General features: G+C 38.7%; 2 long non-coding RNA genes across 2 annotated transcripts in view; one reads left to right on the top strand and one right to left on the bottom strand.

Moving 5' to 3' along the window:
* Positions 1-40,393: 40,393 nt before the first annotated feature.
* LOC134299019 (uncharacterized) lies at positions 40,394-50,661 on the bottom strand. Its single transcript, XR_010006180.1, has 3 exons — positions 50,160-50,661; positions 45,206-45,238; positions 40,394-42,874 (listed from the first exon to the last, which is right to left on the bottom strand). It is a non-coding gene; the product is annotated as an uncharacterized LOC134299019 (long non-coding RNA).
* Positions 50,662-64,012: 13,351 nt separating this feature from the next.
* Positions 64,013-72,089, top strand: part of LOC134298693 (uncharacterized) — a 9,181-nt gene continuing 1,104 nt past the window's right edge. Inside the window, exon 1 of the long non-coding RNA XR_010005805.1 lies at positions 64,013-64,153. This is a non-coding gene — a long non-coding RNA (uncharacterized LOC134298693). The remainder of the gene's footprint in view (positions 64,154-72,089) is intronic.

Raw genomic sequence — 72,089 nt, 5'->3', positions numbered from 1 at the left:
TCTTTGCTTATTTCTTTTCTGAAATGTTTACATGCTTGTGAGAGTGTCTTAAATTGTACTTACTGATTGAACTGTTGATGTTGTTAAATGCTCAAACACTGCTTTTATTATTGTGAGGATTCTAGAGTGTGAATCATCCCTGCCTCATGAAGACTTCAGTAGGTGCAAACGGAAATAAGTCCATCAAACTAGAGTTAACCCAGTATTGTAGAAGGAATGTTACCTGTTTGAGATTAAGGACATTATCACATACATCTCCTAAAACTGTTTCTGCCATGGTAAACCCACCTTGGCAATTTGCATTTTGCATGCAAGACATTCAACAGATTTGGCTATTGCGGTCCTCTGGAAATGAGTGATTTAAAGTTGGGAGCTGATTTGCGCAAGTCTACAGAATAACATATATCATTTCAGAAAGGCTTACCTTTGAAGATATTCATGCTTACAGTACTGGAAGGCATTTAGCTTTTAGATGGATTATTTACAACCATGTATACTATTTAAAAGCATTCCAAAGCAAAAGGACTTAGGATCTTGGTGTTGTATATACAAGTGCATTTAAGAAATGTAATATATGGCACGAGTATCCAGAAATCATTATGCACAACACACCAGTTCAGTCATTAGCAGTTCTGTTTTCACTGTGTTCTTCCTTGCTACCAAGAGAATTAAATTCCAGTTCTGTATCATCATTTCAGTTCAGATCTCCCTCTGGGCATCAATCCCAAGGCAGTGTTATCAATAATAGCAAAACTCTGACAGTTCTGAAGCCTGCATTTTAAACACACACAGAGAAAGGGCAAAGAAGCACCTCCTCTTCTTCATCATCTTTTAAAGAAATCACCAACTTTCAAAGCAGTTTTGCCTTTTGAATGCAATCTTGATAGGGAACTGTTCCAATGAAGAAGTGTTTAGATGTACTCCTGATAGAAAGGTGCCTTTCCAGGAGAAAATTATGATTATTTCTAGTTGACTTCACATTTGCTATTACCTGAAACAAAGCATGCAGGTATATCATTGAAGTGTTATTCTTTAATATTCATACTGCACTTGGCAAGAAGTGGTTTAAATACAGCAGTCAAAGCAAAGTTCACTGCTGTCAATTACAGCAATTTTATTTGGCTCAGGAACAATAATTACTTCCACATAATGTTTTGACTGAATTTTGGATAGGTTGGACAATCCCCTACACAATTTTGTCACAAAATAAGCCCTCTGTTTTGTATAGCTCTCTATTATCAAGTGATTGAGTATATTGGCTGAGGGATTCTTTTTTCGGCAGTATTAATCATGACATGATAACATAACCCAGACAAGTTACTTTGCCAAGTTCTGCCAATGTGAGCCTTCTTTACACATAGTGGCCTTTCACTTAATGCCACTTCTGCTGATCACTCAGGCTTAAGAATGATATTCCTATTGCTTGGTGTTCACTTTGTTTGAACAGTTCTGCATTCACCACTCAAGTTGGAGTGAAACCAGTAGGGGAGAAAGCAATTTTGTAGTGGAGCTGTTTGAATGGGAAGCCCTGGAAACATCTCAAGACCTAGATGGTGTTTATAAATAAGGCAGATATTGACTATTATGTAGTCAACTAACTCATGAATCCCAGGGTTTATTTCCAAAAGTTTGGAAGTCTGCATAATTATAGCAGTTTGACACCATTGTAATTATCATGACTCCATCCTATATCATCTGGGGATTTGTGGTTTGTTGTGGCACCAGAGATCTCTAGTAAATGGTAAATATCTCACAAAACTACAAATCCCATTGTTCTGCCTCCATTCTATCTTAACTACCTAGAAGGTCAACTGATTGCACAGGGAACAGATCGGAGTCTACATAATTGAATCAAACAAGAATTGATTAACTGACTAAAATATTAGACTTTCTCTCCTCCTGAGTCTCACTACAAAGTCTTTATGAGAAGAGGGAAAATCTTTGAGAGACAGACACAATTCTGAACTGAGGCTCTTGAATCTTTATTTCTTCTTGTTGTCTCTTTCTTGTATGGTGTTCAGCTGACTCTAAGATGATCTCAATATTTAACTCTGACTGGATTTGAATACAGCTCCAACTGAATGCGCTAGATCTTTTGTAGACCTTCCAGCCTTCCTCTTTCTTCACCTTCCAGTCACAAAAAGGCTAACTCCCCCAAGAACCAGAAGTCCCTTGCTTGAGGCTCCACCCCTGAGGGGATTTCTAAAGGGGCAGGGGAATGGAGCCTTTAAATGCAAAGAGGCTGTCTAGACTCCCCCCCCAAAACTGTACATAAAATATTAATCCCTCTAACTAAAAAGGGCTTAACTAGGGGTAAACAGTAAGGGTCTTCATGGGGCACAACACCCATAATTCCATAACATTGAGCCTCACAGCTAATTGGTATCACACTGGTATAATTCTACATTTCAGATACATACTAATTAGAAGACAAAATGCATAGTCTGGGAGTATCCCAAACTTTTAAAGCAGTATGGGAAAATAGTGACCTATAACTACATTTCCTTAATTCACAGCCCCTCAGACTGTTGGAGGTGGGAATATAGTTTGAAAGCAACATGGACAAATTCATATGTACTTTGCACATATCTTATCTGTAGCTCAAAAAATATGAAAGAACAATACAATATTTAAAACGAATGATTTTAACCAACATAAACTTACCAGTATTTCAATAGGAAGTGTGGACCTGCTTTTAGCTGATAAGATAGTAAATTTAATTAGGATTGTTGTTGTTGTGTACCTTCAAGATTTAGGATGACCCTAAGTCTAAAATTTAGGATGGGGGCAGGTAAATTACCCATGGGCCTTACTTTGAGGACCCCTAGTGTAGTCCATATTTGACACATATATTATTGTGTCCTTCTAACATTTGGGATCTCTCAAATGTATAAGCAGTACCTAGTGAATGTGAATACACTTCTATAACCCAATAGTACATCCAGGATCTGTTATCAGGTTTCAGAAACAATGATTCTGTTAAAGGATTTGCCATGCTAAGTTGCAAACTGGCCTGAACTGTTTCTCTGCCACTTTCTAACTCACTAAATAATAACAACTTTCCAAACTCTAATTGGAATTGCATTCTAAAATTTGAGGAGTTGCTGGTTTATCTCCAATCATTAGTTCCCACTGATCAAGCAGCAGATTATCATCCTAGCTTATTCACAAACTGCATCATTCCGAAAGGAAAACCACCTGTTCCTGTAAGAGTATCAATTTCTGCTTTTCATTTATCTTTAGAGACTCTGGATATAAACTTATTTCTCTCTGGCTAGAGCAAGAGAATGGCTGGAGTTTCAGTTAGTTAAGTGTATCATCTGTATATACAGATTGATGTTGTTTTCCTCAAAGCTATTACGTTGCTGCAGACATAATACGTAAGAAAATGCTAGTTAATTATCCCATTAAACTGGATTAATTAGACTCATTGTTCCACTGGCATCAATTACTTTAGTTTAACTAACATTTACTTACCCTTATGTATGCAGCAAAAGTAATAGCTTTGAGGAAAATGGCATACATTCTGTCTGTTTAAATCATACACGTGTGCAGCATCAGGAATAATTCTGTATGTGAGAGAGTTTTTTTTTTCTGAGATGGTGCTTTTTATAACTCTTGGTATTTTAAACAAATACTTCTTCCAACAGAAATCAGCTGCTTGAATTACTGTGAACATCCTTTTGATTAACCAATGTAACATTACAGCTCCAGTTTTTGTACTAACTGGTTTTGACCGTCTTTGAAAATTTGTACTCTCCCCTCACTTAAAGTATCCCTTAAATGATTAAATAATTGCTTGTTGACCAGAACAATGAGACTAATATTCCAAAAGACTTGCTACTAATTCCATAACCCAATTAAAATGCATTAATAGACACATTCTTCCAATGACATCAAGTACTTTAGGCTAATTATAGTTCTGATTTTTAAAAAATAATCTTGCTTTGCACTTTACAACTTTCTTGAGATTTTTTAGTGTGCCATGTATAAGAGTTGCTTTTCAAATGTCTTTACTGAAAAAGAACAGTGATATTTAGTAGGAACAACATATTTTCCTTAAAGGCTGCAGCCCTTGAAATTGCTGTGCTTTGTTTCAAAATTTAGCAATGAGGATTCTATCAGAAAAAACATACAGCACAGAGCCAATTATTAGAAACAAGTTGGGACAAAATTAATAAACATATGTGTCTTAATCCACACAGTTGACATTTCATGGGCCCCAGTGTAGCTCCTTAACACCAGTTCTTAAATCAAATGCTCATTATTACGCAGTTTAATAATGAACAGATTGCAAATACTAATTTTCATCACCACATTACTAGCTACTAATTTGCTAGCATTTATTACACAGCAGTGTTTGTCAGTATATGTCCCCACACAAATAATAACAATTAGAACTGTCATCCTACCAAGGAGTTTATAGCTGATTAATTATGTGCCTTTTAACTGATTTAAAAATTAATCAATTCAATTTAAATATGATTTTTAGCCTTTCATTTCTTTCCCCCCCTTTTAGTGTTTTATCACTTCTTAGGTTGGATAAATGCAATCACCTTTTCATTTTTAAAAATATCCATAGTCTACTTTAGATGGCTGTTATATATGATCATGAAATCAAGTGGTATACAGTGTCTAGTTTTTTTTTTCCGTGTCAGGAGCAACTTGAGAAACTGCAAATCACTTCTGGTGTGAGAGAATTGGCTGTCTGCAAGAGTATCTAGTGTAGCAATATACAAAGCTCCTGAATAATGGTGCTCTTTCCATGATGGTTGGATTGTATGCTCCTGTGAGGCAAAAAACTATACTGATGCCTGCTATAGATGTGGGTGAAACGTCAGGAGAGAATACTTCTGGAACATGGCCACACAGCCCGAAAGACATACAACAACCCTGTGATCCCGGCCATGAAAGCCTTCAACAACACATTATACTGCTGGTAGCAGTGCTGCAGGTAGGGTTTCCCATGCCAGGCAAGCTTTTGTTGAGAAGTCAGACCAAGTAGCTACCATAGAGCAGTAGTGGCTGAGGATGACATTAATCGGTGATCTTTTAGAGACAACGCAATGGCACCATAGCTAACATTTGTTAGTACTGTGAAGAATGGAGTATGGTAAATTCTTTATCAATGTTTTTACCACAAAATCCCTATGATGATATACTACAAAATTAATAAGGGATTGGACCAAGAGATGAAACTGTTAGGTCAGATGGCAATCAATGAGCTACTAGAGTATAACAGGAGACAACCATGAGTAGCATTATGGGCTAATGATGCAAGTGGAATCAAGTCCAAAGGATTTTTAGCAGTTGATTTGCTCAGATTCAGAAAAACAGACTGCAGCTGCACAACACACATTATAGGAACATGGAAAGTAAGAAGCATGAATCAGGCAAAACTAGACATAATAGAGCAACAACTGAAACATATAAATATTACAGTGCTTGGAAGAGCAAGCTAAAGTGAACAGAAATGGGTCACTCTGAACCAGAGAATTATATAGTGTTTTACTCAGGAAATGATGGTGGCATTAATAGTGAAGGAGAGATGTAGCAAGAGCACTCACCGGTATAATGGCAATTGATCACATACCAAAACAAAACTTCTTAATGACAGGCAATTGGAATGAAAACTTATGAAGCAGAGTAGAATCAAAGTTTGTAGAAAAATTTGGCCTAGGGTCAAGAAAGAATGACTGATTGATCTTGGCAAGGTAAACAATTTGTTCATTGTAAACACATTCTTCAACCAGTTACTGATGAAGTAACTGTATATATACACATCACCTGGTGGCATATATAGAAATCAAGTAAAGGTATGATCACATTATTGTTTAAAAGGTTTGAAGGTTTGTGTATGTGTGTGTGTGTTTTGATTGCTGCTTAGTTATAGTTTAGATGTATATAGTAATAGTTGTGTAGTTTTGATAGTTTTATAATTTTAAAAGATCATTTGTGTGTTTTTCTTTTTTTGAATGAATATGATTCTTAAAAAGAAAAAAAAGTTATCATATAGACTACTTAATTGGAAGCAGGAGATGGAGAAACACTATTCTCTCTACAAAAAGAAGACCAGGAATAGATTGTGGCACAAACCATGAATTGCTAATTTGTATGCTTTTGCAAGAAGAGGATAATAATACTTTGTTTGTAGACCACCCTATTTCCCTGAAGGGACTCATTGTTTTCCTGTGTTACTCTAACATGCAGCCATTTCCTCTCTTCCCCTTTAGACCATATAATCTGAGTATGCAGATATTTTTTAATGTAAGTTTACTTAGTATATTTTGCAAAGAAGAGTAAGTTTATTTCTTTTCTCTCCTAGGCCCTGTGGGGTGGAGGTGGAACTGGTTGTTGTTCAGCTTCCACTTTTCCAGTTTAATTACTCTATTAGAGAAATTTCTAATATCAAAAATTGGACTAAAGTTAAAGAAGAGAACAAATTAGCAAGAGTGGATAGTCTATGCCCCATAGGTCACATGGAGCCTTCACAGGCCTCTTCCCACCAATGCCCATCAGATCTTCAAAAGCCCTCTAGAACCATTGCATATTAAAGTAAAGGTAAAGGTTTCACCTGACATTAAGTCTAGTCATGTCCGGCTCTGGGTGTTGGTGCTCATCTCCATTTCTAAGCCAAAAAGCCGGCATTGTCCATACACGTCTCCAATGTCATGTGACCAGCATGACTGCATGGAGTGCAGTTATCTTCCCACAGAAGCGGTACCTATTGATCTACTCACATTTGCATGTTTTCGAACTGCTAGGTTGGCAGAAGCTTGGGCTAAAAGCAGGAGCTCACTCTGCTCCCTGGATTCAAACTGCCGACCTTTCGGTCAGCAAGCTCAGCAACTCAGTGGTTTAACCTGCTGTGCCACCAGGGGCTCCATTGCATATTAAAGCACACAAATAATTTGAGAAGGAAAATATCACCCCAAATAGGTCAAAACAACCCTGTTTCCCCCAAATCTTGTTAAATAAAGAAAAACAGGAAAACTATGAATATGGAAAGGTAGAAGTTATTTCTAGTTTTGTTTTTGGCTGCTTGTCAGATGATTTTTAGGTGGCCAGGCCCATTCTGGAGCTCTAAGGCAGTTTCTTACACATCTCAAAGATAGCTGCCTCATGTAGTGTAAACATCCATGTGTATGGAAAGAAACTTTTGAACATCTGTTTCTCTTTGTTTTAAGGCCCTACCAGACATAATTAAAACCCATGCCAAAAGAGGTTAAAGAAACCTGCTTCGATATGGGTTTAAATCACTCCCCCCCCACAACAACCCCAGGATTTCCCTCCCAGGGTGGCTACATACTATCCCAATTAAAATCGGAATAGCATGAAGCCACCCTGAAGCCCCCAATGTACCCGTAAAACTTACTGAAAAGGTCTCTGGCCACCACAGAACCTCTCCTTGCATCCTTGCAATGTGAGAAAATGATCCCTGAGGAGATGGGAGGAGGAAGAAAATCCCTCAGCACCTCCTGTCTCTTCACGTGTCATTTTCTCGTATCACAAGGATGTGAGGAGTAGTTCCATGGTGGCCAGGGACATTTTCACTAAGTTTTAGGGAGTAAATTGGGCGTTGGGGGAGGGTTTGTGGGAGGGGGAGGGTTTGTGGGAGGGGGTGGGTGCCCTCCCATACCTTGTGGCTCCATGAGCCCCAAGTTGCTGGGTCTGTGGAAACTGACCCCCAGGAAATGTGTGATGTGTCCCAGTAGACAGTTCACACAGGCCCAGCATGTCTTTCATAAAGATTAGGATATAATTAGGTGTTTAATTTATATGAAATAACCCAGGGAAACCTTAGTTTACTCTGCATTAATTTACTTTTACTGGAGATGTCATTTGAATGCCTCCAGTAAAAGCGAGACACATCCTGCGTTTTTAGCCTGTCTGGATGGCCCCTTAGTGTTAAGCCACTATTAATGCTGGTTTGAAAAGGCAACAGAGTATAATCCCTTCCAGCATGACCAAAGTAGAGTACAAAAAAAAAAAAAAAAGAACTACAGCACAGCTCCAGGTACTGTGAACACCAGGTCTATGTACATATATATGAAAAATCCAAATAGATGTTAAGCTAGGATTCCTTCCTCTTCAGTTTGGGTATCTCTGATAATACAAAATGAAAGAAGCAAATGCTGCCACCAGCTGTCTAACAGCATATTACTCAGACATCATAATTTTTAGAACATTGACAATTAAAGGCTAGCTAACTTCTAAGCAAAATTAGGAGGAGCTGGTGTTTCCATGATTCTGGTAGCATTTGTTTCTTGGTTTCTTTGTTGATTATTTCCCCTTAAAGTTCTCCCCTTGATAGTAGTGGTTTTTTTTTTATTGTCTCAGCCTGGTTCAGCCCAAAAGTTTGATAGTGAATCAAGGTCATTTTAAAAATCTCTACGTTCTCAAAAAATGGAGATGGAAATTTCACAAAACATGTTGTTTCTTCACATGATTTTAGAACATCATTACTACAGAGATAGTCTAATGCTATGGCTGAGAATTCCACTGTTGAACGTGCAAGACTTTGACATAAGGTTTACAGAGTCCTTGAAGTTAATCTATAGCTCCAGAAAGACTCTTTGCCACAAACATTTCTGGAACATAGATGAGCAATATAGTGTTATATAGGTCTCTATTAATTGAAGAATATTTCATGAGAGGTGGATTTGCGTAACAGTGCAAAACTAGTTTTATTGTTTTCAAAAATCTTTTTGAAAAGGGAAGGTAGAACAAATGTGTAATATGTGCAGTGGGAATGTACACATATATGAGATTGATATCCACAAGCAATCTCCATTTTCTCATCTCCATGTCCACTGAGTCCTAAATAAACCAGAGCCAGTTTCCACTGGTGTTTTTTGTTAGTTAATTCTTTTTAATACTATGAAATTGAATTTGATTTTATGGTCAGTGCAAACTCATATGATGCACGATATATGGGGCCTTTGTTTCCCTTCCCCCAAAGGGCACATTTCTGCATATTCCTGAGTTGTATGCATTGGCTGAATGCATTTCTTCACTAACTGAAGTATAATATTTTGTTTGCATTGTGGGTGTTGTTCTCAGGTGGGACACTTCTACAGCTGTTTGTCCTTGTTTATATTCCAGAAGAGAAACTGCCTTTGGCCTGTACTAGACCAGAAAGTGCCTACTATTGGACAAAGACCACTTACATAGGCAGAAAAATTAACCAATAATCTAAAATGCACTGGAGTGGATTTCTCACATGTCCCTAATGCACATTCATATGAATGTGCATGTGTGAGCACACATTTCTTAAATCCACCATTTCTCCAGTGAAAATTACTATTCTTTGAATTAAATATATGTCTTTAACAACATGTGTTTTAAATTGAACAGAAGAAAAGCCTCCGGGAATCTGTTCTTTGGAACGGGGAAAAGTTGGACCAATAAACATTGCTACTTGTCTGCTCTAAGGTATCCTTCTTCACCCCAAAGCAGCAGTATAATATTGTTATATGCTTTGGACACATAATAGGAGATGTTCCCTCATTGCTTCTGAAGATGTGCCTTTCCTTCACCTATAATGATACTGCTAAATACAGCTCCTTACCTTTTTCCATTGACTAAGGGACCTTCTATAAATTTATTATAATCTGGGTTAAATCAGGTTAAAAAATTGGGGGCTCTCACTGTCTGGACTCCCTCCTGCCCCTATTTCCCACCCAACCTACTAGAGGAAGCCTTTAATACAAGCCTACAGCCTTTACCTCTCTTCCTCCAACAGAAGATCCAAAAGGGGGTCTTGAAGGAGAAATCTCCCCGACCAAAAGCCCAACTTCTGCTCTTCCAAGGGCCGACGGAGGGAGGCTTCAGGCCTTGTTGGGGTCTTCTCCTAGTAAGTGCAGGGGGAAATGGAAGGCAGGGAGGGGGAGGCTAGCAGTGCCAATGCCCTCTCCTGCTGATCCGAGATCAGCAGGGGTGAGTATCTGGACACCATCCCTGCAAAAAACACAGGGTTTAGGCTAGCAGTGTGACCTCCATCCAAAGAGAAAGTGGGATTTAAAATCGCAACTCCTCTTGGATTTTTTGCGTGTCCAGAAGGGCCATAAATGGAAGAATGCTTTATCTGGTAGTAGCCTCCATCATTATATCAGAGCAGGCAGTCAGGAATTCCAGAAACAATTCTTTTAGTTCTAAAGGAGAATACATTAATAATGGTAAACAATATTGCAGTCTGGTGACTGTGACACAAAGTTATTAATAGATAAGTCCCTAGTTCAAATGATAACATGAACTCACTGGAAGGCCTCTCACCCTTTCCCTACTCTGAAGAATAGGGATAACAATATTGGCTAGCTTTATAGTGTTGTTAGTTTCACAGACACATGGTGTGAAAGGTGTTTTGGGCCCAACTGAAACATTAAAATTGCAGGCATATTGCATACTGAAGCACATTGTGAACTTCAAAATAATTGTCTTAGGTTAGGAATTTTTTAAAATGATAATTGCACTTGTTAATCTTTGGTGAAAATGAATGTGGATCCAACCAAATTCTCTCGACAAAATATGATATTTTCTGTTAACAAAAATAAAGTTTTGTCCTTTAAAAATAATATATGTTTTTTAAGATTAGTGTTATTTATTCTTTTTTTGAAAAAATTGAAGTAGCCAAATTTTACCAATGTTCTTTCTACTGTGAGAACGTCTTCAAAAACTACATCTATTTCAATTCAGGACTTATTTTGTGAGAATTTCACATGCGGTTGCTTAGTACAGGAAACAAAATTTTAGGTACAAAAAATGTATATCTATGCAGAAATATTATTTCATTATCAGAAGATACAATTTCCTGCATATAAAGTATTGTTTTCTATAAAATCATCCACATGCACAAAGTTTGAGCAGAATGAATTCCCAGTTATTTGAAGTTTGTGATGAGCACTTTTTACATAAAAATATTTTTCTGCACAGAAAATGCTGTTTTCCGCACAAAACAACTGTATAAAAATTTTGTGCAAGATAACTCCTGAACTGCAAAGGTTCTCATGAGTTTAGCCTTCTACTTATCAGTTTCCCAGCATTTGAAAAACATGGTTTTCCAGCCATTTTGTGAAAATTTTCAAATACTGTTTCCATTCTTACTATGCAACATCACCTTTATTGACTTTGAATATTTTCTAATAAAAATGAAGGGAAGAAGAATATTAACTCAAGTCTTCATTGTTGTTTACATTGAAGCTCTTGGATTCATTGGTCTATGTTAGTAGCTGTCTGGACCTATGTGGTCTAATGATAAACATGCCTACAGTGATCATTTTATGAATGAACGTTTCCTGAGATTTTTAAAGTGTCTGTTAAATAATGAAAGGCTTATACAGTAAAGTAAATGTTATGTTTCAAACCCTACAAATGATACAGCTCATTTAAACCAGATGTGGAATATCTTCCTTTGTAAGATTGTCCTCACAACTTAGGCAGGTACTGACAGATGCTATGTAGCACTTCATTATTGGATTGCTAACACATTTATTTTTGCAAAGGGGGCATTACTGAATAAATGTTTGCAATTTTCATTGCCAAATGCAATCTGAAATTGCTGCAACCTCCTTGAACAGATGGAAGACAAAGTCATTTTCAGGCTTGAGTTTGCCTCTTTTGATCAACTGCTGTAAGTGCTGCTTAAAGTAAACTTATACAACAAACTTTCCCGAGGCCTAAAATGTATAAAATAGGAGATCGGAAATTGCAGTGTATATTGATTAAGCACACAGAAGACTTCCTGCTATTGATTTGACTATGAAACTGTTCAAAGCTAGGAGAATATGGCTTAAGCACGTTAATAAGGGTTTGGGATATGTGGTAGAAGCAGCAGGGAGGGTGGAGAGTCCACAACACTTAGGTATTCTTCTCTGTATTTTTTTTTAAAAATAAACTGTTGTCCATAATTCATCTTTTCCTTTTTGAAGTAAGTACCCTCCTAATTTTGGAAACATCTTACAGGGGTTATCAGGAGCAGCTTGTGGTCTGAACAGTAGGATGACTTCAACACTCCATACATACTCTAACTACAGTATTTTGAAAAAATGCGTTTCACAGGGCCATTCAGCTCTAAGACTCTGGATTCAAGCCCCTGGCATTTTCTTCTATCTCTGGGACCCCATCTATACTGCCATATATCCAGTTTCTGAATCCAGATTATCTGCTTTGAACGGTCCCTAACCGTTCCGGCCCTTCTTATCTGTCCAAACGTGTCTCCCTTAATGAACCAGTCCTGCTCTCGGTCCCACCACCTTCGCAGGTGCAATTGGTGGGGACGGAAGACATGGCCTTCTCAGTGGTGGCCCCTCGGCTGTGAAACTCCCTTCCCAGTGAGATCAGATTGGCCTTCTCTCTTCTGGTATTTAGGAAAAAAGTTAAAACCTGGCTGTGTAAGCAGGCATTCAGCAAGTGACAGAATTGCAGTATGATATCTCATCACATTACAGATATAAATGAAGCAGTCGAATTATGACTATGGGATTGATGCAAAGTTCAATTTATTTTATGATGTTTTAAAATGTTTAACATGTTTAATGGTTTTAATTTGTATTTATATGTTTAATTTTTAATTAATTATGTTATGTATTGCTTTTTCTTGTGTATAATGTGGCATTGAATTTTGAAAATTGTAAGCAGCTTTGACTCCCCCTCAGCATGACATAGAGCGGGATAGAGATATAATAAATAAATAAATAGACTAGTCTCTGACTAAACCATGTGGCTCAAGAAGTGATTGTGATTGGGAATCATATTCCTTTTCCTTACGCCTTTCTTGACTGGGAAAAGTAAGAGAGAAGTGAAATGGAGAAGAAAAACAATATCAGAAGTGACCATGTGCCATATGGCCAGCCAGCTGTGTATCCAAGGTGAGTCTAGGTTGTACTTTTGAGTATTCCCATGGAACAATGTTATGTGAAGTAACTCCCACTAGCACCCCATGAAGTGTGATTGGGTGACTGCAGAGAGATTCAAACCACTCTAAGTAGCTATGAGGCCTTCCAAACCCAAAAAGTAAGGCCAGATAGAAAAGAAACCCTCAGCCATCTTGAGAAAGGGTATGGCAAACCCAGTACCACTTAAATTATTTTTCATCCTGTAATTTGTCTTTAAGAGGATGAAAACATTATTTCATCCTCTCAATGAAAAGTAAAAGAAAAAAAATCAGTTCGGCTCAGAAATCCCAAATAAAACACATCTGAATTTAACTCCAATTTAAGGTTAATGTGATTAACATCAAGGCAGATGTAAGCAAGCATTTAGATATTATTTCATTAGATGAAACCGATCCAAGATGCAATAGATATTTATTTAGCTGATTCCTCTGAGTACAATTTAAGGGCTACAGAGTTCTGTCCAAGCTCATAATTTAATTAACTTCTCCCATATGATGTGAAGGGCTTTACCTGCTAGTAACCACTGTGTATGTCAGAACTTATTTAAAAAGATGTCTACCAGGAATCATTAAGAGAACGAAGCAAAACTAGGAGAAACATTAAGGCATTTTTAAAGCATCCCTGGGAATTTTATTCAGTGAAATTACGTGCCAACAGCTATCTTGGAATAAAAATCCTCTGAGAATGCTATCAACATTTTTTCTACCATTCTTCTTTCAACTTGAATCAAGATCAATTCCTGAAGTCTTCCATTAGCTGACAGAGGGAACAAATGTGTTGACATGATTAGCACTGTTTAGAATGGATGTTCGCAGAGCTAAGAAAGTCTACAGACTACAACTGTTAACCTGTCAAACCATCAAACCATACTCCTTCTCCACCTTTGTGTGGGCAGAAAGACCCTTAAATTGAATAATTGTCATTTACCAGCTTCCAAAGAGGCCAGGAATCACTTACAAAACTCATTTAAGCTTTCTATTCCAGTTTTTCAACCAACCAAATTCGTAGTAGAGGTCAGACTTTTTTGCAAGATTTCTGGGGGGAATTCTTCATCATCATATCCAACACATAGTTTCATCTGTCTTTCATTCATTTTTCTTGTCATTTCATTGTACTGATTATGACCTTCATTGGATAAAAGAACCAAACCAAGCAAGTATGTGTGCATTTTTGCACTGAGTATTGTACCTCCCAATAGATTGCACAGTTATCACTAACTTACCAGTGTTCTTCCATTGTGTCACTTCAAGTTGTCATTCTTCTTTTATATGAAAGACCTAAATGTATTGTGTCAATGGTTTATCACAGTCAAATGTTTTATATGCCTGCATGCAAACTCATCAATCTACTTTCTATTTAGTTCTACCTTTTTCTTCAGACAGGTTATTCACACCCTTACTTAAAAGAGTCCCATTGGGATGAGGAAGGGCTCTTCTACACAGCCATATAATCCAGATTATCTGCTTTGAACTGGATTATCTGAGTCCACACTGCCATATAGTCCAGTTCAAAGCAGATAATCTGTATTTTATACAACTGTGTAGAAGAGGCCAAAGAGGGTTACTATCATAAAGCTAAAAGAGAGGAGAAGAAATAGAAAAATTATTTATTATTTATTTATTTCTCTCATTTCTATCCTGCCCTTCTCACCTGAAGGGACTCAGGGCGGCTCACAGTCTGGCAAAAACTCAATGCCGATATACAATACAAAAAGATAAAACATAAGCAATTAAAACGATAATTTAACAAAATACAATAAATACATTTAAAACAGTACAATATAAAATGTTTGAACCATTCGTCCACAAAACCTTGTATATAAACCTTAATCCGGACCAAGTTGAAACCAACAGAATTCACTCATCAAACGCTTGCTCACAAAGCCAAATCTTCACCTTTTCCCTAAAACTCAGAAGGGATGGAGCCTGCTGGATATCACTGGGGAGGGAGTTCCACAGCCAAGGAGCCACCACTGAGAAGGCCCTGTCTCTTGCCCCCACCAGCCGTACTTGTGAGGCAGGTGGGACTGAGAGCAGGGCCTCCCCAGATGATCTTAAAGTTCTCGTAGGCTCATAGGAGGAGATACGTTCGAATAAAGAAGTTGGACCGGAACCGTTTAGGGCATTGTAGGCCAAGACCAACACTTTGAATTGGGCCTGGTAACATATCAGCAGCCAGTGGAGCTGGCTCAACAAGGGAGTAGTGCATTCCCTGTGTCTCGCTACAGTTATTAATCTGGTTGCCATCCATTGTACTAATTGGAGCTTCTGGGCCGCATTCAAAGGCAACCCCATGTAGAGCATGTTGCAGTAATCCAAACGGGATATAACCAGAGTGTGGACCACCGTGACCAAGTCAGACTTCCCAAGGTACGGGCGCAGCTGGCGCAGAAGTCTAAGTTGTGTGAATGCTCCCCTGGCCACCGCTCAAACCTGGGGTTCCAGGCTCAGCGATGAGTCCAGGAGGACACCCAGACTATGAACCTGTGTCTTCAGGGGGAGTGCAACCCCGTCCAACACAGGTGTAACCCTATACCCTGTTCGGCCCTGTGACTGACCAGGAGGACCTCTGTCTTGTCTGGATTCAATTTCAATTTGTTCGCTCTCATCCAGTCCGACACAGCAGCCAGACACCGGTTCAGAACCTGAACAGCCTCCTTAGTGACAGGTGAGAAGGAGTGACAGAGCTTTAAGGAGGCTTTGAGTTCTTATTTATTTATTTATTTAATTTATATACTGCTCTTCTCCCCCAGGGGGACTCAGAGCAGTCTTACACAATGGCAGAATATAATACAATATGTAGAAAAAAACAAATATAAAACACAAATAAAAGCCGATATCCAAATCAAATTAAAACAATTAAAACCTTATGACCATTACAACAGGGGAAGTTTTGAGCCAAAGTCAAAGCCAGTCTGTGTTCGACTTAATATTAACTCACAGAATTCATCAGGTCATATCAACTCATATCTTAGGATGGGCCAGATGCTTTGTCCCACAGTCAGGTCTTCAGCTCCTCCTATAAAAGACATGAGTGATGGGGCTTCCTAATCTCCCTTGGCAAGGAGTTCCACAGCCGCAGAGCCACCACGGAAAAAGCCCTGTCTCTTGTCCCTGCCAACCGCACTTGTGATGGCAGTGGGACCAAGAGCAGGACCTCACTCAAGGATTTTAATCTGTGGGATGGCTTGTAGGCCACCAGTTAACCAACAGTTAACAGATAAAATATCATAATGCTCTTAAAAGTGTGCTATGAACGGTCTGTCTTATATTGATAATGACAAGAAAAGCTCAATGAGATGATTATATATTCTTCATTTCAATATAGAAACATCTATTTGGTCAATTGAGTTGTGAGACCTAGGATGTATCTAGAATCAATGCTGTTTCAATCCATTTTAACTGTCATGGCTTAATGCTAAGGAATCATGGGAATTGTAGATTAGTATTGAGCCATGGCAGTTAAAATGATATTAAACAACAATAATTCTACAGTGTAGATGCACCCTGAGCCAACAAGGATTGCTTAGGTATTAAAGTAAGTGAGACCTTCCCAACTTTTAAAAAACATGCCCACACAAACGGTGCCACTTCTAAACAAGCTCAAAACACCAAGAGAATGATGGCAGTTACTAAGCACTCCTAGCATTATTATTCCCTAAATGCTAAGGTTAAGAATAATCTTTAGGCACTTAATTTCCAAGGAAGCACTGAAGATTTGGAGCATTACAGAAATTTAATCCAAACATTTCACCATCTGCTGTTTAAGGGCCAAATCCTTTGACTGACAATCTGCTTACCATTTTTTTTTTACTACTTCTCTCCACATATACTTTTATTATATGAATAAGCTAATACAGTTCCAAAGTCCATACATATAAATGATGTATGCATTATCTGATATGCTTGATATAACTAATAATATTAATAATACTTTATTTTTCTATCCCGCTACCATTTCCCCGAAGGGACTCGGGGTGTCTAACATGGGGCCAAGCCCAAAATAAAAACAAAATATAACAATTACCATGAACATCTAAAGCTAAAATCAATGATACAACAATCAAATAAAATAAGCAATGAAAACATAACATATAATAAAACACATAATAACCAAGCAAAATGAGGTAATGATACAAACATCAACCATAAAAAGGGGTTGGGCATATAAAAATGCCATGTATACTACATGTATACGACATATTTTAACCCAATGATTCATTAAGGAAGATCCAGAATCTCAGGTAGTAATGAAGGCAGAAGTATATTTCAGGTCAGTTATATTTTGAGTAATGAGTAGACATGTGCACAGATCCATTTTTAGCCAGTCTCTTCAACCATTGGGCTTATCTGTTTTGTTATGGGTGCTCGAAATGGTAAGGGCCCTCCCAGTACGAAAACCCGCTCGACGTGAAAGAAAGCAGGAGCCGATCTCGGTTTCTCCTTCTCTATTCAGCATCACAGTAGAATCTTTTTGATTTTCTTTGATTTTCCTGAGTCTTTTTGTTTAATGGGACAGACTGGGAGTTGGGGCCTAAGGAATGGTGGGTGAGGTGCGCACGTGTTTGGGGGCTCTCACCCTTTTAGCTTCTTTTTCTCCGTCTCCTTCAGAAAATACTTTTAAAATATAATAAAAAAATTATTATTAATAATAGTAATCCCAGCAAACAAACAAAAAAGAATCTTACCTCTTGTCAAGAGTCAGACGCCAGTTAACATACAAAACAAAGTTTATTCCGAAGATAAGCCAAAAAATAACATAAACACAGGAAATATCCTTGAAACACTTCACTTTTCAGTGTTTCAAGAGTAGATTGGACAATAATAACTCAAAAACGAGCCACGCTAATTTCCATGCTGGCATTCAATAAAAAACTAAATAACGCTTCAATTCAGCTTTGGAAAACAAATAGAGTTAATTGCTGGAAAATAAACAAACTAGAAAAGCAGTAAAGCTGCTTCCACGGTGCAGATAAGCCGAGAGCCTCAAAGGGATGATGAATAGCCGTCGTCAGAAGAATCCAAGGTCAGGTCAGGAGGCAGCAGAAATTCCGAACGACAAACCAATAGTCAGAAGCCGGGAGTAGCCGTCAGTCAGAGGGCGTAGACAGAAGCCAGGTCAAATTCAATCCAAGGTCCAAAGAGGGTGCAGTCATCCAAAACAGGTCCACGATAAGACACAGCGAGAGCCAAGCTAGATGATATCAGCAGATTCAAATCATAGTCCAAGTTCAGTCTTCATGGAAACACAGAGATCCCAATGGCGCCTCAGCAACACCTTGCCACACGCAAAGTGCAGTGGCCAAACATTCCCATTTTATTCCCCTTCCTCCTGGGTGACCAAACACTCACACCCAAACACCAGGTGTCCCAAATCTACTCAGAGTCTGAACTCCACACAGCTAGAGCTCGTGGATCTGGAGTACCTAGCAATTCGTCGGAGTCCCAATCATCCTGCCCACACTTAGCCCCATGAACACTTAAAGAACCATCCTCCCTTCTCCAAGCATCCCAATTGGGATTAGCTCCTGCAGAAACCCCAGGTTCAGAAGTATCCATAAGCCCCAAATCCCCAGACATCTCCGGTGGCTGTGCCCATTCAGTGCCCGCTTCCCCAGCCACCACCTGTTCCTCAGCATCCATCTCCCCATCTGAATCTTCCTCAGAAGATCCCTCATATAGCTCTCTAAGTCGCTTCCTGCGCAACTCCTCCAGTGAACCCTCATCACGAGGGTTTTTTCTTCCTCTTCGAATTCCATCACCATCAACCATAATCCCCGAAGGCGTAGTCACAACACCTCTCCTCTAGAGCAGAAAGTAGAAACAGCTTTAAGGAAGCAAAACCAGCAAGCAGAATGGAGATTGCAGGCAGGCAGGAGAGTAAACAGAGGGAATTTTAAGGTAGTCCATAAAGGATACTTGAGCTCCAGGTCATCTCTCTTCCTTCCCTGGGCCTCCTTAATATGCCTTGGAAAGCTGCATGGTGTGCTGCTGGTGCTATTGACATAAAGCACGTGTGCCTGCCTCTCCTCTAGAGTAGAAACAGCTTTAAGAAGCATTAAACCCGGTCTCCTCTACAAACTGAAGGTAAAGGATCCAGAAAGAGTGTAATCTTAACTATGATGCTTTTTAAAATTCAGGTCTTAATGAAAGATATGGAAAGGGGCCTGTGGGAAGTCCCCACATAATGGGCTGGATAGGGCGTTTTCTTAATCCCGCTGCTGACACCCAGGGCTCCTTGAAGGGAAGAAAGGAAAGGTTCCCAGAGGAAAGGAGAGTCATGTAAGTTCCTCATTGCCAGCAATGGGTTGAAAATATCAGATTTTTGGTTGTGGAACAAAGACACCCATTTGGCAATACACCCATTTTTGAATGCGATTTCCTGCTTCTTAGCAGGGGGTTGGACTAGATGGCCCATGTGGTCTCTTCCAACTCTACTATTCTATGATTCTATGATTCTAAGTGCTGGAACATGGATATGGGGGCTTCCGGTATCAAGCAAGCAGAAATGGATAGCAATACACCTGAAATGCATAAGCCTAGTAATGAGTCATATGCTTTAGAAGATAAATTTTGATGCCATTATTAAAAGCTGAGTAAGAGATAAGGTATTTTTACAGGTATTTATTTTTTCCTTTTGGTAAATTTGGACTTCTTTTGTTTTTCAGTATATTTTTCTCAGCCTCATGGTAAAAGCAAGCCTCCTCTGAGCAAATCTTGCCAAGAAAAATTCAGAAGAGAATTGTGCTTAATGAGCTGTGCTTAGTATTGCCTGAAAGGACCTGGAAGTACTGAAACTGAATCAGAATTTCAGAATATCCAATCCTTTCAGGCGTTACTAAGCACAGCTCCTTCAACCCAAGATTAGGGAGATGCAGCTTGTCCTATGTCATGTTCTTCTTGTGTTATCAGAAGGTTTTCTGCACAAACAAGATTCCTGATTTTCTAATATTTTATTTGCATGGAACGTTTCCATATAGAATGAACCTTTCCTTTTCTGACGTGCTTGTTTTTGACATGAAGTGGGACTAAATACTCCCCCTGTTCCCATGTTGAATAATATATGGAGAGTAGCTCCTGAACAGGGCTTCTGTCTCAGCTCAATGTGCAAACTAAGCCAATTGAGAAGCATTTCATTTTTGTTGGTTTGGAAGTTTGTCTGTGGTCTTAGATCCAGGCTTGTTTCATGAAGTCACCACATGCTGCTACAGTGGATAAGGAAGGAATGTGCATCTACAAACCAATCCCACTGATTTAAGTGAAATTTCAAGTAAGTGAATTGGAAGGAATTGCAGCCTAAACAACTAAAGTTGCGGCTTTCATTTTTAACCAGCCTGTCAATTGTTAAGCTTTTCTTCTTAAGATCCAGTGGCAAATAAATATGGGATTCGTGTATTTATGTCTAGTGATGCATACTGCCAGTGATATACCAGAATTAATAAGGAAATAAATCAAATTATGAATTGCCAAAGCCTTTAACTTCCAAAACAACAGTAGGGATTAGTTGTAAGTAGTTAGTCTTATTATTTCTACAAAACTAGAGTTTACTCAAGAGGCTTTGTAACCTCTTTCAGTCTTGTTTAAATAACCTCTATATGAAATACCAGGATAGTTTTATCCCCTATCCACTTTTTGGTTTTGTTTCCTTCATATTTTTATTTTTGTCCAAAATTTTACTTGGCTAACATGACTGTGAGTGTATGTGTGTGTGTTTAATCTCCCCAGTGCTGTAGATATAAACTTTCTTCCAATTAATATTGCAAAACGAAACAAGGAGTTAAGTTGGAGTCACGAAGTCTGCAGTTTGTAACTTAACATCCTGCTTTTGCTGTATCCACTCTACTGCTGACACAAAGCTCTATTTAATGTGCTGCCAATCATTACAAGTCAAGTACAGTACCGCAAGTCCTCAAGTATGCTTTCAAAATGATTTTGTTTATATCTTTCTCTATTTAATCTGCTTTTTTTGCTCACTAGAAGGTGAACTACAAACCCAAACAGAAATGCCAGTGTGAGCTCAAAGAGGAAAAAGCCCACATATTTTAATGTTGCTTTTGCCCCAGTCTTGATGAAGATTTCCTTGTCTTCTAAAATGCAAGAGGATAAAATAATAAGTTGGATTGAACCTGCCCAAAGTATTGTGTTCCCCATTCATTACCTCCAAATGTATTTCCATGGCTTTGTATATGGGCCCCTCACATTTAATAGAATCTGCTTTCTATGTAAATATGACTCTGAACATCAGAAAGTATGAGTTTGAATTGCCTCATATAAATAACCTCAATTGTGAAGCAGGTATTACAAATTCTGATTTGTTTTCCATGCCAGAATCATTGTCTATGCTGGCCGAGAGGAATTTCTCCTGGGTTTTTGTCAAATGTGTCTCTGAGACTATGGGGACAATGCAAGAGAGTTTCTTCAATAGATCTCCAGAACAGGGAGAATAACAATGGAAGACATTGATCCTTTGGATATCCTGGGGCCAGATTAGTGTTTGGAGGGACTCATGCAGTCTAAAGATATAACTCCCACATCTCACTTCAGAAATGCTTACAAGTATCCAAATAATCTGAAATAATTTATTTCCCCATTTATTTGACACAAATGGCAATCATAAGTACTCTAATTATAATGTAAAGTTTAAAAAGAAAGCTATTTGTGAAGATCACTTTAATGTTAGAGATACTCAAATTAATTCCACTTCTATCTCAAAAACCTGAAGCTTCTAATTATGATCTTGATGCAATCCTGTGGTTAGTGAAATAACTATCTTATATTCTTCAGCTGAAGAGTTCAGAACTGAGTCAGATAGCAAGATATATTTTTAGTAGTCTTTCCCCCCTAATAACGGTTACAAACTGCCAAAGTGAATTTCTTGACTCAGAAAATTCTCTAGGGATTATCCCCTATCCCTACAATACTGTACTGCTAATACAATATTTGAACTCTACAGATTTACACTAACAGAGAATTGGATTGTGTACGGGGGATGGGAGGGAATCATCCATTCTTTTGTCAACTAACTTCTTCTTCAAAGTGTCTGTACCCCCATCTTAAAGAAATAAATCCTCTACCAGTCCAGAATAAACTTAACAACAAAAAAGTAATCAAAGACAAAATAAACTGTAAGCCCTTCTGAACTTAAATGTAGTATGATGTAAAGAAGATAAAGAAGTTGCAAATTCTGCGTTTTGAAAAATTGTAAAAAATTGTACTAAATGAAATGCTCTCTCACCTTTCAATGGAAGGATACAATGTTTTCCTTACAGCAGCAGCAATGCTCTAACAAATTGTACCATAGTTATGTGGAGAAAACTCAGCATAAATAGCTGCCTGGGATTTACAGTTTGTAGTCTGTACTGCCTATCCCCCTACAGCATACAACTGATTATTTTTCAGTGTTGAAATCTAAGACATTCTGTACACATGCAATTCTGTGTAGCAAACAGAAGAATATCCAAGGGGCATTAATTATGCTAAAGAGACAGCATTATACTCTTAAACAGAAATCGCTAATTCCCACAGAAATCCCCTAAATCAAAATATTCAGCAGTGTTTTGTTATCTGAGTTGTAATGCTCTCAATTCTTTGTGGGCTGCAAAAAGATATTGTGATGGGCGCAATGGTGAAAAGCTTTTGCTTTGTCTTTTGTACTAAGATGTTGAACATTTTCCTCAGCAAAGTGCAATAGGATGCCAAAAATTTCTGTCTCCTGCCGTTTCTCACAAAAGAAACCAGCCTGCGGCTTGCTAATAGAGACAAGAAGCTCTTCCTAGTAAACATTCAGGGGGGTAAGCCCCACTTTAAATAATAAAGAGCTGGTAAAATGAAATCACAGTTATGTTTTGGGGAAACAAGCATTCTACTTTATGTGCAAATCCAATGTCATTTAAAGAAGAAACAAATCTGTGATCTGTTTACAAATGAGAGTGGTGATACGATAGAAGGTCTTTTAACCAGAAAGCTTCGTCCAGAGCTCATCTCTCTCTTAAGCTCACTAGGTTGCCTTGGGCAAGTGTGCCAGTCTTACAGATCAGCACATTTTCAGTACATTATTGATAATGCAGATCTGTTTTACACAGTTGTTTTAAGGACACCTGAGATAATGTGTACGATACTTTGAACGCAGAGAAGCTCTAAATAGACCAAGTATTAATGATTCCATTATCAGGACAAAACTATATGTCTCTAAACAGACAGGCCTGCTCCACTTCATACCTCACTTTCTTCTCCATCTAGTAACATGGAACATGGCCATACAGCCCGGAAAACTCACAACAAACATCTAGTAATGGCTACTACAAAAACAATATCTTAGATTCAACCTTGTTCTACAGCATCCTTACACACTTGAGGGCTGGGCATGGTAAACTGATACTTATTTTAGGCATTTCATTTAATCCCCCTTGCCCTGCCCCAGTGAAAAGTGCCAGGCAGCCATTATAATAGCATTCCACAATGTTCCAGACAAATGTTAGAGGCACTGAAAATTAAAATGGCAGCACCTCTGTGAAAGTCATTCCACCATGGAGGATAGTTGTGGCAGGGATATTTGGAAGGACCTCTGAGGGTTTTAAATGATAATTATTCATTTTGAGAATTTGAAATTCATTGCACACCTTAATGGATAATCTTAGTACTTATAAGGCATGGGCGAATTCCTTGGAATCGTCGTAAATCGGAATAAAATCAGAACCCCATTCACAAATTGAAATAGATATGATTTTATTCCAATTTACGATGATTCCAAGTAATTCGCCCATGCCTTATAAGTACTAAGATTATCCATTAAGGTGTGCAATGAATTTCACATTCTCAAAATGAATAATTATCATCTAATTTTAAGACGCGCATTAGAGTGTCGGAATTAACCCTCAATTTCAAAGTGTTGGAGCCCATTCATTTAATGGGCTCGTAATTTAGATTGGATATATGAGCAAGCGTTTTTGAAGCAAACAAACTTGTTTGTAGGGAGGATCAGCCTAGCCTGGGCCTGCCTCCCTATCCAATCGGTGTGGACTTTCATGTAAGGGGAGGGGTTTGGACGTCCACCTTAAAAGCATCTGCTGCATGCCACGAGGCTCATTCTGGCTTGGAAGTTGGAGCGAGGAGGGTGGCTGGTCTTTTACTGCCTGTGCCTGTTGTTGTTGGAGGGGGACCTAGAGGCACTGGGGCAGCCATTAAAAAAAGGAGTGAACTCTTTACCAAGAAGAGAAGGCATTTTTGGGGTGGAGTGGGAAAGGGGTTGTTGTTTTTTGTTTTAAAGAATCTAAAATAAAGGATTAAAAGAAGAAGCATTTATTTTTTTGAGACAAAAGCGTGGGTTGGTTGTTTGGGGAGGGGAAAGGGTATATTTTAAAAAATCTGATGCATTTTTTTCTAAAATCAAGGAGCAAAAAGAAGCATTTATTTTTTGAGACAAAAGTGGGGGGTTTGGAAGTTTGGGGAGGGGACAGGGGTTGTTTTGTTTTAAAAATCTGATGCCTTTGTCCTGCTCGAAGCACTGCGTGTCCTATTATTTCCAAAAAACCTCTCTGCTGTACTCCCTTAAGTCTGGGGAGCCTAGCGACGTTACATAGCTGAATCCTCAGAGTTCAAGCCCTCTCTGCCTTTTAGGTTTGTTTGTTTGACCTAAGCTTCCTCAAAGCACTGCTTGTCCCATCATTTCCAAAACCCTCTCTGCTGTACTCCCTTAGTCTGGGGAGCCCAGCAACGCTACATAGCAGACTCCTTCTCTGGGTTCAAGCCCTTTCTGCCTTTTGGGTTTGTTTATTTTGGTTGAGCCTCATCAAAACACTGCATGTCCCATCATTTCCAAAAACCCTCTCAAACAGAGTTTAGAACCATTTTTTCCTGGATCGCACATGCCTAGTACTTATCTATTCTCCATTTTTTCTCCATGATCTAAACATAACACTTATATGACCCCATTCAAGTCTACAACCAGGATTGCAACACATACCAAGGCATTATCATTTAGTTGATCGTCTAATAATAACAGTGTTATTACGAGATCATTGTTATTATTATGACATTCTTTGTATGTATGTATGTATGTAGTAATAATGTAATTCTTCACTATGTTACTCTTTGAATGTCACAATAAATAATTTCAGCAATTTTCTTCCTACTGCAAGAAAAGTTTGGAAAACCACACATTTTGGAAGGCTACCCACAATTCTGGATATATTCTGCTCAAAATTCACACATGATTGCTCTGCACAGAAAACATTATTATCTGCATACAAAATAATACTTGAATGCAGAAGTAAAAATTCCTACACAGAAAATGATGTTTCCTGTAAAATCAACCACATGCAAAAATTTATGCAGAAAAAGTCCTTAACTACAAGGAATCTGTTGTGACTGCGCCTTCGGGGATTATGGTTGATGGTGATGGCATCCGAAGAGGAAGAAAAAACCCTCGTGATGAGGGTTCACTGGAGGAGTTGCGCAGGAAGCGACTTAGAGAGCTATATGGGGGATCTTCTGAGGAAGATTCAGATGGGGAGTTTGGGGAAATGGATGCTGAGGAACAGGTGGTGGCTGGGGAAGTGGGCACTGAATGGGCACAGCCACCAGAGATGTCTGGGGATTTGGGGCCTATGGATACTACTGAACCTGGGGTTTCTGCAGGAGCTGATCCCACTTGGGATGCTTGGAGAAGGGAGGATGGTTCTTTAAGTGTTCATGGGGCTAAGTATGGGCAGGATGATTGGGACTCCGATGAATTGCTAGGTACTCCAGATCCACGAGCTCTAGCTGTGTGGAGTTCGGGCTCTGAGTAGATTTGGGACACCTGGTGTTTGGGTGTGAGTGTTTGGTCACCCAGGAGGAAGGGGAATAAAATGGGAATGTTTGGCCAATGCACTTTGCGTGTGGCAAGGTGTTGCTGAGGCGCCATTGGGATCTCTGTGTTTCCATGAAGACTGGACTTGGACTGTGATTCGGATGTAAGTTATCTGGGACTGCTTTACAGCAGAGGGATGGAGCTGTGTGGGTTTCCCTGGACTGCATTCTGATTACTATTTCTAGCTGCTGATACCATCTGGCTTGGCTCTTGCTGTGTCTTATCGTGGACCTGGTTTGGATGACTGCACCCTCTTTGGACTTTGGATTGAATTTGACCTGGCTTTTGTCTACGCTCCCTGACTGACGACTACTCCCGGCTTCTGACTTCTGGAATTTGCTGCTGCCTCTCGACCTGACCTTGGATTCTCCTGACGACGGCTATTCATCATCCCTTTGAAGCTTTGGCTTTATCTGCACCGTGGAAGCAGTTTACTGCTCTTCTAGTTTGTTTGTTTTTAAGCCAGTTTGCTGTTTTTCTTTTGGGAACTGTCCCTTTAACTCTGCAGCTTTTGGAAGGTTGCAAGCCTTCGTTTATTTTGCATGTTATGTTGCAGTCAACTCTATTTGTTTCTTCTAAGCTGAATTGAAGCGTCCTTAGTTTTTATTGAATGCCAGCATGGGAAAATAGCATGGCTTGTTTTTGTGTTATTTTTGGCTTATCTTCAGAATAAACTCTGTTTTGTTTGTTAACTGGCATCTGACTCTTGACAGAATCTTCTGAATTCTGAATTTTTCTTATTTGGACATTAACACACTCAGAAAAAATGTTTTGACCCTTTTGCAAATATGTTTGAATTTTCTTTCCATCCTATTTAGAATTTGATCCTGGGCCAACTAAGATGTAATATACCTTTTCCCTTTCAGGGGGATTGGCAGTGTGGGTGAAGGAGGTAGTAGGTGCCTCCAACAAGTTTGAGTTCCAAAGTCATCCCTGAATCCCCTTATACGAGATTGGAATATGAGGTGCTTCCCAATCCCAGGGGTTTGGAGATAAAATGGATTATCTAGATTCATTTCAATCCAGTTTCAAGTCCGGTTATAGAATAAAAACTACTTTTGGAACATGGCCATACAGCCCAGAAAACTCACAGCAGCCCAGTGAGTCCAGCCATAACAGCCTTCAACAACACAAAAACTACTTTGGACACTTTAATTGATGACTTACACTGGGAACTGGACAGGGGGAATGTGTCCTTATTTCCTTTGCTGGGCATCTCAGTAATTTTAATGCAATTGACCTTCTGGGTCACCTCACTAGGATGGCTCCATTTCTTTCTGGAGAGGTTAACCCAGAAGATGCTGCTGGAAGTCTCCTGTTCTCTAGCCATTGGCTTGTAGGATCTCCTGCAGAGTCAGTGAAAAGGCAGATAAAAAAGTGTTTTGGTCTGTGTTAGATGAGTTTACTCTCCCATTGAAAACACAGATTTGCAGTTAGGATGCACTCCTGGACTCAGTTTTAAATGTAGAGGTCCAGGTTTCAGTGGTGGCTGGGAGTATTTTTGCACATTTGAAACTTGTGTGACTACTATGCCTATTCCTTGAGATGTCAGAATCTGGGCATAAAATCATAGAATCAATGAGTTGGAAGAGACCTCATGGGCCATCCAGTCCAACCCCCTGCAAGCAGCAGGAATATGTATTAGTTACTTCCCATTTGAGCTACTGTAGTGTGTTCTATATGGGGATACTTTTGAAGAATATTTGAGGCAGTTGAAAGATAAAAGACCTGTAGCCATAATGCTAACTGGGACAAATTGTAGGAATCCCACAACTCCTTTGTGAAAATATCCCCAATGGCTGCCAGTTTGTTTCTGGTAACTTATTTAATTACATTTAATGTCCATTTTTTATGTTTTTAACTGCATTGCTCTTTTAAACTATAATCTGCTTGGAGTCCAAAGTTTCAAAGTAAAGCAGGATACAAATAAAGATAGTATGAATACTAATAATGATAATGAAAGATACTTTAAAATGAATAGGAAAAAGTGTGTATGAAAGTATAAATGGATAAGAAGGAAAGATAGCATCATGACCTCATATGGAGCAAACGAGATGAAAATGATGCTAGAATTCTAAGTCCAATTAAATATCACAAAATATTTTTCCTCATTTCTAGTTTTATGTTAATACTAAAATTCACAGGAAAAGAAGAGAAAGAAACTTGGAGTATTTTAATAAGTCTTAATTCCACCCTTTTCCCGAACATGGATCCATGGTCAACATTAGTGTGATGCTTTTAAAGTACTTTTAATGTGACTCCCTATTATCTGTTGGTTTCTGCAGGGTAGGCATATATTTGAATTATAATCAAGTAAGTGGTAAAGCAAGACATTGTTACTTCAGCTTGTACTGAAATGTATAACCTGCATTGTAGGTTCTGTGCTTTCTTATGTGTTTTGATTCCCTCTCCCCATCTCTCCTCCTCTTCAATGGCTTAAGCTAATTCTGTTTTCATAATAGTGAATCTTCCTTTTTCTCCTAGTGCCAACCAAACACTTTCTTTCAAAGTGCACAGCAAGGGAAACTGGCATTTTGAATTCAAGGAAACACTGAATTAAAACAAGAATACAGAGGGGGCGAAAGAATGAGCTGGGTGGTACATGTAAATGAATGTACTTGAAGGATGTGAACAGGAGCCTTTAGCTTGGCCTGTGGCTTGCAACTGGGAGAATTGGCGTTTAGCTAATTCCGCTGATTCAAAGACAAGACAAGGGGGATTGGCCAGGTTCCCTGAGCTCACAAAGACCTAGTGGCTACATCATCTGGTGAGATCCTATTTAACTGTATGCTGGCCTGGAAAACACACAGGCCTTTCATGTTCTTACTTGTAGATACATTGAATTTCCCTCTAAATGTGTTGACAAAAGCCATCTTTCAAGAGACAATTTCTTGGTTTTCTCTGGCCTGTCTTTGTAAATAACCATTTGATGGACACTAGTGTTTCAGGTTCTGCCTGGCGGTTTAAGCTAGTATCTTTGAAAACCTAGAAGCATTGTAGACATTTATGCCAATAAGACAAAATGTCAGACACAATAATGAAATACTTCACTTGCTTACTAAATTCTGATTTTTCTGCTTACAAGCTAGCTATAGTGCCTAAATGGAAGTGGATTAAAACCAACAGGTTCAGCTGAGGGTGTTTTATATTCTGTCTATGCTTCATACTGGACACATTTTGCCTAATCCTATTTAACTGCAATGTAGGGCACTTTGAAATAGGTCTTTTAAAATCTTGAGTGTTCCTAAAATATCCTCATCTTTGGGAAGAAAACAAAGCTCTTTCTATTTGTTCCAAACAACTTACTGCAAAGGCCCAGTCTTTGATGCAAAAAGGAAGTAAACGAAGCTGTTGTGATGTACTTTAGGCAAGTAATTAGTTTCAATTATAGCTCTAGCCAAGAGATGGGCAAAGTAGGTCTGGAGAATCATGAAACCCTAAGGATTCATTTGTGGCCCCTGGCCTCACTAAATCGTCCTTTTGTGGACCCTTCTCACAAGTGAATTGTCTCTCTTGGAAACTTTCCAGAGTTGTTAGTGCAGCTTTCAGATAGGTTTCAGGGGCCCAGCATCCTGTAACAACAACAACAACAACAACAACATAAACAACAATAATAACAACCTTTTAAAAAAATATTAAAAATGGAAACTTTCATCTTTACATTTTGAATCTTCTCAGAATTCTTGGCTGTCTATAACACTCCAGCAGAGTCACAAGATAGAAAACTATTCCCCAAATTCACTACTGTTTCCTATCTCACCCCAAGCCTCCAAAGTAATTATCTTTATAGGTTTTTTAAAGTGTTTTAAAGCCACCCAAATAGTATAACCCACTAGATGTCTATCTGCCTCACTCGTAAAGATGTTACTTTATTCAACATCCATGTCTATTGATGTAATTCTTTGGAAATTTAATTATGTAAGAAAGCATAATGTAATATAGCTATACTTTATGTCTTGGACAAAAGTAGCTATTTATCAGTCATATATAAGTAATCAGTAAAGCTCTGACTTGTCTTTCTGTGCTGTAAACATGGTATGTATTTAAGTGTTGGGCAATGACTTGAAACATTTTGCAAACTATTGTACAGAGGTTGATAACTAATGGTGTAGACGAGTGTTTCCCAACTTTTGGGCCTTATCAGCTGCTAGGAAGTGTGGGAGCTGAAGTCCAAAACACCTGGAGGCCAGTGGATGGGAACCACTGGTGTAGATGAAGATACACTTATATTCTCAAGAGGTTTCTATATTAATTGGATAAAGTGTGATGCTCCAACACTGCTATGCTCTGTTTAACTGGAGACTGTAGCTTGTTTTTATACTTGACTTAACTTTGAGAAAAACAGTGTGCCTGAAAGCCCGAGTCTCACTGCTTTTAACTGCACAGGAGGAAGCTGAAGGGAAGATGATTACAGGCAGTCTTGAAGTTATGAACAAGATGGGTTCTGTAAGTTTGTTCTTAAGTTGAATTTTTATGTAAGTCGGAATCAGAACATTTTTAAGTGTAACTCCAACCATATATATATTAGAGATGTGCAAAGTGACTGAAATCCGATTAGTAATTCTTTTTGAAGATTTAGATGGTCCCTGCTTTATTTCATAAAGATTTGGAGGTATCCTATTTGAATTAGTAATGCGAATCTCTGAAGTTTTGTAATTGTTTCATTAAGATTTATTCTATTAGCGGCAATGGGGAAAAATTTGAGGCTTGTTTTCCTGTCATTTTTATGGCTATCAGAGTGAAACTTGGCAGACTTGTAGTCAGCATTTACAACTTTAAGCCTGCCAAGTTTCAGAACGCTGTGGCCATCCACTAATTTTCAGAAAATTTAATCTTTTTTACAAATAATTTTTTAAAAGAACTACAAGAGGGATCCCCTTGAATTTCTGTACAACAAGACAACATACTCAGGACATTAGTCCTGCAAAGTTTCTAAAAGATTTGTTCATCTACTAATGTTTAGGATTTTTTAAAAGTCATTTCAATTGAAAATCATTTTTTAAAAACTACAAGAGGTATTCCCTCAAGTGGTGGGACAGTGAGACAACATGAGCAGGGCAGCAAGCCTGCCAAGTTTCAAAAAAATCAGTCTATCGATTGATTTTAAAGATTTTTTTTCAGTTTAAGCACATGTGATTAACCTAAATCACTTTCATATCAATGAGATTTATAGGCACACACTGTAAGCTAATAAAAGAAGGATTTAAGAACTGTAGGGAACTTAGGGCTGTAAAGTTTGGGAAGGGAGTATGGGAATTTGAAAAATATAAGTTTGGGTTGGATAATTTCAACAGAGGAAGGTTATAGACTGGATAAGAAGGGACATAAAGAAATGGAATTATCAAAAACCTACTAGTTTAAGTTTTAACAAACATATAGAATGAGCAGCACATATCTTTCTTTCCCTCCTACTAATGCCACAAAGAAACACTGATAGTGAAGGGAAGAAACCAGTTTTTCAGAAAGCCATAAAATTATCTTTATTCTTGGCTCTTCTGATTGGCTGACAAGGGAAAAAACCACAGGTAGCTGCCATTGTCAATCACGTCAGTGCTCTCGCCCCCTCCCCCTCAGACTATTACGGAGTATGTTATATTGAAAACAGCATAGCTTGAAACTCTCCAAAATAACAAATCTTTACCAATTTATCCAAAATGTCTCGGAGGTTTTGATTTGATTCTTAATGCTTTGGAGGGGCTCTGTTCTGAATATTAATTTGGAGATTTGTATTAACAAATCATGCAAGTCTCCGAATTGCAAAATGGAGCTCCAAAGCTTTGCACAGCCCATTTAGGCATGTGCAATCTATTAAAAAAAAATTCAAAAGTCATTACAAAATTAGGTGGTGCTGGCATTTCATTTCTAAAATGTTTCTAATGTTTTTGTTAGTGAAAATGTTGTTACTATAATGAGAGTAATGAAATTTTGTTACTTTTTCATTATAGGAAGTGTGCATAACTAATATAATTGGGGAAATTTCAGTGGCTCCTTTCTCCCTCATTTTTACAGCCATTGCTACAATGGTAGAACACATTTATCATTGTTAGCCCATCAAGTGTCAGAACGTTTCATTTCTCCATGGGTTTTTGGGGCATTTTCACAGTTATTTAAAAAACATTTTTTTAAAAAAACTACAAGATCTATCTCCTTGAATTTTCTATACAATGACACAAGATAACAGGGAATCATTCCTGCCAGCATTCAGAAATATTCATATATCTGATACTTCTGATTTTAGGGAATTTTAAAAAAGTTTTGACAAAAATTTATTTTAAAAGCCACAACAGCTATCCCATTGAATTTCTTTCATATTAACCAATAGAAACCAATATTAACCAATTCTACATTTTCATAGAATCCTAGAGTTGGAAGGTACCCTCAAGGGCCATCTAGTCCAACTCTCTTTTTCCAGACAGAAGGGCACCATCAAAACTCTCTTGACAGGTGGCCATCCAGCCTCTAAACTAATGAATATGCCTCCCCTATTGAGTTGGAAGGGACCCCCAAGGGCTATCCATTTAGGGATTTCTTCCCAATTCAGCACAAAGATTAACTTACTATACGGATCAGACATTTCTCCTCTTTGCAGGTTCAACAATTTATTGGAACTCTCACTGGCTACTTCTACACAGGGAAAATAGCTCTCCCCTATCCTGATTGGGACTTTTTGATGCAAACAGAATTCTGGGAAATGTAATTTATGGCAGGGCCTTTTGAATTCTCTGGCATAGGGCTCCTCGCCTTCCCAAACTATATTTCCCTAAGTTCTGTGATTTCCCAGTCTTTTCCTCAGCACTCCTCCTTGCTTTCCCTCTCCTAAGGGCAAGAGGCCATTAATTTAAAGAGGAAAGGCAGCCTTTTTGGCTTTGCTTTGCTTCCTTGCTCTGAAAATAAAACTGACTTTGGGAAGCTTCCAAGATTTACAAAATGTAAATGAAAAATTATTGGATAAATTTCTATTTTTAGGTTTTTGGCCTGGGCCATGCCCAAGTGTTGGATATTACCTCATAAGTGCAAAGTTAACAAATTTGATATAACATACAAAGACTAACAAAAAATGCTCATCCCTAAGAGGTGTGTGTGTGTGTGTGTGTGTGTGTGTTTTGGATAACATAATGAAGGGTTAAAACCCCCGTGGCATTTGTTTTGCTGTGCCCCTGTTCAGAATATTTCACATCACTTTCCATCCCTGTCATAATTGGATTTTGAAAAAGTTGGCTTATTGTGGAAAAAACAATTGGTGATAAAGCTTCAGTGGAGATACCTTTCCTACATAACTTTTCCTTTCGAGGAGTAGATTTCTCTCACTTGCTGATGTCTCACCTCATTCTTAACTGTGAGTAATTTGTGAGTCAGATGTTTGTAACTCAGGGACTGCCTGAACTTGAAATTCTGTGATTGCTTTTGCAAGGTGAATTCTGTGGCCGAAGTTCACAGAGCTATTGACAATGTTTCACATAACCACAAATTGCTGAAGAGCAAAATAAGGCTAGGAACCAGAAAAGGCTTGCAAAGGCATAACTCAGGAATGGATTCTCTGTGCATCAGGCAAAGTAGAAGAAGTATCACTTCTCTGTAGCACAAAATCCAAAAATAATCTCTTTATACCCACCTCCATGATAGCAACCTAGTTTTCTCCACATTTTTCTTTCTTATTGCATCATTGCTAAGCTTTCCATATGGACTACAATCTTATATGCAGACAGATTTAGATTGGTCAAAGATTTAAATATGATCAAATGCATCTTAATTTATCTGCCAACAGATATTGTATCCCAGAGAGGTGAAGGCTAAGAAGGTAAAAAATGATAAGTAGACCTTGACTTGGTTACCATGTTCTCACAAGTCCTGTGTTTTCTCACTCTAAAATTAAGGGGTGCATCCATCATTCACATGGCATATGTGCTTCCAATGTATTGGATAAAGCACAAAGTTTTCTTCTCCCTAAGTCTAAACTGTTTCCCCTCACATTCAAAGAGGGTTATGAAGAAATGAGACATTCCCTCTTTGCTTAGATAGACACACCTGCAAATCTTCATCTGGGATTCTATTCTAGGTGATGTTTGAATATGATACTGTATCCTGAGAGCCGTTTTTTGTGTATGACTAATAATATTCATTCATATAGATACCTAGATTATTGGTTTATTATAATTTAGTGTAAATTGTGATTAAATAATGCACTTGTAGCAATAAAAGCAATAGTGTCAATTTGGATATTATTATCCAAATAGGGCACTTTGATACTTGAATGAAATGCTAAGCCACAGGCTACAAAAATCGCAATGGATTCACTTGGTAGATTTTCCTGTTGAAGCCTTGAGCTTCTCATGGATTTTCTTTCCACCTCCTCAGAAGTTTAAAGGAAGTCCCACTGCTGCTTAGATTCAAGTAGGATTTATTTCATCTGACAGAGTACATACAGTTCAAATGCACTGGCCTCAGACATCACAGATATGCCTTTGATTTAACCGCTAGTTTGTTCCAGAAAAATTATTTTGCCATAAAGGCTCTCACCTGTACCCTTTCTGTAAGCATAGCAATATCAGAGCTGTATCATTACTGTAGCATAGCAATATCAGAACTGTATCAGCCCCACATTGTAAGGGAAAAGGCAAAATGGAAGGATCTAGGACTCCATGTATCTTATGCCAGTAAGACCATCCTTCTACTAGCAGGAACCCACTGCAAATATCACATGAGATCTGGATGCTGGGGATACATAGCTTCCCTATCTCCACCACCCATGTACTCATTAAGCAATTATTAGGGGCTTATGCATATGCAGGAATTATATACAAAGGAGAAATGAAACTTTTAATGTATTGAAAGTAAATTCCGTAACTATGGACAAATGGTAATTAATTATGCTTTTCTTTCTTTCTTTCTTTCTTTCTTTCTTTCTTTCTTTCTTTCTTTTTATTCTTAGTTTTTATTTGTATTTCTTTTGCACTCATTGTTATCCTTTTTTTAAAAAGTACTTTATTCAAAAAAGTCTAACCAAAGTCTAGCCAATATCTGCTGTCTCTCTGCATGCTATTGCTCTCCAATGCTTGACTTCCTTCAGCTGCACCCACATTATTTCCCCACTTCCAATGTGGTGTACAGGCAGTAGTTCTGTCAGTGTAATACACCAATAGAAATTTGGCTGATGAATCTGGCCCATTCTTTTTGTATATAAGAATTATCTCTAAATGTGAAAAAATGTAGCCAAATGTGCTATATTCGATTCTCATTTGGGGAGAAATCATTTAAGGCAATTCAGAATCTAATCCATCTCTTTATTGTGGGTTACTTTTTATTCTGCCTTTCCCTCCAGTGCAGCTAATGGTGACATTACACAATACAATATACGTATGGAAATAAAAATGTAAAAATATTTAAACATTTGTGTAAAGAGTGTAAAAGTTAAAATGCAATTAAAATTGCATATAAAAATAAGACAGATTACCAAAATCCAATTCACAGCATCCCCAGAAGCCTGTCCTTCATCATTCACTAATTGCCTGATGGCATAGGTATGTTTTTAGTTTCCTGCAAAAGGTAATCAGGGATAGGGCCACACTGATTTCTCTTGGGAAGCAGTTCCAGACTCTGGGAACAGCCACCAAAAAGTCTCCCTTCCTTATTTCCACAAAATATGCTTGAGAAGATGGTGGGATAGAGATTGTAGTGTTCCAACTGTTTCATAAAGGGATATAAAGTTCTTCAAATAACCTGGTCCCAAGACGTATAGGGCTTTATAGTCAAAACCAGCATGGGTTGGCAATCAGTAGAACTGTTGCGACATTCCATGATTTCTAAAACTCTTAGAACCATATATGCATTGCTGAATTCTGAGATCCCTTTCAAGTCCTTGCCCAAGAAGACAATCTGACTGTATGCAGTGAAAAATGACTCCATGCCCAACATCCCAGTATATGCCAGCCATGTGTTGTCGAAAGATTCCATGGCCGGGATCACAGGGTTGTTGTATGTTTTCCGGGCTGTATGGCCATGTTCCAGAAGTATTCTCTCCTGACATTTCGCCCACATCTATGGCAGGCATCCTCAAAGGTTGTGAGGTATCTCAAAACCTCTGAGGATGCCTGCCATAGATGTGGGCGAAATGTCAGGAGAGAATACTTCTGGAACATGGCCATGCAGCCCGGAAAACATACAACAACCCTATGCCAGCCATGTTTTCTCTGTCTTTGACCTTCCCACATTGAGTTACTAAGGAGTGAGTGGGACTTTTCCATTGATGTAAACATAAGTAAAAAATTATTGTGTCATTGGGCACCTTGCTGAAGATGGTTTACAAATCACATGGAGGGTTTGATTATGTTTAAGTGACCTTTCTGCACTGGAAAAGGTAAGGGTGTGCTGGTACAGCTGTACCAGAAGCTCTGACTTTATTTTCTTGCTGCAAATGTTTGCAATCATGGGACAGGCCACCTGTCAATCATCATTAAGTTTGGTTCCGCCCCTTGTTCAGGGCTCTGGGAGGGAAGGAGCCATTTTTAAGTCTGCCTCTCTTAAGGAAGCTTAGCTATAGGACCTAGACCAGCTCGTCCTGTAGAAAAGCTTCATATCTCAAGAACATAAGGGGATATAGAACATCCGGGGCTATAGAACATCCGAGGAATCAGAAACAGAAATCCCAGGGGAAAAGTCCCAAAAGCTCTGGCTGAGAGCTTACAGCCTCTCAGCCTCACAGCTCCTGAGGGAAACAGCCCTAAGTTTCTAAACAGCATCACAGATCCACTGAACCCCAGCTGAAACATCTGCAAGCCTTGGCTGGTAGGTCCACTCGATACCCAGACGCATTTGGAATCGGTAGTGTGTCCCACATCAGCTAAGCCCATATTGATAGACAGCCTGGGAGAGGTTATAAGAGGGTTTTCACAGTTATCCAAAGCCAATCGCCTGTCCCTTGGGGACAAGACTCAAAGGGCCAACAGTTTATTAAGGAAACCTTGAAGTGTTATTTGACTCCTTGAAGATTTATTATTTGTTCATCAATAAAGACTTTGTTATTTCATTAAGGACTCAAAAGGCCATCCTTCTTCAGGGAAATCCTCAAGAACTTCTCTTTAGGCGCCCTAGCTTCCCGCTGGGCATAAAGTATACGTCCTTTACAAAAAGACAATAGTTACGGGTCCAGCGCATGACAGAACAAAGGGTAAGAACAAGTATATTGTCAGGCAGATCTGACATAAGTCAGATTTTTAGTTCAAGAATCATGCCTGAACAGGGTTGTTGAATTTCATCTATGCCACTGTGGAGTTAAATTTAAGTCAATAATACCAGATACATTTTTATTTGTTTGTTTGTTTGCTTGCTTGCATTTTTATCCCATCTTTCTTCCACTATCAATAAATATTAAACAATACTAATTAAGAAAAATGTGAAAATATTAAAATATAAATCTAAAATCTTAAAAAGCAACTCAACGGTTTATGCAAATAAATATTAAAATATTAAAATGCATTAAAACTTCATATCAATATTAAAATTGGGTCATGCTAATATACATGTGATTTTTGCAAATGCATCTTATGGATTCTAATGGAATTTATGTTTAATTTCTCAAGTATGCTTTGACTGAATGGTACCTCATAGTGTGATTTGAAGAAACATAGGACAGGATTCTTACATATTATACATTGACTTAGGGATAAATAGGAATATGACATCAATCCTAACTCACTGCAGAAAAAATGAAAAGTAGAAGCCATGGTAAGAGAGGTACTTACTCTGTTCCTTTCACACCCATTCTTTCCTATGCCCTCTTTCCCCAGACCTGCTTCTGAACATCTTGCCAAGGCTAGGTTCATTTCACAGTGAATGAGAAGAAAGCTTGTTTATACCATCTGAGATTTTAGTCTCTTGATCCCAGATTCATAAACAGTAGCTTTCTGGGACCAATTTATTCTGGCACAAATGAAGAAGGACCCATCTATTCTGACTGGACAAACATCCACTACATTCTTTTCATAAGTACGTCATTCACTGGGGAAAGAGGGATTTCTTCCTCATAATAATGTAAATGTCACCAGCAGTGGTACTAAGCAGGGAGAAGTTATGAAGCACTCATCAGAGATGTGGGGATTTTGTTGAGGCTTTGTGGCTGAATATGAATTGGAAGATAATTTTAAAAGAAACACGGCAGCCCTTTTTGCAAACAATGGCCTTCACACTTCTTACGTGTTGATTGTATGCTAACTAGAGCTCTGGGTGAGGAGTATATTTGGTGCTCTACTCCAAGTCCTCATCTTACAGCTTTATTTTTATAGTGATTGTTGTGCTTATACGTTAAATCCAGTCATTAGTTTCAACTAGAACACATCCACTGAAACAAAGGCAACTTGGTGAGTCAAAGTTAGTTTTATTTATTCAATGAATCTGGATTAATTGGATTTAGAGCATAATATTTATTCTCCACAGAGAGCTAATAAAAAGTTGAGACATGAGAATACAAGTTTTGGTAGGCCTTATCCACTGGATAATGTAAATGTGGGCAAAGTAGAAACCACCATAGGCGGCATATGGCTCCCTAAGGCTCTTTCTGTGGCCCTAGGCTTCACCAGTCAAACTTTTATGTCATTTTATGTCATTTGCCTTTCTTAGAAGCCTCAAGGAATTGGACTTCAGTGGTAAAATGGGATCCCCTCAACACAAAGTCAGAAGTGGATTTCTAGCCACCTCTAGTTCTGGTTTTTAGACTTATTTTTCACAGGTTTGATTCCTCTTTGAAATAGTGATGAGATGGGTTCATCAGGACTCTCCACCATAAGACTGTCAGCAATGTGCATTTGTTGCCATCTAAAATCTGATTCCTGATTTATCTATATAGGTGAGTTAATCTGGGACAGGCATGGGTGAACTTTGGCCTTCCAGGTGTTTTGGACTTCCCACAATTCCTAACCACCAGTAAGCTGGCTGGGATCTCTGGGAGTTGAAGTCCAAAACACCTGGAGGTCTGAAGTTTGCCCATGCCTGATCTAGGGCCAGTCTGAAGAAGAAATGCTCCAGACTGCCCCTGTAGGCATGCCCATGCACCATGCTTTACCCACAGCAATGGCAGATCAGATGGTCCAGCCAGAGCAGGACTGTATTGGCTCTACTGAACCATCACGTAACCCTTTCGTTGCCTGGAGCACCAGTTGCCTCGGGCGCCAGAGACTACCAGAAGCTCTCACAATTGGAGCTGGGCGATGTGGGGCATGGGGCACCATGTTCTCCATGCCTCCCGATGATGTTGGATCGATTCCGGTGACGGTGTGACATGGTAGTAAGACTCATGTATCGTCCACTCTCCATCCCTCTTCCCCACCAACTGATTGGTGTGAAATGAGTGTTTTTGAGGGTTAAATACTATTTGCTCCATGAGTACACAGTTGGATCATACCAATGATATTTTTCAAAGAAAAGTGACTGGCAACATCTTGGTCATGTGTCAACTTTTGATTCTATTATATGCAGGTCACCAGATTGTTCAAGCATATCTCGAAATTCTTCCATTTACATAATCAGGACTCCAATATGCTAGTCAATTAGTTACATCGGATATAAACTCTGTCCTATAAACACTTCAACCTGGAAAAAATGATTTGGGGAAAAAATATTCCCAGGGTATCATGGCAAGTTGCATTGCTTCCACTGAACAGTTCTCTGAAAGGCTTCCCTTGAGTTTAAGCAAGTCTGCTTGCAACATTTCAATTGTTTTATTTCCCATCTTTTCCTTTGTTGTTGCTCTAAATTAAACTCTACTGGAAACTGAAGCATTTCATATTATAACAATGCCTGTCAGGAGTTCTTTACTGTGCATGATAAAATGTAAACTCTTTAATTAACTTTTTTGTAACAAGCTCTGGAAACTACTTGAGCATATTAATCAGTACACAATTTCAAAGTTATTTGGCTCTTTTATTTGTGTTTGCAGCTTCCTCCTCCTTTTCAGCTCCATTACCATGCTGAAGCCTATCTTACAGCAAAGCCCATTAATAATGACTACTGCTCTGTTTTCCTCCCTTCCTGAAACAGTTAGAAAATACCAAGTAGCTATTGCCAATCCACTCACTCTGACATGTTCCATTTTGAAAGAAACAATTATAAGATATGGGTTAAATGGTAGGAATTTGTACGGCAGGATCACCAAAATGGAGATTCACATGCGATGCTGTGAGTAGAGGAATATTGTGGTGTTTTTAAACCTAAAACATTATAGTCAAGTGATCCTATGAATAATATCCCAAGATTACTTCATTGGTGAGGAACTTCTGGGCGTGATATACTAGTAACTCAATAGGTTGACTAACAACAAAGTCACCCTTAGTTCACATTAAGAAAAATATAAAATGATCAATATCTAATAAATAAATTGTCTAAGCATCTAGATATAGTCCCTACTATCATAGAGTTTAGAAACAGCTGAAATAATTGAAAATTTCTGTAGATCATTGGATTGTTGGATTCTTCAGCAAGTACAAGTTACAGCCAAGTTGATACAATGTGTGCTTCCAATATGGGAGCAGGAGGAGAAGGGAGTCTTACATTTCATATCCTAGTGAGGATGATGGAGTCCAGGATACTAGTGGATTATGTAGTTGGTCAGGAGTAAACCAAAGACCAATCAGGAATATTTATTTGTTTATTTACAGCATTTATATTCCCCTTCTCACTCCGAAGGGGACTCAGGGCGGATCACATTACACATATAGGCAAACATTCAATGCCTTTTAACATAGAACAAAGACAAGACAAACATAGGCTCTGAGCAGGCCTTGAACTCATGACCTCCTGGTTAGAGTGATTCATTGCAGGTGGTTGCAGCTGGCTTGCTCTCCAGCCTGCGCCACAGCCCGGGCCTTTGATTGGTTCTGGTTCTTTGATTGGAATATTGATTGGTTCTGGTGCCCTTCCAAGACAAAGAGTTTCCCTGTGTAGGTTTTGGCCAGTTTCCAACTGTGATTTCTCCACGTGTCCTTCCAAGGCTTACTATTTTCCATTGTGACCAATCATCCTGATTTACCAAAATTAATGATGGGGAGTGTAGGCCAGCATGACAGGGGAGGGCTACAGTGGAAGAAAATGTTAACCAGCACAAAAATGGCCATGCTGCACTTACTCCTTGCTTACACTAATTTTGCGTCATAGTTTATTGTTTGTGTATTATTTGGTTCTTTTGATTTATTGAAGTTAATTATTACTATATTGTTTCTGTAGCATGTATGTTAAGCAGAATCAGAAGTACCATCCATGAATACCAAACACAGTTAAACCAGAATGTGAAAGATGACATAGAGTGGCTCCATGACAAATTTAAAGTGCAGTATCAGCAAAGCCATACTTGCAAAATGAGTCACTTGTGAGATTTGCCTCCTGTGTCAGGTTCTATAATTTGGGCTAAACAGATTGGCCGGTAGCTCATAATTTACACGAAGTGTGTTGAAGGTGTTCTTGGGAAGGGTTGGAAGAATCATGTTGAAGGCCAGAAATAAGATGGAGACAGCTTCCGTATGAAGCTCAATACTCAAGAAATATTTGATGATTTGGCCAGGAAGGTTCAGCAACGTAACCTTTGTGTCTCTGGTCACATTTTCACCAGTGAAAGCACTTGTGTCAGAGGCCGAACAGGTAATGTCCTCAAACTAAAAGCCAACTTTTTCCCAGAAATAACCACACTTTCCAAGGAAGTCCATAATCTTAAGTGGCTAGGGTTCCGTGTTCCTCTTGCAATAGTCAACAAAGCTCACCAAGCAAACCAGTTATACCCTTTTGCGGTTTCTCTGATTGAAAATGTCTGCACATATGAGCAAACCTGTGAAAAGGTGAATGTATAATATTCTCTAGAAAGAAAAGAGTGGATCTCCGTAAGGGATCCTAAGCCCAGTTTCAATGGAGTAGGAATATGTCTGCCACACCTCTAGGTAGCTGGATGCAGATAGAAGGCACTTGATTGGTTCATGTTCGGACTTTGCTTTGTAAGTTCACTTGCATGTGCATCTGCTTACTAAGCTTCTAGGAGATACTTGTTTTGCCCATATTTTAAGGAATATTCTTATTCATGATATCCAAGTATTTAAACCACTAAAGGGCAGAAATTTAATAATTAGTCAGTCACTTGATTTATTATAAGAGCTGATAGCAGATATCACAATTTTAATCTATTCTTTAGAGCTCTCTCTGATATACTGAGGACTCTTATAAGTATCATAATTACCCAGTTCTACAGATTTTGCATCTAAAAGATTACTGTAGACAGAAATTCTTGTAAAGCAGTAATTCTTGTAATTAGAGTTTGTACTCACTCATTTTAACCTTAATATGTAGCTCAAAGCTCAAATGGAGTCACTCCTAGTTCAGTGCCTCAAAGCTAATGGTCCACTTGGAAAGAATAACTATACGACTTTTTAGTTTTTCCTTCTTCACAACCCTCCTCTTCCAGTGCTGTGATTCAGTCATTGTCCTCTGTTTATGTTAGTGCAGCTGAACCTTTACTGTTTTTCTAACAGAATACAGATTGGAAATGCTAGGTTTTACAACCTCACAATGTAATGCACGGTTAATCAGAGAAAGATTGGATGGCCTGCCATTATCCTGTAGTTTCAACTAAATTTAATCCAGTGTTGAGAACAGTACATCCTTTGCTAGTAAATACTACAAGCATATGCCTGTGGCTGAAATTATGGATTTTCTTTCAGTATTCATCTGTGGGGAAGGCAAAAGACAAGCTTGTTCTTGTTTGTACTCACAAACTTCACTATCTCCATAACTATGACCTATAACATCAGTAAAACACAGCCAAAAGGTATCAGTGTCAGTCCCCTCCTCTGTTTCACATTCTTAATCAATATCTACTTTAATAAATTCTGTTTTGAATTATCCCCACCTAACCTTGCCAGTTCCTTCATGGTTAGGTTACCTGACTCCTAGACCATCGTATAGTTCTCAGGTCCAATTCTTCACTTATTTCTTACACAATTTCCTTGGCAGTATAATATTTTATTGCTGGGGGGAAAAGCAAGAAAGTTCTTCCCGATTTTTGCATTTCCAGGGTGATGAGCAAAAGGGTGATTGCTGCTCCAGCACTAGGAAGTAGGGTATCTCTCAGCTATTCTGAGTAGCTCATAGGGGAGAATGTTCACCTACAAGTGAAAAAAAGAGGACATGAACACAAGTAAAAGAAGTTCTTTTCACAAATGTAGTGATATGAAAATTATCAAACTGTCATGACATGAGTTTAATTACTCTAGAATATATTCGTTGTAAGAGTTGTTTTTGGGATGAGTGGGATGGTGGTGGTGGATTATATTGAATACCAATCCAAGTTGATGCTTTCTTATCCATTTTCATATACCCAACAATAAGGAGTGAATGGGAAGGATAAAGTCACATTCAGGAGTCATGTTCATTCCCATTTTTTGACTTTTTTGTGGACCTTATCTAGAAAAGGTGCATAGCCTAAGCCACAGATCTCGGGGACAAACACTGGTTGGCACACAGGGTTCCCTTTATTTAATTTTCCCAGCAAAGCATTATTCCAGGACATCTGAAGACCAAAGTGGCTCTGAACTGGATTATTATAAGGAAAAATAAAACAGCACTCAAAGGAAGTAGTCACTAATACCTGCATTGATGTTTCCATCATGTGCAAATGGGTTAAAATATTTTACAACTATTTTGGAAACATCTGAAGATGAATTTGAGACAAAGACAAAACAAAATAAGCTTTCAATAATAAAAATAAATAGCATTCCAAAATTAAAAATTCAATTTCTTGTAGACTTGAATCTGTCAAATGGTAAGAAAATATGATATATTAGATAGAGATATTGAGGAATATCAATCCACACTTGCAAATAGTCATACACTGTTGACTTTTGGGTGGATAAACATGTCACTCCTGTGTTCTGTATAAATCAGAGTGCATTTCAGTGTGCCGTAAATGTTAAACAAGAGTAACAACAGTAGAGTATTTTCTGTACATGTTATTTAGTCATTTACATGACACATTACATCTACATTGTTTGTGGAAAAATGAGAAAAAATGAGGGAAAACAGGAATATTGTACTTAAATGTCAACAAACTACTTTGCCCTTGGGTACAGTTTTGCTTAGAGAGTAATAACTACATATATGATCCTGAATCTATAAATGAAACCTTTGTTTTTTTATAGCATTTTGATATTGCCATATGAAACTGATGTTTGGCCAGGAATACACCAGATTAAAAAAAAATTATTAAATAACAAAAAATTAGGTAAGCATAGGAATAATATATATTCTAAATCAGGTTATAATCCACCAAACCAAATACACCCTCAAAGCCATTTATTGTGGCCTACAGCACCTTTTATCCTCTATTATTTTGCCCAACAGCAAAACTAAGACATTTTGTGATCTTCCAGTGGAGCACCACTCATCATTGATTGCATTCAGATTCAATATTAAATCCAGTATAAATTCATGTGCTGATGCAGTTTTTCGAACTAAATATATATTTATTCTGAAGGTAATGCCTTCCATGTCATAACCATTAACAACTTGAGACATATGCAAATACATAAATGTGTATTTTTTTTCTACAATATGGTACTATTCACAATAGTCTCCAATAGTGGAGACTATTGGTGCCATCTTTCAACCCACTTTTCAAACCCACATTAGGAGAAAATGGGATACTCTTTGGTCTAGCATCAGACAGCTTCTTTCACTCCACTTATATCATTGAAACACCATCCCCGAAAAATTTCCATCATTCAACTAAAAGAATAAAAGTCTGTGGATGTAGATCATGATTGTAAGGTGGATGTAGCAACACTGCCTAGCCCATTTCTGCAAGAACCTGTGATGTTGTCAAAGAAGTGGTGTCATGCATTATCATGGCATGACTGAAATGTTTCTGTGACTTTTTCTTACTGATGACTTCTTGAAGTTTCTGCAGTGATAGTTTTTCAATTGGTTTTTAGTTATTGCCCCATAGTCAAGTAAATCAAGGAAAAAATACCGCAGAAAACATTAAGTATCTTTTGTGTTTAACACTGGCTTTTGAATGCCTATTTTAGGAGTGGGATGCTGCCATTCCATGGGTTGGTTTTTGGTCTATGAGTCATGCAGGTATGCCCAGGCCTCATAACTTGTGCAACATTACATTGGGTTACAGCAATTGGGTTAAAACACAGGGTAAATGTATTACTATTGGCTGAGAATATTTTGAATAGTACCGTGTCGCAGACAAGAGTTACTTTACACACATATTTAGTTGCATATATCTCATTTTGCTAATAAAGGAGCTGTGTCCTGGCAGGCATTACTTTCAGTATGACTCTCATATCTGTAATATACACATATACACACATAGACTTCTTTGTTATAAACATTTTTTGTGTGTACATGGAACATCATCAAGAACGTTATGACAACCGTACAGAGAGAGAGCAAACATGCTAGTCGTATTCCTAGGAAGAACAACTTACTTTCTTGCTTCCTTCTTTGGCAGTTCGAAGCTGCTGCAGATTGAAGAATATAGGAATAAGCATCTTTTGACCACAAACAGATGGGCTTGATAAAGAAAATGTCAGCAAAAATACCAAAGCAATGTGTCACAGCAGTTTTCTGACAGATAGAGGGGAAAGGTAGAAAAATGTTCTATCATGTCCAACAAGGTGTTCTTTTTGAGATTTAAAGATCACTGTGCAACTTTAAACGTGTTTGTCACTTTGACTCTGACTGGAACTATCTAGAGCTTCACAAGAACTTTATCAGCTCGGCAGAGGGGGGGCACGGGGGAAAGAAAGAAGCCCATTCCCATTTATCTCAGCCAGGTTCCCTTCAAAGCCAACAAATAAATTACAGTGTACATTTGATACAAATTGATTTCTTAACTCAAATAACAATGTTGTCCTCCCAGCCAGGCCATGTGTCACTCATTCGTGAGCCTGAGTGAAAGGCTCAATCTGTCTGTCTGACAGAAACAGGCCTTGACGCGTTTCACCAAGGAATGCTAATAATCCAGGCCTGGCCTGGGCCTTTGTGGGCCGGCCATGATAAGGAAAATCAGCCCGTCCTGTCAAATGGCGTGAAGGCCCGATCGGCGTTTGTTCCCACAACACTAACATCGGCCTTGGAGTTGCTGTCCTATTTCATGTCGTAAATGAGAGGAAAATAAGAAGCCCCAGCCACTGTGGTTAAGATGCCAATGTGACTATGATGAAGCTGAAGTGAAAAGGAAAACCCCATTGAATATCTTGAGCTGATCTTATCAGCCGCAGGAGAAATGAGATATTGGCAGGGGCTGTTGAGTTTCTCACAGCTGAGCAGGTTAATAAGGTTGGGAGGCAGGCCACAGGCTAATTGGATTTGCCTTGGCTTGATAAACAGTGGCAGACCTATTGCCAGAAAGCCAGAGACAATACAGCTCTCCTCCCCGACGCTTGCTTTGTTTCTTTTTTAAAGCCTTAGTGAAGCAAACGCTTCTTTCTTTTCTTCTTTTTTTCAAGTTAAAGGTATCTTCCGAAATTCCCAGATGAAGAGGCCAGCCAAGTCAAACTAAGAAACAGTAGTTGCTGAGTGTTCTGATTTTAATCAAACAGCATTTAACCCGCCTGACCCTCCAAAGTCAGTTCACATCAAAACAGAACAGCAAGGAGAGCTAACAAGAAACAGAAAAAAATAACAGCCAATGGGCAGTTGGGAAGATAGAGAATATACCAATGCAGGGGCAAGCTGCAATGACTCGTTCTCACAATCCCGTTGAGATTTACCAAGGTTATTTGCATGAGCCTGACCCATGGTTGGGGCACATAACTTCATCAATGTAAGAATTTTGTTGTTTATTTATAAATTTATTATGGCTTTGTGGCAATTCTTTTTACTCTCAGTTCTTCCTTCCAGTGCACCCGATTTACACAGTGAATGCATCTGTACAGTTAGTTTCATTTTGTATGTGTCATTTTTTGAAAGAATTGATTAGCAAAAACCTCACGCTATTTCAGCTTGAGCTTTTGTCGGGTGATTTTTCAGAAAAAAGATGGACAGGTCACATGAATGACTGGCAGAATTTATTTCACATTTGCCACAAATACAAATGGTTTGGTTTGCATAATTTCTTCAGGTGTTAAAATAAACATGGGTCTAGTTGGATCAGGAAACTGGTATAATTTTCAGTTCTTTCCCAATCCGTTTTCTTCTGCCTTGGTTTTCTCAGAGTTCTAATCATAAATAGCCAAGCTGGAGCAGGGTTCTCTTCACAGTGGAGCATTTCACAATGTCAAATAGCTCCACACTTCTGGCTTTTTACTGATTCATTGTGATGGATGGGACCTTCCATCCATTACATGTCATGCTTTACTTCTGAGACTGGAGGTGTATTCAGACACATACTACCAGATGATACAGATACCCCTATTATCTTTTATTCTAGGCTAGTGGCATCAATGACAATGAAACAACTATGCACAGATTGATTAATGAAGCTTTTGCTATTTTTGAAGGAAAAAGTTCACAGCTATGTACTTTTGCAGTCTAGATAAACCACTTGATATTTTCCTCTAACCAATGCTTTCCATTTTTGCCTCACTGAACAAATTGTTGGACCATTGTGTTAAATGTTTACAGCTACAAACTCACAAGTAAGCCTAAGACATTGATTGCAAACACTGATTCATTAATCTACCCAGAGGTACAGAATACCAGACTCTCTAAACTATAAAACACAATCTAGCATTTGCAGTTTAGCATTGGCAAAGTTGCTAATGTTGACCAGCCCTTCCATCACAATTCTCACACACCCAGGTCTCTGGTGCTTTTCCCTCTGCATATCCAAATAGTGTAACAGCTGTCTGAGGAGTCAGATGAAGTTAATAGTAATAAGTAATAATAAACTTTATTTATATTCCGCCCTCTCTCACTCCAAGGGGAGTTAGGGCGGATTACAACAAAAGATGGCAAACATTCAATGCCAGATCCAATACACAGATAGAAACATAAAGCAATCAAGTATTCTACATCTAACATTATAGACATTGAACATAAATCATAAACAACACTTAACATTCTTTTAAAATTATTAAAATGTAATACAGCCAATGGAGCCAGTGAGATCAACTAAGTCAAGTAAACCAAAAACCAAGAGTCAGTATGATGACAAATTCGGAACAGGACTATTGAGTGAATGTAAACGTCTAATCATCCTCTTTTATGTATGCAGTGTACAAAAAAGGTTTTTATTTTTTTTGAAGGAGAAGAGGGAGGGGGTATTTTTTTTAGGGAGGGAATTCCAGAGGTGGGGGGCAATCAAGGAGAATCTCTCATTCCCACCAGTTGTGCTGGAGCCCCTGGTGGTGTAGCGGATTAAAGCCTTGTGACTTGAAGGTTGGGTTGCTGATCTGAAAGCTGCCAGGTTCGAATCCCACCCGGGGAGAGCGCAGATGAGCTCCCTCTATCAGCCCCAGCTCCATGCGGGGACATGAGAGAAGCCCTTCACAAGGATGACAAAAACATCAAAACATCCCATGGGCAATGTCCTTGCAACTTGTTCCCCGTCATTCAGTCTACCACTGATGACAAACACCAGTTTAGGACCAGGATGATATCCTTGGTATTGGATGGAAGTGAGTAATGGAGATAGGTGTAATCAGCATACATTTGACACCGAATTCCAAAACTCCGAATCATTTCTACCAGCGGTTTCATGTAATAAAACCGTTAATAAAGCTGTGCTGAATTTTTCTTCTTCAAGGAAAGTGATAGTCTACTAAGAATCCTAACGGACAAAAGGATGGTAGATGCCATATCTCTGCAGAAAGAGAAGGCCATTACACTTTGCCTGCCTCAGTTCTTTCTTCCATCTGTTATCCTTTCTTCTTTTTTTAAGCAGTAAAGGCTGGCATGCAGTGACAGACTTTATATTTCTAGGCGTGAAGATCACTGCAGATGCAAACTGCAGCCAGGAAATCAGAAAACGTTTACTTCTTGGGAGGAGAGCAATGGCCAACCTTGACAAAATAGTGAAGAGCAGAGACATCACACTGGCAACGAAGGTCCGCATAGTCAAAGCAATGGTATTCCCCATAGTAACCTATGGATGTGAGAGCTGGACCATAAGGAAGGCTGAGCAAAGGAAGATAGACACTTTTGAACTCTGGTGTTGGAGGAAAATCCTGAGAGTGCCTTGGACCGCAAGAAGATCCAACCAGTCCATCCTCCAGGAACTAATGCCCGACTGCTCACTGGAGGGAAGGATATTAGAGGCAAAGCTGAAGTATTTTGGCCACATAATGAGAAGACAGGAAAGCTTGGAAAAGATCACGATGCTGGGGAAAATGGAAGGAAAAAGGAAGAGAGGCCGACCAAGGGCAAGATGGATGGACGGTATCCTTGAAGTGACTGGCTTGACCTTGAAGGAACTGGGGGCGGCAACGGTCGACGGGGAGCTCTGGCATAGACTGGTCCATGAGGTCACGAAGAGTCAGAAACGACTAAACGACTGAACAGCAGCAGCAAAGGCTGGCATCAATAATAACATTTTCATTTTTTCCCTTATACCAGCATCATCTTTATCAACCTTCTCTTTAGGAATGACAGGAAATTGGTAAATTATTTCATCATCTCCTTCTTCATCATAATCAGGAAGCAGCACTCTATTGAAAATTGACAGACAGCTTCATATGGCCCAGTTCGTTGTTGTGCTAAGCATGTACCTGTACTAAATGCTCTCTTTCGATCTTCTTGTGTCGGTCAGTTCAGGAATCTTTACTAACATAAAAATTCATAAATCTGTAGCTTCTTTGTGCTAAAAGTAAGCCAAAGGTAAATGAACCTTACCCTAAATGTCCCCCCACATCACCTAATAGTCTAGACTAGGTTGGCCGTGCACTTTGGCAAAGCAGAAGCATATTTTCCCTAGTACATTGGTTCATATTCATAACTTTACAACTACAGGATCAAGTGGCATCTTGTATGAATTAATCAATCGTGATACCTAGAGCATGACAGATGGAACTTTCAAGACACAAAGATTCCTACTGGACAAAATTCAGACTTTTTTTTGCTGATTCAGGGCCCAGCTACCCTGACCATATAATGCAGGTTCAAGACAATTCAAAGCTGTTGCAGCTACAAAATGCATGCCACCAATGTGTGCTGCAGCACAGATTAAAGGTGTTACAGTACATTAAAGAAAGTCACAGGAAAGTCCAAGTTAAACACTTTAATGCACTGCAGCAGATCCAATATATCCCAGATCTCAGGGTGAAATGGCTTCCGCAAAATGTGAAGCACATTGTAGAAGCCCATTTTCATTAATTTGGAATGCAGGATGAAGGGATTGCCAAAAATGCCCCAGATACATGGTTAGGCAGCAGGGGACTAACTGGCCTCCTAGGATGGTAATAAATTACTTCCACTCCTTTCACACACACTTTTTTTTACCTCCTATGCTTCCAGAATGCTGGTGCACCTCTCTCCCGGAAATCGGAGGGGGAACCTGCAGAGCATATTGAGAACAGAGTTCGTGATTAATGTACTTGCCTTCCTGACCTCAAACCAGTTCCAGACCTGTCAATCTAATCACAGTGAAAATGAGTCCTTCCATACTGGTCCCAAATTAACCTCATACTCGCAGTCTTAGCCAATCAGGAATCACATAAACTATGTGATATATGACAATCACTGTATTCATATATTTGTTTTAATTCACCCTGGTGACATCCTGCTTTGTGTATTGTAAGATGTTCTATGTGAGACTTCCTTTGAAGAGTGTTCAGAAACTTCATTAGGTGCAAAGAAGTGGTGCTAGACTGTTAACTGGCTTTTGGTATAGGGAACTCTGTTGCCCCAACTCCCCCATTCGATGTTAAGCTGCTAATGTTTGCACAGTGCACCCATGATGGCCAGGAGCTCACATGGAGTTTTGCAACCAGCAGCAAGGGGCAGCATGGGCATGATCCATCCCTTTTTCCTTATTATGATAAGTGCAGGGAAAATATGATGGTGGAGGTGCACCATGTATACAGCGGATCTGTCCAAATATTACCCAGTTCAGTTCTCCACACTGCTCTGAAGCTGTGGGAAGGAGCGGCCCTAGGTTTTTCCAGGTGGTAAGCCAACCTAGGGCTGCACGCCCCCTGCCTGAAATTGTGCCCCCCATCCCAAACTTACTGGCAGGCGGTGGGCGGCGGCGACCATTGGGTCACTCGCCACAGAACCAGGAAGTAGCTTGTACTCTCATGAGCTTGTATTCTCATGAATGGTCGCCGCCGCCCGCTGCCGCCCACCACCACCGCCGCCGCCGCTTCAGGTGCGCCCAGGAAGGCGCTGTGCCCGAGGCGGGGGCTTCAGTGAACCGGGCCATGAAGAACCGGGCCTGGCTGTGGGACACTTCAGAGTTTCAAGCAAACTCTAGAACATTCCCAACTAAAGCAGGGCAAAGCTGGATTGGCCTGGTTTTACATGTGAGCCTCACTGGAAATAGAGGAATGTCAAAAAATTGTCAGGAGCCAACAGGTTGAGTCTAGGTTTTAGTGCACATATCAATGAGTCCTCAGACAGGCTTTTAGAACTTAATAATATTTTGGGTATCATTGTAATCTTTTTTATTTATAATCCACCTGGAGTCCCATCTTTGGGGAAAAGACAAATTATAAATGATGATGACAATTACTGCTCCATCTATGGCAAATCCATAGAAGAAGGAGCAACCAAAATAATTTCCCCCCCAGAATGTAACTAGGAAAAGATCTGAAATCAAAAGGAACATTTCTGGCCATACCTAATAAAAGCATTTGGAATATTCAACTCATTTTTCTAATTCTTCAGAACGCTTCACAGACTGAGCATTGGTCAAATTGTTCTTTAATGTACTAATGCAATCTTTATGCATAATGCAGAACATCTGCCTTTGACATGAGACTGTAACCTGTGGAGAGCAGTCTCTAAAAGTGTACCTGCTCATTAGCCATTATCAATCCGTACAGTTTTTCTTTTAGTTGAAGTAATGAAAAATACATAAAAGGAGAGGTGAATCTTGGCTCTCTGGCATTTGTTGTATAGCCCCAAAGCCATACGAGAGCATACACTTATCAAGTTAAAATGCAGAAATGGCATTTAAAAGACCACTCATGGAAAATCTTGCTCATAGAATTCACCAGGATTTAGACTGAATTTAGCCACCAACAGTAGGCAATTTGCAGAGAGCTGTTCATTCCACTTTTAGTCTCATTGGGATACCAGCAACATTTGGGCTTTGCTTTAGGCAGCAAAATATCTTGGGATGGTTGAATCTGAAGTCTAATCCTCTGTGATCTTAAGTCTTTATGTTTATTTCATCTTCCTTCCTCTCAATGCCATTTGAATACAGGGTAAACAGAAAGTAATCTGGGGCAGGAATCTTGTGAAGACTACCATATTGCTCTGGAATGGTCCTGTTGGAAGCTATTAGCATGAATTTTTAAGGTGGTGTGTTTTTGTCAATTTATAGCCTTTTCCTCATTAAAAGAGAGTGTTCAAGAACCATAATGGTTACTTTTCTTAAGTACAAAAATATTATTATTATGTTTATTTAAATTAGTCCCCAGGGCCATGCTGTTTAGGAAATTCTGGAAGTTATATTCCAAAAATAACATTTTCAAACTACCAACAGTAATATCCTTCTGCTGCCCGTGTGAGTAAATGGGCACTCCCAATGTTTAAGAGAAATTTTTAAAAACTCACTTGAAATCTCATGAGAATAATAATTATATTTGCCCATGGCCAAACTGATTCCTCTGTATCCAGAAAGGACTTGATGAAAATATGAATTAAGCTCTTCTGTCAACTTTATTTCTTGGTGACTCTGTTGGGAAAATGTGGTTTAATATTTCAACAATTAAAAGAACCAAGAAGTACTATTTTTTATTTGTGTTTCATAATTTCATCTACATACTAGTGGATATGAAATAACATTTCTAAATATTATTTCATTTGTTATGTATTCCTCTTTTTTTTAAAAAAAAAAAAACAACAAAACCAACCCCAGTGTTTACTGATCAAAATATCTGCAGTAGGTAATCACATTTCCAGTTTACACCCCCAGAGTGTGCAGCTTCACTATGATTTTTTCGGAGATGTAGAAAAATCCACTGAGGCTTGGCATTTATTTTAATATCTGAATATATTCTCACTTCATCATTCAGATGACTTGTGGACTGCACATCAATTGTGCAAAGCATGAAGATGAAGAGATGCTATCACAGATCAGGCTTACAGTAAAAGACTTTTATATTTGTAGGTTTTGGGAAAAGATGGCAGTAAAGAGAAATTAGCTAAGTGGTTCAGCTAATGTTCAGATTAAAGTAAAGACATTTCTAATATATCTCATAATTTTGGCTTCAAAAGGGATTGCCTGCCTATCTAAAATGCTGATATTAGCTAAATCATTCATATTTTGACAGAACAGCAATAGCAAAAGTGAAAAAAAAAAACCTCTCTTAAACAAAGGTGTGCAGTTTATGTTGTACCATGAATAAGAATTTCTGGAGTTTTCAATATGCTTCTCAAGGGGTCAAGAACTCCAGATTTGACTCCACGCAGGAGACTGATGAATTTCCATTTATATTTAGTGTGGTCAAAGGGTATTACTCTGATTTGCAGAACTGGAATTGGGCTACTGTTCATCATTTCTTTAGCTCCAAATGATAACAGCTGACATGATAAGAGAGTGATCCTCATTTTGTTCTGTTTCAGAGATTCCACTGTGTCTCATCAGCTGTTTCATTTATTTGCCATTGTGAGCAATTATTTCTAGTAAAAGCCAATTTGCAGCATTATAAGTTTCTGAAGTCTTCTGCCTTAGCTCCTTCATTCACATGACTTCGGTTTCTGCCTTGCACCCTAGCTCCACGCTCCCAGCTTAACCTTATAGTGTGTTTCCCTCCAAGATATATAAAATATTCACTGAAAATTTTCACTAGGAGTTGTTTCTATTAGATGAAAACAAACAAGAAGACATTTGGATAAAAATATATTCAGGGGGAGAATGAAACTGGGTGGTAAATTCTAACTGTAGCTATAGAACAGCTCAAAAAGAAGCTGGAACAACAAAATATACTGAAATTATTATGTCCATCATAATTAGATTTTAGTAACAGGGACTGGCAAAGATCTCCAAAATTATTTTAAAGATGTGGGATGGTTCCACATTGGCAATTAAGTCATCATTAATTTTATTTACTTGCAGGTGGCTTTACAAACAAGATGTATTGCATTACGATGATAGCAAAAAATGGAAATACAATAGAGTCTTGCTTATCCAACGTAAACGGGCCGACAGAACATTGGATAAGTGAATATGTTGGATAATAAGGAGAGATTAAGGAAAAGCCTATTAAACATCAAATTATCTTATGATTTTACAAATTAAGCACAAAAACATCATGTTATACAACAAATTTGACAGAAAAAGTAGTTCAATACGCAGTAATGCTATGTAGCAATTACTGTATTTACGAATTTAGCACCAAAATATCACGATGTATTGAAAACATTGACTACAAAAATGTGTTGGATAATCCAGAACGTTGAATAAGCGAGTGTTGGATAAGCGAGACTCTACTGTAACAATTAGACTACCACAAAACAGTGGTAAAAATATTCGGTAAATAAAATATAGAAACCTGAGCAAAAAAAATTAACACAACTAATATATCAAGTAAGGCTCTATATGTAAGGCTCTATTCATACAAATATTTGTGATATCTCTTAACACATCAAACACTCTGCTACATTACTTTAAAAGCAAACATTATAAATGTATGTTAGAAAATACAAGATGGCACCCATCATAGTCCCAAAACAAAATAGAAAACACACATCCCTACCAAGCATGAGGTGTATAGATTTTCCTGATGCAAAACCTGGAGCTAGGGGTGGATGACGAGTTTGTCATCTTTAATGATGATAATACATTTTTAGAGTAGTGAGAACAGAACAAAGAACTCATGAAGAATGTCTCTAAACTGGGAGAATGGCTCTTAAAATGGCAATTGGAAATTCTTAGCACAGTAAAGTGATGGAACAAGAACAAAAAGTCCCAGTTTCACATATGTACAGCTGGGATCTAAGCTGAAGGCAACTGACCATAGAGGCTGAAAATGTCATCCAATATGTGGCTACTATTTTTTAAAAAACAACAAACAAACACACACACACACACCTAAATAAAAAACAAACAACATCAAACAAAATGCACATTCCAAGACTGATCTAATTAGAAAAAGAATCAGAATTGAGACTGTCATTATACAAATTTATACTGCTACCACAACTTTCCATTAAGTACTACCTACAGTTCTGATCACCATATTTAAAAAGTATGTTCTAGAGATGAAAAATAAACAGAAAAATGTAAAAGTATGTATCTTTCATAGTTTTATAACCAAGGGTTATCCACTGACACTGAATTTTATATTCAGTTGATACACCAACTGTATCCCTTTCTAGAACTGGAAGCCCTAAAGATGGCAGTGCATGTAGCTGTCAACTAATTGGACCTCTGCAATGCGCTGTACATTGGGATACCTCTGCACCAAGTTAGTAAACTTCATTTAGTTCAAAATATGGCAGCCAGATTGGTTAAGGGTACATCTAGGAGTGAGCAAAATACACCTACACTTAAAATCACTCCACAGTCTGCTAATTAGTTTCCAGGCAAAGTACAAAGTGTTAGTTATGCCCTTCAAAGTCCTACATGGTTTGGGTCCTGTATAAACTGCTGCTTAAGACACCTAAGTGCTCTGTGGGCATCTACTCCAGCCAACCAGAACTCAATTGGCAACCAGCACCCAAAAGGCTTTTTCATCAGCTGCCCCTAGATTGTGGAATGACCTGCCAGAAAGATTCGACGGCTAATGCAGCTGTCGGAATTCAAGACACAACTGAAGATCTATCTCTTCAGGGAGGCCTACTCAGTCATTTTTAAACTAAAATTTTGAAAAATTAGCATTTTATTACTATTAGTGATTTAATCTTTGTACCGTGTTTTTAATTAATATATATATATATATATATATATATATATATATATATATATATATATATCACTATGACTGAAGCCAGAAATGAATGTTATATTTTTCAGAAACTTAAGGGTTGTATTTAACATAATAAGTTACAGTGATGGGTTCTTAAAGAGCTAATATGATGTAGTGGTTTGAGCACTGGACCAGACTTGAATCCCTGCTCAGCCATGGAAAACCACTGGATTATCTTTAACAAGTCATATTTTTGCAATCTCAGTTGGAGGTAAAGGCAGACCTCATTTGAACAAATATTTTAAGAAAACCACACAATAAGGTCAGCTTAGAGTCACCATGTGAGAAATGACTTGAAGGTGCACCACAACAAAAATACTTTCTCCTGCCTATGTTATTGAGAGACTGGCTTGGAGAGTGGTGGACTCTTCTTCATTGGAAAGTACAGTAGTACTCTCAGAAAAGCTTTACATTGGATCCTTCCATGGCAGAAGGAGGACTACATGTCTTTTGGGATTCTCTCCAACTCTACAATTCTGTGATTTTGATCCTAGCCATCAGTGCTCCAAGGCTCTAAAGTATATAGAGAAAGTATTGCCAAAGAATATGCAGAGTTCAAAAAACCCTAGAAAAACCGTATATTGTGGGTGTTGTTAACTTCATCAATTAGTCACAATGCTCTATTGGGGGTTTTGTTCTTCCAGTTTTAATCTAGTACAAAAGGACTAGCATCATGTTGTTTCATCCTGACTAGACTAAACTGGAGTAGATCCAGTGAACTAACTGTTGAATGGATGAAAAACATAGGTAGGGTGATCTCTGCTGCACCATGGCCTTCAGTGGGCTAGTTTATTTCCTTATGTCAACTGGTGTTTTGAGTCTAGGAACAGAGCTCAAACAGTAGCATAAAATGCTCACAATAATCGTACACTCTGACAAATCCATGTGAACCATACCCACTATATCCATATTTGCTGTATTTTCCCCATACTGTATTCATCTGTACCCATATGATGGAAATCAGAATCTTAGACACTCATAGTATGTGTCATTCCCCCCATCCCCAATCCCTGGTACCTTTATTCCTCAAACAGCTTTATTACTGAACACTGATTTTGTTGACGGGGAAAAGACATCAGGAAAACAAAATCAAGTGTAAAAGGTTATTTTTCTGAAAGCTTCCAGCCCTTCTTGGAATTTACAGATTCAAGAGGAGGCTGTATTCTATCACAGACAGAATTTATAAACCTAACTTGATCGTCTTCTGAAGAATTTATGAATCGTGGTTAATAATCAGCTTTAGGCACTTCTGAGGGAAGAATCACATTTTGAAGCTACAAAGGTCCACTAAATAGCCCACGGGAAATGACCCTGCATCCCATTAAGCACAAAACTCGCTACTGTAGGACTTGATGTCAAAGGTAAAGCATTCCAGTCCACACTCCCTTTAAGTGTCAACGAGCTCCTCTTTCTAAATGCTTGATTAAGATTGAAGAAGCATAAGAGATTTTTGTTTCTTGGGGAAAAATTGAGCTTTTCATTTCTGCTGCCTTTCTGAAAACTTATTCTTACTTTGACAAACCCTTTCTTCTTTCTTTTCACTCTCTCTTATATTCATTATTGTCCACCTTTTTGAAAGCTTTTATCTTTCTTTTATCTATTTCATATGCCTTTGGCTAAAATCAGAGTTGCCTTCTTTCTATTTCAAGAATCAGCAGAGAAGCACACTTTATCTTACGTTAGTCCAACCTTCAGATTTCCTATTTAAATGGCAGATATAGATTGAAAATTAGATTTGAGGGTCAAGGAAATGATTTTGAGTTTATTGTAATTTAGGTCTGCCCAGAAAATTTTGCTATATAGAAAGGAAAGATCTAACAGGTTATCGAGGAGACTGGAAATTGTTTGCCTTCATTATTGAATACTGTTTAGAGAGGTAATTTTGCCAATTCTTTCTTTTGCTATTGTTTCATTAATATCAATTGCTTTATTTTTTTCTACTTTTCTGATGATTAAAAAACAACACCAGTTCCTGGCATTTTAGCATGATCTTAATCAGGAAAAGTAATAACTTAAGTGCTTCTCTCTCTCTCTCTCTCTCTCTCTCTCTCTCTCTCTCTCTCTCTCTCTCTCTCTCTCTCTCTCTCCTTTTTTAAAAAAAGACAATGCGTGTAGCATTGATTGTTTCCATGAACAAAGCTTTGGATGCAGGCACTGAATTCTTTATTTCTATTATGTACTTTAAAAATATCTAAACAAATGTATGTATTCTTTTATTTTGTGTTTAAGAGATGCTTAAAAAGGAACAAAAGAAATTCAGAAATGGAAATAATGCAATGTACTAAATGCACATTGAATACACCCTTCACCAACTGTAGAGGTGACTCCACAATGTCAGAAAGGATTGTCATCTTTTGAAGAACATACTGTATATCTATTTAGTAAAATCCTATACTCTATTTAGAAATAGTATTTATAGGATGGCTATCCAATTCATTTAAAATATTTGCATCCTGGGTAGTTTATCATAGGTTCTAAAGCATGGTAAATACACAGCAAAACAACCATCTCTATAAAAGTCAAATTTTTATGTGTGTTTGATCCACATGGTATAATGGATCTGGACAAAACTTGTCACATATACCCATCCTGATTCAACTCAAAACAATTGAGGATGGGAAGGGAAGGCAGGGTGATAGATGTAGTTCACCCACAGCTGGAGAGCTGTTGAAATCCCACTGATGATAGATATGTATCAAAACTGGCATACATACCCACTATGAACAACTTAAAATACTACCAGGGGTTTTTTTGTGGGGGGGGGGGGGCGGGAAGGGTGATTGATAAAGGATCATAGGAGCTGGAGTCCACCCATATCTGGAGAGCTGTTTGTATCCCACCAAAGATAGATCTGGACCAAATCTGGCACACAAACCCATCGTGATTTGAAATACTGGTGAGGTTAAGGGGGCATGAAAAAAGGCTATTTATTTATTTATTTACAGCATTTATATTCCGCCCTTCTCACCCCAAAGGGGACTCAGGGCGGATCACATTACACATATAGGTAAACATTCAATGCCTTGACACAATGGGAGTTCAAGTCCAGTCACATCCAGAGAGCCTCACGAGTCCCACCCATGAAAGTCTTTCTCTCCTCTTTGCTGGTCAGATGGCTCACCCTACTTACCAACTCAATTTCTCAACCATCTTATCCCATCACTACACAACCTGGGGAAAATGGAAATTGCATCCTAATGAAAAATCTGACAAAATAAGAGTAGACCCTCAACTCCTCTCAAACCATATCTAAGGCTAATGAGAACTGAACACCAGACAGATCTGGCGGTAATGGAATTACAGATGGCAAGACCTGAACCTGGTGACAGTTGCAGCCTGTCCAGGTCTTGGGCTGATGGAAGTTGCACCCCATCAGATGTACAATTCTATGAATGGTCCCGTTATATGGTTATGCATTTTCTAATAGGACCATTAATAAAATCCACATGTGAAAGGATCTTGGTAGGCCATAAGCTGAACTTGAGTCAACCATGTAATCTGGCAGCTAAAAAAAGGTAATGGAATTCTATTTATTGATTTATTATTTATTAGTGACATTTATATCCTGCCCTTCTCACCCCGAAGAGGACTCAGGGCAACATACAGGTTATATGTACATATAATATATTATATTATTAGTATAGCACAATATAAGCATTGTATATTACTATAAATATACAATTATAATAGAGTATTATTATTATATTGTATGACATTATAATATTACTATCAATATATTATGTATATACAATATATTATATTATTAGTATAGCATAATATGAGTATAATATATTATTGTTATATTGACACAGGAGACATAGTGGAATGAAGTCACCAGTCCAGAGGTCCAGGAAGGGAGAAAGCACACTCACGATAGTCCAGTCCAAATCCAAGAATCACAGGAACCAGGAACGCCAAGCTGTAAAACCAGGACCCAAAGCCCAACAGGAAAAACAGGCAACGACAAACCTACGCCATAATGACACTTTGCCTTCTGCAAAGTATCCCCATTTCAGACCCTACTTTTAACTTACACATCATTATCTGAAGATGAGCTGGTCTTCACCCCATCATCATCCCCCCCACAGCTGTTCCTGTCGTTACACATGAATCCCGGCTATCATCTCTCCAGTTCCTCCATCTCCTATCAAGACTTAGGTTTCCCCATGAAACGGATGTATCACCTGTTTGCCAATCCTCCTGTCCCAAAAACCCCACAAACGTATCACTAGAAGTTGGCTCTGCACACATATCCCTTATTTCTTGTTCCCTAGTCCAGTCCAATGTGTCCTCCACATTTTCATCACTCTCAGACCCATCATCCCCAGAGAAACCCAAAAACGACTCCTCCTCTGTGGGAGCAGTAAGTATATCCCGGAGCTTCTTCTTCTCCCGTTCCTCATCTGATTCCTGCTCCCGAGTAACCCTCTTAGTGCCTCTATTCACATCCTTCTTCACTCATTGACTCCTCGTCACTTGAAAACCCTTCAAACGTGTCTTCATCAGAAGGTGCCATAAGTATCTCCCGGATCCGTTTCCTTTGCTGTTCTTCATCTGGCACCTGCTCAAGATTAACCCTTTTCCTCCTACTAGTACTCCTACTACCGTTTGTAATATTGCCAGCAGACTCAACTACAACAAGTATAGTGTCAAGATTGAGGGAAATCATAGTCTCACTCTATTCTGCTTTGGTCAGACCTCACCTGGAATACTGTGTCCAGTTCTGGGCACCACAATTCAAGAAGGAAATTGACAAGTTGGAATGTGTCCCAAGAAGGACAACCAAAATGATCAATGATCAGGAAGCCAAGCCCAGTGATGAATAGCTTAGAGAGGTAGATATGTTTAGGATGAAGAATAAAAGGTTGAATGGGGGCATGATAGACAAAGTCATAGACAAATATTTGAAAAGATGTGTGGTGCCTCATGGGCCTTGTAGTCCTGCTCCTAGTGCCATCGTGGCAGATGAAGACGAAAACATGGGGGTTTCGCCGGTTCAACAAGAGCCGGAGTCCTTTCACCTGCCGGATGTTGATGTTTGTCCCTAAGAATTCAGTAAAACAGACCTTGGACATTCCTCGCCTCCGTTCCCTAGAAAAGAATCCTACTGTGCTGACAGAGGAGTCAGGGAACAGAATCGCAGGAGTTTACGGATTGCTGCCAAACAACAGGCTGATTAGACCTGCTTCCCTTGGGAAATTCTAAGGAGTCTTGCATCTGGACAGAGTTGGGTTTCGCTTCCCGTTCTCTAGGGAAAGAGATTGTTGGTGGGAAAACGAGACCCCAATATAGGTGACTGACGCGAGAGTCAACAGAGCAGCTTCAGGAGTAAGATCGTGTGTGGACTTCGTAACCCCAGTTCCTTGCTTCCCGGATTAAGTATTCAAGTCTTGCCTCGCTTTGCCTTTAACCACGGACCTTGTTCTAAGAATCACTGTTTGCCTTGTATCCAGCCTTGAATCCAGCCTTGTATCCAGCCTTGTTTCCAGCCTTGTTGTCAAGCTACCTAGGACTCCTGAGACTCAGACATTTCCCCACACTATTGCTTGGCAATAGTGTGTGTTTCGGTATTGGATAAAAAAACTTTGGACTCTAATATCATTTATTGGACAATACATTTTTGGACTATATTTGACCTCATCTGAAAGGTCTGCTTCTGAACTATATTCTTCACTTGTTTTTATTGCTTTTATATATTTCTTTAATAAAGATATTAGATAGAGATTGGCCTCCGTGTATGGTTCTTGGTGCCCTGCTGCCAGGGGTCTGACAAGATGCTACTTTGAGGAGCTTGTTTTCGGCTGCTTTAGGGTCTAGAATATGGAGCAATGGATTCACATTGCAGGGAAAAGATTCCAGCTAAAAAGAGCATTCCAACACATAGAGTCATTTGACAGTGGGATATGCTACCTCAGGGCGTGGTGGAGTCTCCTTCTCTGTAGGCTTTTAAACAGAGGCTGGATGGTAATCTATCAGGAGTGCTTTGACTGTGTGTTTCTGCATGACAGGGGATTGGACTGGATGGCCCTTGTGGTCTCTTCCAACTCTAAAATTCTACTATTCTAAATGTTGATATAATAATAATAATAATAATAATAAGAAGAAGAAGAAGAAGAAGAAGAAGAAGAAATGAGTATAATCATTTAATTAGAAATATAATACAGTGTCACTTTCTTTTCCATGGTTCTGTCAGAGAACAACAAATTACAAATCATAAGACTCCATAGGCTGGAGCTATCCTGTTGAAGTGGCATCAAACTGATATAATTCTGCAATGAGGATGGGAAGAAAGATTGTAAAGGAGTATCTCGTACAGCGACATTCTGCTCCAAGACAAATTGTCTTTAATAGGGGGAAATGCCAGTAGGGGCAACAGAGGCCATTAAAAGTATCTGAGTTGATCATGTCAAAAAGCATGAATGAGATGGTTTTGAGCAGTGTCTCCATACGGCACATCACAATTTATTAAAAAATGAAGTACAGATGTTATACATCTATAAAACAATACAGCAATTTCACAAAGATTATACAAAATATTATTTTAAAGGCATTTTCAATATTTCCTACTGTTGAAGAACTTATTTCTGCCAATGTGGGACATAAAGTCTGCCCCTGAATTTTATCTCAGCTATTTTAAACAAAAGGAACAACTAAAAAGGTCAATTGATTATGTAGTCTGCAAAAGAATCAAATGAGAAAATAAGACTTTTAATATATATATAAACAGTCTGGAAGAAGAAGATTGAGCCAAGTCTGTATAAATAAGCAGATAAAAGCTAAAAGAATAACTAAAGTAGCTAAAGAATAATATTATATGTCATGTTACTTGGGATATTCCAATTAAGGGCTCTTCAAAAATGTTTCCAATAGAGATGGGGTCCAAAGGTTAAATTGCCCTATTAAAAACTGTTATCAAGATTGGAGACAAGGTCTAAAGAAACAGAAGATTTGTGGAATTGAGTTTTTTCTATAATGAATTGTGAATATACAGCCCGCTCCCTTCTTTGAAGTTAATGGAGATGTTTTTATGGGAAGATGAAATTCATGTGCTGATCAAAGTTTTTGACTGGAAAACTTTACCAGCAAGTTGGATGCTCTTTTCATAATATTACTAAAGCAAATGAGCAGAATACAATCTATCACATGCAGACTGTATCAGGATATAACTACTGGGGATTGAGGAAAATGAGGCAAAATGAGAATGTTGCCCCCTGAATTTAGAATTCTTTCCCGAAGTAAAATTTTCCTTCAGTCCCCGAATTATTATGAAAATTTCAAACTTTAGCTGAAATACATTTTAGGCATCCAAAAAAAAAGGAGCGGACTGCCCCATGTTACAAGTAGCAAGTGACCTGAGTGTCATGCAGTTGTAAGGCAAAGAGCTATAGAGTAGTCATATCCAAGCCATGTTACTCATAGGTAATCCAGCAAGGTCAAAGGAAGAACGTAAGAAAGCTCATCAGCCAGTCCAGAAAGTCATTATAGAAAATCCTGTTATTCTGACTTCTGTGTGATTCTTTAGCTTCCAGTGGGTGAATCATGACACAATGATATCAAGAGAAGTAAATGTTTTATACCTGAAGTGAACATTTTATAAGAATTTTCATTGGGGGTCAATTCCCTCATTCCTCACCACCCATAGTTACATTCCTGGGGGTGTGCCATATTGCATCACTGGCCTAAATACTTAAATGGCCCAAGGTACAAAATAGTCCTTACACAGGGCCCATGACAAGATACTGCCTTCAGTGGAGAAGATTGAGATGGTCTCCCACACCCATTTGAAATTCAGAAGCTGAATACTGGCAAAGGAATAGTATTCTATACTGCCCTGGATAGTAGTTGGCTTGTTTGGGAGAATAGAAAAAGCTACATGGCATACCCCGTTTTACTATCAAATAGAAGTAATAACTGGGGGTCGTGGGAGTGAAAGTTTAAGAGTCTTGACAGAAGAGAAGTAAATTTATCCCTCTCCTGTCTCAAGTCCCAGAATGCAGACTTCTTCCATAAGGACACATCTCTGAGGGTTTCTTATCATCAACCTCATCATACAGGGCTAAAATCGGCAGCATATACCGATCTCGCCCCTGTCTCCCATGGAGCCAGTCAACTCCCATCAGATGATGTTGTGCTAGCTCTGTGGGTGAATGAGGGTGGAATCAGTGCACTGCCGTGGCAACACGGAATGCTTCCCATGTTGCCATCTAATCTATTGGGGGAAGCTGCATGCACTATGTGTGCTCACGCTTCCCCCCATGTGATTGCAGTCCCGGCTATGCAAGACGTGGGGTGTCGGATTCCCCACACCCCACAGCGAAGCAGAGCGCCACCTCCTCCTGCCATCGGCCATCTGATGAGGTAAGGAACATAAAAATGGGAAAGAAGTAAACTGGAAAGAAGAAACCAGGTCTTTGCAAAACATGGTTTTGGAAACATCTATTTTTGCCCCTCCCTAATTTTTATTTGAAATATTGTATTATATATAGTCCAAATACAGTTACATTATTATTAGGTTATGCTACTCTCAACTTATAACAGAGAAATATAGATACTTGTTGATACAGAAACCTATGAGCCATATAATAATGCACCAAAGCCTCACAACGTCTTTGAACAACACCAAGGTTCAAAAGCAAATGTATTGTATGGTTTAAATTTGCATTAGATTTGCATTTTTTTTATTCCAGTTTCCTCATAATTTTGACTAATCCAAAACACTGCTACCTTACCAACTTATGATACTGGGTACTTCTTCAGCACCATGCTTTAACAATACTGATATATTATATCATCTGAAAAGTGTTGATTCATAATAACCTTTGACATGAATAAGTTATTCTGAAAGGAAAAAAAGTAAATGAAACTTTGTTGTTGTTGTTGTTGTTGTTGTTGTTGTTTATTCATTCAGTAGTTTCCGACTCTTCGTGACCTCATGGACCAGTCCACACCAGAGCTTCCTGTTGGCCGTCACCATCCCCAGTTCCTTCAAGGTTAAATCAGTCACTTCAAGGATACCATCCATCCATCTTGCCCTTGGTTGGCCTCTTTTCTTTTTTCCTTCTATTTTCCCCAGCATCATGATCTTTTCCAAGCTTTCCTGTCTTCTCATTATGTGGTCAAAGTACTTCATCTTTGCCTCTAATATCCTTCCCTCCAGTGAGCAGCCGGGCATTATTTCCTGGAGTATGGATTGGTTGGATCTCCTTGTGGTTCAAGGCACTCTCAGAATTTTCCTCCAACACCAAAGTTCAAAAGCGTCTATCTTCCTTCACTCAGCCTTCCTTATGGTCCAGCTCTCGCATCCATAGATTACTAAGGGGAATACCATTGCTTTAACTATGGGGACCTTCGTTGCCAGTGTGATGTCTCTGCTCTTCACTATTTTATCGAGGTTGGCCATTGCTCTCCTCCCAATAAGTAAGTACCTTCTGATTTCCTGGCTGCAGTCTGCATCTGCAGTGATCTTCGCACCTAGAAATATAAAGTCTGTCACTGCCTCCAAGCTTTCTCCCTCTGTTTGCCAATTATCAATCAGTCTGGTTGCCATAATCTTGGTTTTCCTGATGTTTAACTGCAACCAAGCTTTGGTACTTTCTTCTTTTACCTTGGTTATAAGGCTCCTCAGCTCTTCCACACTTTCAGCCATCAGACTGGTAACATCTGCATATGCAAGCTTGTTAATGTTTCTTCCAGCAATTTTAACTCCCCGCACGTCGCATGATGTGTTCTGCATACAAGCTGAATAGGTAGGGTGAAAGGATACAGCTCTGCCGTACTCCTTTCCCAATCTTGAACCAGTCAGTTGTTCCGTGGTCTGTTCTTACTGTGTCTACTTGATCTTTATACAGATTTCTCAGGAGACAGACAAGGTGACTTGATATCCCCATAACACCAAGAACATGCCACAATTTATTGTGATCCACACAGTTGAAGGTTTTAGAATAGTCAATAAAGCAGAAGTAGATGTTTTTCTCAAACTCCCTAGCTTCCTCCATTATCGAGCAGATATTTGTAATTTGGTTTCTCATTCCTCTGCCTTTTCTAAACCTAGCTTGTACATCTGGCAACTCTTGCTCCATGTATTGCTGGAGTCTTCCTTGCAGGATCTTGAGCATTACCTTACTGGCATGTGAAATAAGTGCCACTGTATAAAAGTTTGAGCATTCTTTAGCATTTGCCTTTTTTGCTGTGGGGATATAAATTGATTTTTTTCCAATCTGATGGCCATTCTTCTGTTTTCCATATTTGATGGCATATGGCATGCATCATCTTGACAGCATCATCTTTCAAGATTTTAAACAACTCAGCTGGGATTCCGTCGTCTCCTGCTGCCTTTTAATAGCAATGCTTCTTAAGGGCCATTCAACCTCACTCCTCAGGAGGTCAGGTTCTAATTCACTCACCACTCCGTCAGAGCTATCCTCTATATTATTATCCTTTCTATACAGATCTTCTGTATATTTTCACCACCTATTCTTGATCTCTTCAGCTTCTGTTAGGTCCTTGCCATCTTTGTTTTTGATCATGCCCATTTTTGCCTGAAATTTATCTCTGATGTTTCTCATTTTCTGGAAGAGGTCTCTTGTCCTTCCTATTCTATTGTCTTCTTCCACTTGCATGCATTGCTTGTTTAAAAATAGTTCCTTGTCTCTTCTGGCTAACTTCTGGAATTGTGCATTTAATTGGGCATATTTCCACCTATCACTATTTTCTTTTGCCTTCCTTCTTTCTTGGGCTACTTCCAGTGTCTCAGCAGACAACCATCTTGCCTTCTTGGTTTTCTTTTTCTTTGGGACGTACTTTGTTGCAGCCTCCTGAACAATGTTGTGAACTTCTGTCCATAGTTCTTCTGGGACTCTATTTATTAAATCTAGTCCCTGAAATCTATTCTTTACCCCCACTGCATTTTCACTAGGAATATTTATGAGATCATATCTAACTGGTCTGTGTATTTTCTCCATTCTCTTTAAGACTGAGACTTTAAGACTGATCAAAACAATATAAGACTAAACAATTCTAATATACCACTTTGGATCTGGGGGTAAAATGTATGAGTAATCTTCAGCCCTATTGGATTAAAGAGAAGAAAATGGTGCAAGTCAGATACACTAGTACCTTGAAGTCGGTGTTGGATATTAATGGAATGACAACTTTAGTGAAAATCTGTTTGAGACGTGATCATATAATTTGTTTCTCACTTTTAAGATTTATATTTTGACTTTCTAGGCAAAATTTCCACTCCAAGTGGTTTATAATACTGCAAGGTAAAATACTGTAATAAAATAAGACAGTCTCCAATAAGAAGAAATGGAAGAGTAAACAAAATTCAGTCATGAAAGATAAACATTTAAAAAGCACCCACTAAAAGGCAGGCAGTAAAGTGGCCAGATAGAACTCTTGTGGAAGAGTTTTCTACAACTCGAAGGCATAGAAAATGTCTTTTCTTCCATTTCCTGTAACTCAGCAACAAAGAAGCTGAATAAAGAGGCCTGTTTTTTTCCCAATCATCCAAACCAGTGGCTTCAAATCTGCATTCCTTGCAAACCTATAAGGGATTTCTGAATGAGAAGATCTCTTCCTACAGAAGTAGTTTTATCTTCCAGTACTTACTTCCCCATCCAAAGTATTTCTGTGGGAAGTATGAGGAGTATTATCAGCCACTTCCAGAATTCACATAATGCACCATAATGCCCAGTATATTTCGTCACAGTGCTAAGTGAATTGAATCATCTTAAAATAGACTCCATATTCCTTTCCAAGGCAATCTTCTTGGTGACTTATGGTAGCCTGACTGGGTACTTTCACTGCTGTTATACAATAAGGTAACTAGCAATACAATGGTTTTATCTAGTAGCACAGGGGCACCTGGATAGCAGTGGGAATACTGCTGTTCCTCTGGTTCAAGGAGCCACTTATTGGCCAAGGATCTTCCGAGAGAGCTTCATCACACCAATATCCAGCTGTTTTTCTGCTGAACCTCGAGGGAAGTATGCCAAATAAGATCTCTGTTTTAGTAAGCCTTTTATCTGTTTTATCCTTCCAAATGTTATGGTTGTCACCTTTCTCATATCTGATTAGCAATCTACAAGTGGAGAGAAAAGTTGTGCTTGGACTTTATCATACCTTTGGTGATACTTCCTACCATGTGATACTGTGTGCATCCTGCCACCATTTTGCCTCCACCCCATGATTCTCCTGTTCCTAGCTCTTGATAGCTAAAACCTGTCAATAGCTCCCAATCATGCTACATTTCCCATCACCTACCTTAGCACTATAGATTCCTTCTGCTTCTGTGCTGGCATGCTGACAGCTACATAATGTCAGGGGGTAAGTCTCCCTTTCTCTTCTCCCTCTCACTTGCAATTCCCAGACTAACGATTTTCCTTTTATTTTACATATTTTTCTTTTGTGTTAATACTGAAATCATGCAATTGCACTAAAAACAATGAATCAATCACTATATTGCAAGAAGGTGGGGGTTATGATTGTGTGCAGATGTATGCTAGCAGGATGTAGTGAACCTTACCTATTAGGCTGGGAATGAAGCCTTGGTAACAGTGAGTGAGACAGGCATTCATTTTGTTGAGGAATGCCAGGCAGCCATCTTGAGTGTGGTTAGAAAGGGGGAGGAGCCTAGAGAGAGACTCCTAGGATTGGCCAACCAGAGCAGATGGGAGGAGCCAAGTCTTAGAGTGCAGATTAAAAAAAGAGCTCCGGGCAGTTCTGTTTGAGGGTTTGAAGAGAGCAGTTCAGTTTTGGAGTTTGGAGGGTATGTATGTGAGAGAACTGAAAGCTGTGGAAACTGACAGGCTAGGTCAGGCAGTTTTGGATCTCTTGGGGGGAAAGATAACTCAAGGGATTGTCTCTCACTACTGGGCTGGTTAATAGAAGGACTCTACGTTAGAGTTAATTAACAACCCTGGGGAACTCATGTCTATTCTTAGCAAATAGAGCGAGGGTTTTTGTGACCAATAGATAGATTGGTTGGTTGGAACTGTTTGAAACTAAGTGAAGTAATTCTGAAACATACAACTAAGTTAAGCTGAAGAATGCCTGTAACCGTTTACGCTAATGTACCTCTCTGAAGTAATCGTTTGCCTGTTTTTAAGAAAATAAATTTTTATTCTATTTTCAACTTTCAAAAGCCTCCACAATGTATATTTTCCATCAAGAAGCCTTAATAAAAGTTCCAGCAATACAACAATAAAATACCACAGAAAAGCCTCATAGTGAACATCAGTTTGGGAGTCGGGGGTAGAAACAGTGTGGGCAGGGAATGGGAGAAATTTGCCTCAGACACATTTAACAACAAAAATCCTAAAGACATTTTAGGTTGGTGGCAGCTACCATTTTAAAAGGAAATCTAAAATCAAACGGTATACCTTCGCCTCTCACATACGTGTGCGTGTGAGCGTGATTAGAGTGGAGAGGTGTCCGATACATTTGGTGTCAGTTCTTCTTTATATTGGTGGCAGAGGTGGGATTATAAAAGATTCCCCCCTGCCTCATTTCTGTTATACAGGACTATGGAATAGTGAACAGGAGTCACAGAGGTATCAAAGAGAGTTGTGGTATTGAAGTTGCTCGGACCAGTATGTATTTATTATTTGTGACTATAGTGGAATAGTGGACTGGTGTGATAAAGTCCCAAATTTACTTACTATTTAACAGGCTGACACCAGTCCAATGGTTGCACACACATTGCTGAAATGTGTCCCTTGATAGGTAAATTGGTGCTTGTATGTGCTTTAAGATAGTAAATTAATGCAATTTACTTTTGAGTAAAGGTGCTTAGTGAATCCCAGGCAATTGTTTGATGTCATCCCAGTTCATTTTAGACAGAAAGCAATGCAACAAAACTGCAGTACCTTTCTCAAAAACCTAGAATTGTGAATGCTTTCAAAAAAGGTGGCTGGAGTTGTCATGAAAATGGCCATTGCTAAAATGAGCTCCGTGGCTCTCTTCCTGACATTTTTAGTGAAGTTGAGCAATATCCTGATACTAGACTTGATACCAATTGGCCCAGTAACATTCATCTTAAGATGACATCTGTTGAGAATTTTTTTCAATAACTTAATGGTTATAAAGCATTTGAGGAAGGGGATAATGGATGGATTATGACATAAAAATGCTAAAGCCTTTGTGGGGAGAATGGCTGCCCATAAAGTTTGAATTTAGTAATTCAGACTAATGCAGTTTGTCGTCCTCTGGAGAGAGGGCAATAATGGGGAGCAATATCCTCTTAAACGCTGATGCATAACGCATTGTGCTGGAATCACGAGGAGGCACTGAGCAATATTGTGACACTGCAGGGAGCATCAGCAACAACTTTCCCAGAGATTGGGATGCAAAAGTGGCAATCAGAGTTTTTTTCATCTCACTCTGCTTTTCTATTTAGCCATGGAAGGTCCAAAAAATAGTTCACAGACAATTATAACTGTCAGAGGTGGGCTTCTTTTCTCATATCATAGCATTATATGGTTCAATAATGTTTCAGATGCTAAAATGCTATATGGTTTTGTGTATCCATTAATATTTTCTTTGTTTGTTGTATGTATTAATATCTAAATAGAAAGGGAAAGAATCTAAGACTGACACAGTCAGCTCTCCCAATCCACAGATTCCAAATAAATAATTAAATACATTTTGTACCCACAGCTTGTAAATAATATTAAAAACAAATCCAAAAAACAAATATTGATTTTGTTCTTTTATATAAGGGTTGTTACTTTAATATTCCATTGTATATAATGGGACTTGTACATTCATGGATTTTGGTATCCACAGAAGTTGGGATACCAAAGGTCCACTGATGAGCAACAATTAAAAAAAAAAGAGGCAAAGGAAGAATATGGCTTAGTGTGTAAAGAGGACATATACTTTCAGCATTTCAAATTATCATTCTGAAAGAACTTGACATTGGATGTTTCTTAGTGGTATCGCAAACGTTGTCTCAGGGTTCTTCCACACAGTCATATAACCCAGAATATTAAGGCAGAAAATCCCACAATATCTGCTTTGAACTGGGTTATCTGAGTCCACACTGCCATATATTTCAGCTCAAAGCAGATAATGTGGGATTTCATTCAACTATGTGGAAGGGGCCTCAGTCTAACCATTTTTCCTTGCTTCTAATAATGTCAGCACAGAGCTAAATTTAATTGGCAATGTAATGGTATGGCTATTCTATCTCCAGGATGGATAATTTCTATATTAGTTGTTAGGGAATAAAATAGGAAAATAATTGTCAAAGCACCTATAGACTACAGCGGGGAAAATAAAAGTATTTTTAAATCTACAGTAGAAACACCTAAACAGATAAAGACAACGTGTGAGTTTTGAGGGGATTGTATCTCCAACACTTACTACTTACTAAAGTGATAATGGATAAAGTAGATGTTGTTGTAGAGGGCATTCCAACAATAGTGTGGGTATTAAAGGGAAATGCACAAAAGAATGAACTAGAGTTAGGAGTTTGGGTCTTTTGGAGGGAAAAAAAGATAATGTGTGGTCAACAATGAGAATGACAAAGTTAATAATAATAATAATAATAATAATAATAATAATAATAATAATAATAAACAACTTTATTTATGCCCAGCCACCATCTCCCATAGAGACTCAGGGCGGCTTACAAAATAACACAGGGATGCCATACAATACATTAAATTGGAATACAACAACATATAAAATCAGTAGCACTAATTCAAAACACAACAGCCAGATTGGTCACAAGAATATCCAAGAGTGATCATATTAAACCTACCCTAAAGTCACTCTACTGGTTGCCAATTAATTTTCAGAGCAAAATACAAAGGATTGGTTTTGACTTATAAAGCCTTACATGGTTTGGGTCCAGATCGCCTATAGGATCATGTTCTCCCATAAAATCCATTCTGCACACTTTGGCCTTCTGGGGGTCAACTACTCCAGCTTACCAGAACCTGACTGCCAGCTGTTACCCAGATGACCTTTTCATCAGCTGCCCCAAGACTGGAAGAGCTCTGACAGCTAGATCAGTTGTTGGAATTTAAGACACAATTGAAGATCCATCTCTTCCAGCAGGCCTACCTGATCAATGTTAAGTTGTGAATTTTAGTCTGCACTTTATCAATGAATTTTAACTTGTAGTTTGACTCTGTGTATTTTTGTATGTCTTTTTGTTGTTGTTGTTGATCTTGTTCTTGTTGTTCTTATTTATCTATGAAACATGGTCCTGGCTTACTTAATTTGTTTAATTTAACCTCAGACCTGATACTGGGATTCGTGGAACATGACAGCATTGGCAGACATT

This window comes from Anolis carolinensis, chromosome 4 (genome assembly GCF_035594765.1).
Source record: "Anolis carolinensis isolate JA03-04 chromosome 4, rAnoCar3.1.pri, whole genome shotgun sequence".
NCBI classification, from domain to species: Eukaryota; Metazoa; Chordata; class Lepidosauria; order Squamata; family Dactyloidae; genus Anolis; species Anolis carolinensis.
The sequence above is the reverse complement of the archived record's forward strand: the minus strand, read 5'-3'. Positions and strand labels throughout refer to the sequence as shown.